This window comes from Nothoprocta perdicaria, unplaced genomic scaffold (genome assembly GCF_003342845.1).
Source record: "Nothoprocta perdicaria isolate Ctin4 unplaced genomic scaffold, notPer1 scaffold_123, whole genome shotgun sequence".
NCBI lineage: Eukaryota > Metazoa > Chordata > Aves > Tinamiformes > Tinamidae > Nothoprocta > Nothoprocta perdicaria.
The window spans coordinates 1,916,941-1,987,641 of NW_020454350.1; the positions used below are offsets into that span (position 1 = coordinate 1,916,941).

Consider the following 70,701-nt stretch of genomic DNA (forward strand, 5'->3'; position numbering starts at 1 on the left):
AACATCTCTGCTTATATTTGCCAAAAAGTCCATGTTCTAATTAAACTATTTTCACCTGCATGAAGAAACTTCTCAGTTGTTTTACACATTTATGGCCCTACTTGGGGGCCTGGGTTTTTTAATGTAAAAGTTTATGGCATTTCTGAGCTCAGACTTCACCTCAGTAAAACATCTCTTTATCTGAACTGATAGCAGTACAGAAATTCATTCTTCTGACAGCCTCGGTTACGCTTTTGCAAATGGTAAAYTCTACCTCAAAGAGATATCAAAGCACAATGAAGACATGCTTGCCTTGGAAAAAAATCGGGTTTTTTTGGATAATTCGAATTCAAAACCACCAGCATGTGCCTATTAATACATTATAGATGGATATAAATTAAGGCCAACTTGGATATAAACTTGAATATAATTTTTGAGTTTGTTTTTAAAGAAAGCAAAGTTGAATATTAAGTTTATCCTTTGCAATGTTCTACAGCATTTTAAGGTTAAAAAAAAAATGGTTCTGTAGCTATAAATGTTCTTTTCTCTTTAACTTTAGTATATAAGCATTTTCTTTTGGCTTGTTTCTTCTTCAACCAAAATATTACTGCGTTGTAGAGGTTCAAAAACAAATGCGATACAGCCCTGGTCAGCCCTCTGGCACTGCTGTTTTTGCTGTTCCATGAAGCTACATGTCCTCAACATGCCCTGAGGCATAGAGAATTCGGAAAATATATGATATATATGGATGAAGTATGGTATATTGGCCAACTGGCAAATATAGGGAGAGCCGGTCGCAGTTGATGTGCTACTGCCAAAATGACGGTTCTGGCTCCTTTTGCAAACCAAGTGAACCAGGGGCAGTAACGCAGCGACCACRCAGTGAGGTCCACTCAGCCAAGTGTGGAGATGAGGTTGGCATTAGCACAACTTGGAGTAAATCTGCCCTGAGGACGACTCGTCGCCCATGTCCTCCAATGTTATCCAGGTGYTGGCCAGGGGAGAGAGTGGCCATGGGCAAGAAGGGGCCAGGTGCCCGCTGGCCCCTCTGGGACCTCTCTGAGGGGACAAGGGCCCTTTTGGCCTTGGACCCTCTCGCCAGGTGCCGCAGGGCGGCCTCGCTGCAGAGCCCTGTTGGAAACGAAGATGTSCCCGGCATGGGGTGGGAGGCTCGGGACGTTCAAGATGTCTCCGCAAGGTTAACGCCGGCCCCGCGCGCGGCCGGGGCGCTGCGGCSGTCCCTGCCCGGCCGCCTCCTCCCCGCGGCCGAGGCGGCGCCAGGGCCGGGGCCGGCAGGGGGCGCCGCGAGGCGGAGGGCGGGCGGGCGGACGGACGGGCGGTGTCTCCGCGCGCCGCCTCTCCGCGCCCGTTGCTCCGTGCGGGGCGGCAGCGGCGGCGGCTCCGCGCAGCGCCGCGCGCCATGGAGGCGCAGGCACAGGGTGAGTCCCGGCGGGACGGGARCGGAGCGGGACGGGAGCGGAGCGGGACGAGGCGCCCGGCGCTGTCCCTCGGCACCGGGCGCAGCCCGCGGTGCCCCGAGCGCTTAAAATGGGGCGGCTAAAACATTCCCGCGGCTTTGCAAGCGCAGCCGTCCTTAGGCGAGGCGAGCGGAGCGCTTCTTACRCTGCAGCTGCTAGGGCTGAGTGGTGGCGTTCTTCTATGGATCGCGGGCCGCCGCTCGCGCTCCGGGTACCGGAGCGCCTCGGCTCTCCCTGGGTGCAATTAACTGACCCGCCAGAGCGCGGAATAAACTTTTCCTGCCGGGTTTAGGGGGCCTTGGGGCCAGCACAAGGTGTTTAACCACGCAGGTCTCCCTCGCCCTTCAGCTCTGCTTCTGTTTTCTGGGGGCTGAGGACCCTCCGGCTGCACCCGCAAGCCCAGACCGCTGAGCGGGCGGTCAAACTACTTATTTGACAAGGCAGCAGGTGGAAAACTACCTCTTGGAAAGCAGCGTGGTTAGCAAACACTCTCTTGTCTGTAAGATAAACAGAGGTAAGGAGGAGGCACCTGCGTGCTGAAAGCAGGTGCGCGTGGGGAAGGACCGGGTCCCTCTTGCTGTGCCAAACTGGTGATCCTGGGTCTGGTCCGCGGGGTAAGGCGCTGTGCCCAGGTCAGTGACTCCCGCTCCGTGATCCTCAGGTGAATGATCAGTGTACGTTCAGCACAGCCAGGGGTGGGTTTTGCCTGTCGGTGTTTTGGTCAGCAACTTTTTTACTGAGTCTTTCTAGCGGTGTTACTGACGTAGGAAGATTTTTTTCGTTAATCCATTCCTCTTCTGAGTGAGTGTCTGTTGCCTAATGAGAATATTTTGTATTGTGTTAGTTTTATCTCATGAGGGTTTCTTAGTGCTTCGTTTTCCTGCATCCAGTACAGAAGCTTTTTCCTTTCTTTTTTTCCCTTTCCTTTGTAGTCCTAAACTTATCCTACCTAGTTGACAGACAAATATGGGCTCTTCAAGGCTATCCTCATTTTGTAAATGTTCTTTTTTCCCTTTCTCATCTGTGTGTTTTGTCTCTAAAGCTCCTCAGAACAGTCTCCCATTTCTTAACAACAATAATCTTTTAAAGCACTAGCAGGGAGAGCTAAAAGCGTCGTGGTATTTGCATGTCACGAAACTTCTGTTCCAAAATGTGCCCCTCTTCTTCTAGATTTAACTCRGTGCCTGTTACAGCAGCTATGGAGCCTTGCTGGCAAAAAGAATTGAACCTGAGAGTGGCTCGTGCAGTTGCATTCAATTAAGCACATTAGGGAACTGGCGAGAAATCTGATTTTTTCTGTCCTGCTATGTAATTTGCAGAACATAGTCATACAAGGTTACTAACAAAACAGTAGCAATTTGCTTTGGGGAAGAAAAAAATCTGTTGAGTTCAAGTATCTGCTTAAGCAGCAGGAGAAATGTGTATACATTTTAATGAGTTTATCAATTGCTTCTAAGGAAACTTTAGATGCCCACAGAGAAATAAATCCTGAGTAGTTTGTTCCAGTGTGTTCTGCTCAGGGATTGCCTTTTTCTGTGAAAAGAGAAGGTAAAAGCTCTAAATTTGAGAGCACTGTCAAGTTGCTCATTATTTAACACTTTGAAGATTTTCTTCAAAGGGACTTTCTGACATAATTATGTTTTTTTGTGCTGTTTTAGATTGTCCTGAAGGGATGCTGTGCCTTAGTAGATCAAGTGCATGTGCATGTTCAAGAAATACACCCCTGCAAATATAAAATGGAGATTTCTTCAGAGCAGAAAAATAATTTTGTCAGCATCTTTGCAGAGCAGCATGAATCAGCTTTATAAATCTTTCTGTGACTGTAAAAAATAAAATAAAACTAAGCTGTTATGTGTAATTACCTGCCTCATGGTACTGCCTAGAGGCCATAGCTAACACAAGGAGCGCTTTTTTGCAAGGCGCTGCGTGCAGACCTCTCTCCATGCCCAAAGACTGGGCAAGCTAAATGCTCAGGTATTTTAACCTGAAGCAGTACRGAGATTTCATGGGCTGAAATGGAATTATTATTATTATATGTAAGTATGGTTGTGTGGCATTCAGTGCTAACTAGGCAAGGCAGACTTCCAGATGAAAAATAATAGTAATTAATGTTCAAATCCTTTTGTAAGGGAATAACGGTGTGTTCCATGTTGACAAGTTTATATGTGTAAGAAACCTCATAAATTGCAATTTACATAAGTTGTAATCCTTAAGTCTCTGACTGCTTTTGTTTTTTATTACATTTCCCACTGAATTATCATATAGTGGATCCTGTGAACACACAGTTCAGCTGTACTTAGGCTAGGGGATAAAAAAAATTCTTAAGAACATACTTGTTTTCTTCCTATGACTGTCAGTCACTTCTAAAATGAAACACCCTGGAAACACAGTGTTTTTGCCTGCAAGATGGGAAGCTCCAGGCTGTGTGTTCCTGTCCCGATGCTCGCTTTGGACCCAGGCACAGCCAAACTGACTTTCTCTTGCATCCTTCTGTTACTGGCTTAAAATGGGACCTGTGCCCTAGCTTTGAGAGCACTGTGGGTGCCTTCTGTTGGGCTTTCATCTGAGAATCCCACAACTCAACCTTATTCTTATTCCTTAGTCCATTTCTCTCCTTTTGCAATACTTTATCTTCTTTTCTTTTTCTTCCTAGTTTCAGACAGGATCATACCTCCTCCTTTCCCTGTTGTATCCTGTCTCGTTTCTTCTCACGATGGAGTTTTGAAGCTCTTCTTCCTTCTGCCTACCCAATGTCCTTCCCGTAACTTCGCGTTGCGTCTTTGGAGGAACCTTCTCAACTGGTGAAACCTAGTTTGAAGTATTTGAAGGGTGCACCCAGCGCTGGCTGCTGGTTCCTTTTGGTGCCAGAGGTGCATCTACATTCCCAAGCCTATGCCTGGGCCTTAGTGCTTTGAAGGCTTCAGGATCAACTCTGTTACAGGCAGGTCCATTGCCCTTTGCCCAGCTATGGAAGGGAGCAGGAGAGTGCTTTGCAGAGGGTCAGGGGGATAGTGGGATAAATGAACCTGCCAGTGATAGCTTCAGTATTTCACTGCATGCTGGAAGTACCACGTGCCGTGTTAATAGGACCCCATGAAGATCAGGTCAAGTGAAAATGGTAGGGTTTTAATTTATGATAAAATTCTTAAATATTTAGCGAAAGTGCCCAGAGCTTGAGATAAAAAGGCTGAATGATGAAAGAGCAATTATACTAAATGGAAGGAAAATGTATGCGCAGAATAAATTATCACTAGTATTATCAGATTTTAAGGAAATAAATGTTGGAAAGGAAATGCCGTGGTTTTATTTTACCCTTTTGAACCTTCCCTGCTTTCAGCCTTAAGACACTTGTCACAGGAAGAAATTCAATTTGCTGAGGCTGAAGAAATGCAAATGCTTTCGTTGCAACATAAGAGAGCTGAAACTGTGGTGGTCTGAGATTTGGAGAAGAGCTGTAACAAGACACATCTCCTAAAATCTAGGGCCAGTTTTCTAAGACATTGCAACTTCTCCAGTTTTCCAGTGATGACAATATGCAGAACATGGAAAAAAAGAACAAACCAGCCCTCAAAATATATTTTAAGATTCTTGCACTATTTTTTTCCTCCTGTATGTTGTCATTTTCTTTGGGCAGTTTATATAGGTGCTGCTGTGAGGCAGCACAAGTAGCCCCCTATCAGCGCTCCCAAATGTGTTAGGGGAAAGATCGGGCTGCCCGTGCCCTTCTGATGCGGCTCAGTACCGATCAGGAACGTGTGGAGCTTGTGGCGCAAGCTTGGCAGAAGACTGCAAAGTGACTGAAGCGTGTTCTACGTGGCTGTATTTAGGAATTTAGTGTTTTAGTAGCTTGTTTTAGGATAATCCAGCAATTTGGGTTTAGCAAGACAAGYCAGCCTTCAGTTTCAGGAGGTGTTYTAAGGCTCCATAAGATCCTTCTTACTAATCAGAAATACCTTGAGATAGTAAGTACTAGGTCTGGGCAGGCTACTTTCATCTGATTTTATTTGGATTCCATAAAAATGCACAGTCAAAATGTCTTTTTTTWAAAATAAAGTTGCCTATTTTCTTGCAGTCTTTCTGCTGCTGTCTGAAATTGGCATTTTTACTGCAGTGTTCTCTACATGTACACTGGAAGGAGTGAGAGAGGACTAAGTAAATCTGCATTCAAGTGTCAGATATGACACTGAGTTTCTCTAAAGCCTTGGGCGTAGCTGTTGATTTGCTTTGGTCTCTCGGACAGAGGTAGTGGTGCTGAGATGTGCTTGAGGTCCAAGGATCAAAGTATTGATTGCATTTCGTCACTAAATCTTCTTATTCTTGTGCCCAGTCCTATTCATTGTCTCTGTTTTATAATRTTAGTATTGGGGATTTCTTGCAGGTATTTACCAAAAGTGCAGAAAAAWTCGAAATTTTGGGCATCTGTGAAGTGACACCATCTTGAGGGCAACGTTTGCCATGGCGATAAAGGCCTTGGACACTGGGGCTCTCATGCTCCCCATCCTGCTGGTCCTGTTTTACCTTTGCTGTGCTTATAGCAAGTGATGATGATGGGTTACAACATCTTGGTGACATAGCAGTAAAATTCATAAAGTTTTACAGAAGTAAAAGGAAACCGTGGTTACATGTGGGTGGCTGTGACTGGACAGAGTAGCTTCTCTCACGTAGTCTGTTGTCCATCTAATGGGCAATTCTTAGGTAATTTTGTGTTTTAGTCACTGAACAAARATCCAGGAGGCTCAGATAAGCAAACAGTTGATAGAAAGACCCAGAATAGCTGCAAGGGCGACAAATCACTCATTTTTTTTCTGTTTTCATTTTCCATTCATACCACCTCGTTTCTGTCTGGGCTCTGCTTTGGTTTGTGAAACACTATCTCTTTTTCTCTGTGCAAAGAGGGTGCTACTTTCTGTAGCACCTGTGCCACACTTGGAAGTTAAAAGTAGTAGCTGCCAGTTAACTAACTTAGAAAWCATAAGTGTGCAAAGCAGGGTGAACAGTGCCCGTGGTACAGAGCAGTAAGAGCTCTATAGTGTTACCCTCTGTGATGGTTTGTAAGTGGGGAATGACGACGGGAGCTGGTGCTTTCCTTGCTTGCTCAGTGAAAAGGCCAGTTCCTGTGTTMACCTGTGCAAAGAAGTTGCCTTGTAACCTGTGTGAAATGAAAGGAGTTCTCACAGTCTGCAGTTGCCAGAAAGCTGCTGATAACCATCTTAAAGTTTTAAAATACCTTTGAGTAACTTGCTTGGAGTAACTGTGCTTTGGTTGAATTTGGAAATAACTTGTCATGCTGATGTTGGCTCGGATATTTTAGGTGCTTATCTAATACCTCTTTTTGTGTTTTACATTTTAATTAAAATCTTCTTAACTCTGCTGAGTAGATCTCAGACAAGGCAGTCTAGGAGAAGCCTGTAACTTTTTGGAGAATGACTTGAAGCTAATGTGTTTCACTGGAGTGTCTTCTGAAGGCTTCAGCTGTTCTGCGCTCTTTCTGTATGGGGTTGCTGCCTACTAAATTTTCATTATAAATAATCAGGTGTTATTAAAAAACCAGATTTTCTTCGGAGATGAATAAAATGCATATAGAGTTAGAGGGACAATTATGCCAGGAACAAAAGATTATATTCTGCTTGAAGTATTTTAATAGGCAGATGGCAGCTATTAACTTATTGTGGGAGGAAGAAATCAAAGTCATAATTGGGGAGAATGATATTTGCCATGTAATTAAACTATCTAATAGTGTTACACACTATTATAGTCATGTGGGAAGCCTAAAGAACCAGTGAAGCTAAGAGGCCTTGCAGGTAAATCCTGCAGTCGTGTCACGGGGTCAGAYGGTGGAGATACTTCTGGTGACAAAGAAAAGATGATGGGGAAGAAGGAGCAACCACTTGAATAGCTAGACTGATGGAGGGAGTTAAATAGCAGATGCCATCAGGAGGTTCTATAGATAGAAAAAGGTCTCTTCCTTCTGTTTTAAATTGCTTCTGAATAATAAAAACTAGAGAAGAACAGGAAAGATGTTCTAGATAAAGAGCAATAAAGTCCATGTTAAGTACAAGRAATAAAGACTGTCTAATGATAACGGTTTGTAGCTTTTTTGGAGAGATCCAAAGGCAGGAAATAGGTTTAGAACTAGATCCAGAATAAAAGTCAGTCAAGCCCAAGTCCTTGCTGAAATATGTGAGTGAATATGTCCCAAAAGGCAAACAGTTAGTACTGTAGTCATAGGTAAGTGTTGCAAAGGGAATGAAAGTCTGAGGAAAGGGTATGAAGACTAAGATTTTTAACAATTAGGTTGAGAAGGGATGAAGGTATCAGATACAAGCAGTGGCATACAAGCTGATTTCAGAAATGTATCCGTTCTGCAACCATGTCTGTAGACATGGAGAGGAGGCAGTAGGGAGGTGAGAAGTAGAGGATTGTGCTGTGTTCCCTTCTAGGAACCTCTTAAGGTAGCTTAGGAGAAGGTATGATAGACATGATACAAGGCAGGGTGATCAGTATGGGTTAGGACAGAGGTTTGAGCAATATTCTTATCACTGAATGTGATCTAATGCAGCTTGGGCCCTCCTGGTTTAGGGATAGTCTTCTCCATTGGTAATAAAGGAGGAAAATCATGTGCTATTGGTGATGGCTGCCACCTTATCTCATACTCGAGCGTAAATCAGGGACATGAAAAATAGCACTGAGACTGCCCAGGGTGGCTGGAAGTCCCTCTCTCTGCATCCTGGCCCAATAAACAGCCTCTTATCCTGGGATATTTGTGTAAGCCATTCTGACCGGAGCGGCCTTGTCCTCTTGAAACTTTACCCAAGTGGAGAGGCCAAGAAGCCCCTTTATATCTGGGAACGTCCCGGATGTGCAGAACCCTAAGCCCCAGATGCCTCCACCCACAACCTCACTAAGCAGACACGTTGCTTTGTGGTACAAAACACCGAGTGGGCATCAGTGCCAAATGAACAGTGCCAAGAACTGCGAAAGCCTTAACATGACACTTGACATTAAAAGCAGAATCATAAACAACCCATTTTGTGGTTCAAGGTGCTGCCTTGAAAAGTAATGAAAAGACTAAGGAAGCTTTGCAGTGAGCAGTGTGGATACATGGTATTTTACTGATTGGCAAGTATTTTGTGCAGCCTGTCCAGAAAACAGCAGTGTGGCACTAAGTTTAATCGGGTAATTCCCATGGGAATGGCTGCCGTGCTGTGCAAGGCAAGTGCATTTGCAGGAGCTGAGGTGGGCCTGACCTCAAGCTGTTTTTCAATATATTTACTGTGTTTGCTTTAACAAATAGAGTTATTTTAATATAAGGCTTGTGAAAGGGAATATATGGATGTCCTCTCTGATAAATGAGTAAGTGTAAAATAATATAAAGGTGAATAATCTCAATTTGTGTTGTTGCTGTTGGCTTTTAAATGTTAGTGGGTATATCAAAGCCTTCCCTTTGGGAACTTCCCTTTGGGAAGCCCAGCTGTGTGCTCTTACAGGGCCTGAGAGCAGCCTCAGAGGGGCTGGGGACGCGCGTGGGCGCTCGCGCCGCCGGGAGGGCCGTTATTGCCGTTACGGGTCACTATGGCGGCGAGGCCGCCCACGGGCCTTAGCCATGGCCCGGCCCCAGGGCCCGGCGCTCTCATCTGCACCTCCCTGTGCGAAAGGCTGGGCACATGTAGGGGGATCTAATTTAGCCCTCTCACTTCCTCATTCATATGTCTATATTTTGGTACAGGTAACGGTGCTAAAATGTTTGCGCCATATGAGAGCAGTAAGAATTATGACTTTCAGCTGAGGAGAATAAGGACCCTGTCGTGTGCCTGGTTATAATCGCGCCTCGTGCATTGCTTCTGGTTAGGTTTGCCCGATCAGAAGTGGGAGAGCGTCCGCAGGAGGCAAGGTGACACTTCTGCTGTGCGCTGCTGAGGTAGCCTGGCTGCAGAAGAATAAAGCGACTTATTGAACACAGCAAGATTTCACTCAGTTTTAAATTAGACTTTTAAAGATCTTGTTTTTGACTTACGCTTTTTGTTCTCTAAAAGATATTGCAATTACTTGAAGAGTTTCTTCCTTAATAAAAATAAAAACAAACAAAAAGAAACACACTATAATTTTATAATTTCTTTCGGTGTTGGTACTTCACTGGAAATTACTTTACTTGTGAATGTAATCATACTGCAGTTAGATTTCTATCTAATGATTTTTCTTTTGCATCTGGATTTAGAGAAGCACAATAAACTGAGCATTTCTTGGGAAAGAGGCTATTAAATCATGTCATGAAGTTTCTGTGACTTTGGTTCAGTGAAGCAGATGTGTGAGCTCAATTATACAATTGATGGGATCTCAGTCGCATCTCCCAGCTGAGGATGAGACTGAAGATGCCTCTCTATTCTGAGATTACAAAAATGTGCCGTTGTGTATTTTTAGTATGTAAGGGTGGTTTTAAAAAATTTAGCTGACAACTTCCACCTCTGACTGCCAGCGTTTCCACGTCATAGCTCTTATCTTCACAGCGTTTCTTTTTCTCTATTCTGATTATGTATGCTTTATTCCCTCATTTGTGTTATGCAGTCTGTTACAGTTTCTAGGGTACCTTATTTGTAGAGAACAAGTCTCTTTTGTGACTCAGTGTCATCTACTTTCCCATTCCCCATTATACCATCATGACTTCATCTTCTTTTATTTTTTTCTGTTCTGCCTCAAGAAAGAAAAGATGTGATATAGCTTCCACTTGTGGCATCTTTTTCTTACCCTTGACCTCAATGCAAGTTGTACAGAATGGTCATAGGAAGCACAGTAAGTGGCACAATACTGTCATTACTTTCAGCATTGACATAATGGAAAGAAGCATCTGCTGTCACTGAACTGCTGCACTGCACAATTGTTCTGTGTTTTCATAGTTGCAGCTTGGAAGGCAGTATTGCCCTTGTCTTCCCTGGGCCAGCCCAATTATTATTTCATAGAGAGAGAGCTATATGTGTCTAGATAAAATGCTTAAGATGAGCCTGCCAAGCACAGCTGGATGTTTCAGTGATTTTGTTTGGACGAAGAGATCCTAGGACAAAGCTTGGTATAAGTTTTATTAAAAACTTTAATAAATTTTATTTATTTATTTATTTATTTATTTATTTATTTGTTGTGACTACTCTTGTCACTTTTACCCAATTCACCCAGGTCCTTTAGGAAAAAGGCTCTGCGCTACAACTTGAGCAGTTTGGTCTCGGCACAGTTGGGACCAGAGGCAAAGGAGAATCTTCCTTTGAGTAGTCTGCTCACTTAAATGAGAGAATATTTTCCCTTTAAGTTCTCTCAAAATAAATTCCAGGTGAAAAAAAATAGTAGTGAAAATCTGCTAACTTATATTAAATTTTACAATCAATTTATTTTTTTTATTGTATATGCTTCTGATATGTTTCTGCTCTCTTGTCTCTTCTCATCTTTCCCTATCTCCCTGCATCTCTGTATCTGATATTAAGACTGACATTGTAAAGAAGAGCAGACACTAATGCAGAGTCTGGACAGTTCCTTTGTTGTGCTTATGAATTCATCACTTAGATTTAATTGCAATTTAATTTTTTTAACAAGTGTTTTCCAGCACTTGCTGAGAAACAGTATTCCTCCATACTGCACTGTGCTATTGGTGCCAGTACAGTGACATGGTAAAAGAAGTTGTAGCGAGTCATCGCTTSTTGTGCAGGCATATTCTGTCCCTGATGTGGGTACCAGAGAACAGGTTAGGGATGCTATTTTTAATTGGTCAGGAAACAGATACGCTGAAAACTGTGTACACAGATGATAAAGACAGTAAGAGCAAGAAAAGGGCTTTGCTACCTAAGTGTTTCATTAGAATACTAAGGATCATCATCTATGCATGTCTCTGGAAGCACCTAAAATATTATTTTCTTGCTTTTAATTTTGTTACTACAGTAGTTAATTCAGCACATATTACTGCCAGTAGTGTTTTCTTTTTTATAAGATGAACGTAAAAGATTTAGTTTTATGTGGAATACTCTACAAAATGATCCTGTGAGGAATATGGAGGAAAATACACTTTTAAAAAGAAAAAAAAAAAAAAAAGATTAAAGTGAATGCTTGAAGCTGATCTTTGCACATCCGAAATCTCCCTCAGATTTTATTGTCATATTCTTTGAACTTTGTGGAAAGTTTAATGTGACATAGTTAATTTGAACTTTGTGGAAAGTTTAATGTGACATAGTTAATTTGTCATCACTTCATTGTGTAATTAAAAAATCCTAGTAGCGGGCATGGGTACAGCTGCAAGTTAAATCAGGTTTAATAGCAGACTGTAAACCTTCTACTACCAGTCTTGGCCATGAACTTTGGGCGAGAATGCCAAGATGCCCATGGAAAGTTTTAGGATCCTGCAACTCCTTGCATAGTTGTGTTATCTTGTCATGGAGATCTTTTAAAGGATCACATTAAATGTATTCCCCCATCCCCCCCTCTCTTTTTCAGTATATTGTTGCCTGTTTAATCCTTCTGAGTTGGATCCTTGTGTATRATTAGCAGTTCCTAATTTCTGGCAGTCCTACAGTTTTCATCTTTCCTGTGTGCTTTATCTAATTATATGTGACAGCAGGTACCATGAGCTCCTAAAAATGGTGCAAACCAAGCAACTTTTGCATTGATTTGTACCCTACTATGTGCTTTCCTGCCCTTTGTGGGAGCTTTTTGTTTGCTCTTGGAGTAGCACAGGTTCAGACACTCACAAGTGTGGCTCTGTGGAGGGTGAGTGACACAAGGATGTGTTCTTAGTGTAACTTGTTTTAGGAATGTGAGACTGGGTGACACCATATGGACCGTCAGATCTTGTCCCCACCAATCTCAGGCCACCAGAAGAGGGGCTGCCTGATCAGCTGATTGAGGGAGGTGGGCCAAGTTTCCACCCCCAAGTAGAGTCCTGTGAGGGCTCATCCCAGACCTTGGTCTTGGTTTAATCCCATCACCACAATCCTGTGTCCAAGTGGATGAGCTGTGTAGCTCAGCATGGCAACCTAGATGAGAACAAGCCTGTACTYCTGCAGCTGGAGTCTGAGCTTAGCTGGGTGATGCTGACCTGTATTGTGCTCCATTTCACATGAAAATGTGCCTTGATTACAACCCGYCTGCTTTTTGTTATTGCCTTAGCACTGCTGTTGAGTGCGCAGAACTTGGCTTTGATTGAGCAGGAWTAAGGCTCCATAATGTTCTGGTCTGGCGAGTATCAAATATCTTCCAGCTGTAAAATTACTGTGAGTCTCAATGCAGTGAAATCAGTTAAACTTCATATTCAAGTGTAAGAATACTGAAATATTCTCTGATGTTTCATAAAAGGATAAATTCCTCTAGCATTCTGTCAGTTAAATCTTAATCTTTGCCAGGCTGTTTTCATTATATTTGTTGTAGGAAACCTCTGACTCTGAAATCTAACATTGGACTTTGTAGTGATCAGAGGGGAAACAGGCATAAATGTCTAAGAAGGCTTTGAAAAAAGATTTGGAAACTGTTTGGACCTGTGAGATGACTGGAGTGAAACCTTGGTGGAAAGACAGTGATGATTAGGGACTGAGGGATCAGACAAGAATTTTAGGCATGTTGGGATTTTGATGAAAAGCAAGAGGTAAGAATTGGGACTGGCACTGGATGGGACCTCAAAGTCTTATGCAAAGACTGTCACGTGTGTGTTTTTTTTTTGGATGAACTGTATTTGCACATTTTTGATCTTGTCTCTTGGTCTGCTTTAGTGTCACTCAATTAGCTCTGTTAGACCCTGTTAGCTTCCATATCTGTCTATCCATTGCCCAGCAATTCTCTTTACGCAGCCAGTCTCAAACTTGTGGTGTCCCTTGAGTTCAGCTCTGCCTCCCATTTCTCATCACCTCAAGATCTCCTCAGCTCGTGTCTTTTGTAATTTCTGTTCTTAGATTTTCCTTAAGCTGTTTCAGCCATAACCCCGTTACCCTGGATTTATTCCCTGTGCTTCTCAGACCTATCTTGTTCTACTCCTACTCCATTCCTAAGAAGAGAGCCTGCTTCCAAGACCATRGGGAGTAAGCTTAGCCCCTTTCCCACAGTGCTACTGCTAAACCTGAAACGAGCACAAAACGACGATTGTGTTTAGAAGTGGAGGAGGGCTAATAAAAGTAATTTGGGACTATTCCTGCTGAACAGCACATATAAAATGTGGTTTTCTTTTATTGTGACTTTTGAAATAGAGGTTTTCCTCGCAACTGGGGGATAGTAACTAGGGTCTAAACTTCTTTTATATGCTTTTACTTTTTAAAGACTTTGGTGCATATGCAACCTCTTCACCTCGCGTGTGGTGCCAGGCAGGGGCTCAGCACCTGTATTGCTGCTTTTTCTCTCCCCGCTTGAGGGAAGAGGATAATTAACACAGCTGAGCTCTCCCCGGAGTGCTCTGCACTGAGGGTGATGATAGGAATCAAATCGGTTCCACGCTGCTCAATAGCAGGAAATCCAGGAATGCTAGGAACTCCAGGTGGAAGAAATGACAGAAACCTGGAGGGAGTTTTGCCGCCTTCTCCATGGGACATGCACGAAAACTATGAAACCTATGAAAATTCTGTACAGCTGAGACTTGACCAATGACGCACTTCTACTCTCTGTGAGAGCTTATGTGGCCTTGTGTGAACCCCCAGGAAGTTTGTCTCTTCTGCATTACAAAGCACCCCGATGTCCTGAGTTGCCCAAGGTGGCTGATATTTTTCATCTAGAGAGATGAAGTAAGCGAAAAGCCCTACTGGGGCTGTATCCTGGAGGAGAGTTTTCTTTCACCTCACAAGCAGGCTTAGAACCTCTAAAAGCAAGTGCTGAAGGAGAGTTTTATCTAATGCTTCGTACTGTGTGTGTTGTTTATGGGCAATGAAGAATGAATGTTCTTAATGAMTGAGGCCATAGCAGTCATTCTTTTCTGAACTGGATGATAGGGAGATGAGAGATATTTTGTTTCCTCTGAATATATTACACCCAAGTCTTAAAAGCATTTATATATGTGCTTAGCTTAGTTATCATGTCACTCTCATATTGACCTTCACTAGTTGGAGGAACGAAGAAGCAGAAGGTAAGAGGTGATGCCACACAATTGTAGATGAGGAGCCAAGGTATGCTGCTCTCAAGACATTTGGACATGTACAAATAGTAGGTGCTGCAGTTGCTTCTGCATGCTATATTCATCTGTAAGGTTCTCAAATTGCTACAATCAGAAGTATTTTTAAAAGGAAATTTGGCTGAGAAATGTACTTACTGTACAGCTCCATATACTGTTGTCACTGTACCATCAGCGATCCACATTAATTAAACTTTATTGTTTTGAAGGGGAAAAGTCATTTTCTTTTTTTCTATTTTCTGTTAAAATGGAGGGAGTGCCCATTCATGGATTAGTAGGAACCAAGGTGATTGCTTTCTTGGTGGGATTGCTGCTTTTTTATATTGGCTTGTTTGGTATAGCATTTCTCATCTGACATGGCAGTAGCTTTCCAGAAGCAGAGTGGCAGGATCCAAATCACCTTTAGCAGGAAAAGCTATTTATTTATTTATTTATTTTAGTAAGTGAACATTAAATCAACCATTTATTTTTACAGAATGCCAGTATCATGGGTGAAATGATTGATAATAGTTATCTTGACCTTATAACTCTTTACTTTCAGGCCTGTTGGAAACACAGTCTTTGCATGAAGCAGATGAAGACGTGGTCACTGATGTCGACTTCACCAGTATGATTTCTGAAGAAGAGAAAGAAGAGTTAAAGACTGAGCTAGCTAAGGTAATGAATTTGAATCTCCGTAGGTGTTAATTCTTCTGCTTCCTGAAGCGGGGCAATACTAATTATATGAAGTTCACATCATAAAAGCATGCTTTTCCTTTTAAAAAAGTTATTCTGKGCTGGATTTAGGCAAAATGATTAATTTCCTTAGATATTTCTAGAAGGTAAATCACCTTTTACCTGCAGATCATAAAGTTAAATATCTCCTTTTTTAGTCAACAAATGCCAGTTGTCTTTATTAATAAAAYGTTTAGTTTATGAAGAATGAAATCTGTCCTTCCTGTTGGATCAATGGAATTGTGCAGCTGTGGTGTTACTCCTGAGGGAAAAGATTTTGTRTCATGCTCAGAGGAAAAGTAGTTGATGATTTCAGAGTGATAATAGCAAACACAATTTTTCTGTAATTTTGCTTACTTTTAGCACTGGTTTATTTAGAAAGGGTTATATTTTTGTTTTGCTTTGTTTTCTTACAAGTAAAGAACTTCACAGCATGTCCTGACACCGTAATTTCTCAGAATGCCATGAAGAGGTTTAAAAAGTGATAGTTAACAACAACAAGTTGGGAGGAAAGAAGCCTCAATGAACTGTGTGGCCTTTTTATTGGAAATGTTAAGGAGCTTGTTTCAATTAGGCCTGCAGTGGAAGAGTGGATTCTTTTTTTTCAGTTTTGCTAAAGACTGCAGAACCTGCAGTGAAGTTTCTAAGTAGGAAAAGGATAAGGCTGAGAGAGCTGGGTCTGTTCAGCCTGGAGAAGAGAAGGCAGAGGGGGGACCTGATCAGCGTGTATAAATACCTCAAGGGAGGCAGTGAGGAGGAGGGGGCGGCCTCTCTTCAGTGGTGGCCAGCGACAGGACTAGAGGAAACGGCCACAAACTGAAGCACCAAAAGTTCCACAGGAACTTAAGGAAACATTTCTTGACAGTGANCAATTAGGCCTGCAGTGGAAGAGTGGATTCTTTTTTTTCAGTTTTGCTAAAGACTGCAGAACCTGCAGTGAAGTTTCTAAGTAGGAAAAGGATAAAGCTGAGAGAGCTGTTCAGCCTGGAGAAGAGGAGGCTGAGGGGGGACCTGATCAGTGTCTATAAATACCTCAAGGGAGGCCGTGAGGAGGAGGGGGAGGCCTCTCTTCAGTGGTGGCCAGCGACAGGACTAGAGGAAACGGCCACAAGCTGAGGCACCAAAAGTTCCACAGGAACTTAAGGAAACATTTCTTGACAGTGAGGGTGCCAGAGCCCTGGAACAGGCTGCCCAGAGAGGTTGTGGAGTCTCCTTCTTTGGAGATCTTTAAAACCCGCTTGGACACAGCCCTGGGCCACGTGCTCTAGGTGACCCTGCGTGAGCAGGGGGGTTGGACTGGATGACCTCTGAGGTCCCTTCCAACCTTGGGCATTCTATGATTCTATGATAATAAAATACAGATTTAATTATTTCAAATAAGAGAGAATAAAATGAAGATCTGATTATTTCGAATAAGAGAGAAATAACAGAAGTCATAGATACATGAGAGAGGAGRATATTTAGCTTGATTGCAATAAAGAATGATTAAGACAATAGATTGGAAACRTCATATAGCTAAAGTACTTCAAGTAAAGTCAAGTTGAATGGTAGGAAGTTGAAAGTTTGGAACCATGAGCRTAGGCATATGTAAACTGTCTGGGCATTCCCTCCTAAGCTCATTCTTCCTCAGTGCTCTTGAAGCAACTGCTGCTGTGAAGTAGACTCATCCAGAGGATGGTGCTTTTGCGGAGACTAATCTCTCTCCTTCCTATATCAAAATATTTAAAGCTAAGTAATAATATTAAAATAGTTTTTATGAGAGTCATATTCTTAATAACTTTCAAGTCATTCAACTTAAGTGCTAGTTTAGGATTTCCTAGTGAGACCAAAAAAAAAGGGATTTTTAAAATTTCATTTTAATGTTATATCAAGCCTGATTTTTTCTGAGTTGTTACATCACCTGTTCCCTCTTTGATGATTTTATTACTTTGGTAATCAGCAAGAGGGAAGCTTACTTTATGTATTCAGCTCATCACATAGCAATAAGCCTGCAAGTGTCACATTTGTCACCGCCTTTTCCTCCTTGATTCATTGTTGCTTTCCGTATGCTTTTCTGGTGAAAGAGGCTTGAGAGTGATGGAAGGAAGGAGTATAAAAGATCTGAAAATCAGCCCTTTCCAAGGGAGCTCATCCACAAGTTTCTGGGCATCCTGTCTGCTTGCTGATTGGTGTGGGACTTGAGTCCTCTCAGTGGCTCATGGCAGACATAATTTATCTACCAAAAGCAATAAAAAAAGAGAGATTGCCTTTCAAATATTATGATCTTAACTGATCTCTAAATTAACCTCCTCCCGTATTGGTCACAGCAGTTTATTGGTGTACAGCTTTGCCCTTGAACGACAAAACAAAATTGATAATTATTCTTAGGAAGGTCTGGAAAAAAATGAATAAGGAGCAWGCTCATTGTAGCCCAGTAGCTTTATGTAAGGTTAGAAGCAGATTTTCTTTCTTTCTTTTTATCCCTTGGTGGGGTGGGGTGTCGCAGTCTCCTGAGCCCAGAGATGAGGTTTTCTGGCTGTCCCATCTGTTGTCCTTCCATTCTCCCCATCAAAGCAGTCATTTACTCCCTGTTGTCTTCCCTCTCCTGTAACCTTCACCAAAGTAGCTCTCTGATTTGACCTACCGGCTTCCCAGCTGGTCCAGACGCTCTRATTTCAGTTGTGAGTGTTACTGCCTATTGATTCTCAATGTGAGAAAATATGAGTGCCTGTTTCTTCAAATGTATGGGTAATTTTATTTATGAGCATCCTTGGTGTCACTGGGAGATGCTCACCCAAGTAAACTTACCTATCAACAACCACTGAGCCTGGAGATTTAGACTTTGAGCTGCAAGATCTACAAGGCTAAAAAGGCTAAAATGCCTGTTATTTTTTTTTGCACTGTTTTTGCACTTTTGTTCTATTAACAATTTACTACTTTGTCTGAGAAAATATTAAGGCACCATAGTRGGTACTCTCATTTTCCTACAAATATTCTTAAGTGCATTGGTATACATATTATGCTACCCAGAAATTTTTGAAGAGTAACTGTGGGGTTGCWGTAATCAGCTAATGGATTGGCTTCATTAAGAAGCAATTTGTAAGCCCACTGTAAGAACAACACAGAGAAGATATAGTCTTATTTAAAAGATATAAAGCAAGAGGTAACTTTCTTGCCCACAAACTACTTTCAGTTATTGCCTATTCCCTCAGAGTTGTTTTTCTTTTGTTAGAAGCGCCCTACCAGTAATATAGCTGGTCCTTCCTTATCACCTTTTCTGTCTTTATCTGTTTTGCCCTCTCCAGTTTTTCGTACAGGCTCTATCCATGCAGCAAAGCCAAGGTTCAGTCCTGCCCCAGAGAAGCAGACCCAGCTTTATCATGTAGCTAACATGATGATGAAGGGGTTTCATCCAGTGCCGAGAACCCCGGGTAGTTGCAAGTTTTAGCTCTGTGACGAGGGAGGTTTTATGGCATTAAGAGCATTCTCTTCCAGACTTTCTACCCCTTCCTGTGCATGCTCGTGAAGCGTGCACATGAAGGTGCATGCTCACCTTGAGTGTTGCTGGCTTAACTCGCTTTCTATTTCTTCCAACCCTGCCTGGAGAAGCTTGTCCCTCGGGTTGTTCATGCTCAGAAACAGCCTTGTCTGCCTTCATTTCAGCAGTGCCGCTGGCTTTACACGTTCAGCCAGCGAGCTGCTCGTGCTGCGTAGCTGGTCACTGCCTTCCTTGCCTCTCCATCTCCTTGTTCCTGCTGCTGCGCTGCGCAGTGCTCAGTGCTGCATCTAGGAACTGAGTGGTATGAAAATAATTTCCTTGCTGCTTTTTATTTGGTTCAGTTTTCCCTGGCCAGGTGGGCTGCACAAATAGGAACTTTGTCCCTATTTGTTCTCCTTGCAGAGGAGGGAAAAATGGAAGACTGAAAGCTGATGTAGTGCAGAAAAAAAATTGCTTAAACAAATTTAGAAAACACATATTCAACTATGCTGCCTTCTGTTTTCCATATTCAACTTAGCATTCAGTCTTTCTTTGGGGAATATTATTCTAAACATTATTGGAGTTTTTCCTCTTTTACATCTTAAATAATACTGTATGTTTTAAAATAAAGATAATATAAATTTACCCTTTTTTAAGTACTAGTTTATCCAAAATGCTCCATTTCACTGTTCTATTTCATTTCTAGATTGTTTTCTTAGTTACTTAGGAATGTCTGCTGGAGGATATGGGAAAAATTGCATGTTGCATGTTTACTGTTTGTTTAAGGCGTGCCACCAACGAAAAGATAGTGAACCCCTTAAAACTCATAAAGTGTCCTAAAATCATCAAACAAAAGCAAATCAGGGGAAAACACTTTATTTGCTTTGGTATACTGGACTCTGGGACTCTCTTCCAGCATCAGCTCGTCTTCCTACTTTTGTAGGTCTCACGTAGTAACAGAGGAAAGAAAAAATATCTCTTAACTATGATTCCAAAGCCTGCAAAATGCAGGAACTTTGTCCCTATTTGTTCTCCTTGCAGAGGAGGGAAAAATGGAAGTCTGAGAGCTTGTGTTTCTGTTGACCTAAGCTCTGCTTTCATGAGGGAGTCTGCAATTGTAATGCTGAACTCCTCAAAATCCCCAAGTAGGTGATGCCGACTTCCATGGGAGCTAGGGCTGTAACCTGCTTAAATGATTTGGGAGATGCCACTCTAAGTCCCCAACCTATTCTGCCTACATTCAGTCTTCAGTCACTTATATCTGAGCACTTTAGGGAGACTTTGTACCTACCATTATTTTACAGTGACAGAATTTGAGGAGGATGTTGTCAGCTCAAATCCGGACTCTGTTCTTTTAAAGAAAAACAACTTACTGTCTTTAATATGGTCAAAAATGCTGTTCATACCTAAGCCACTGAGCACAGGGTTAATGCTTGTGTAGGGCTTTACAGCATTAGGTGTCTATTCAAGTGAACAGATGGAAAGTAATTGTAATAGAAGCCTTTGAATCTTCACATATCCAGGTACATAATGATCAGCCTACTGCCAGTCCATATGGAAAGCAATAATGCTTAAGTACCTGTAAGCACACTGGTATTGGTTTAAATTAAATTCTTTAATCGTATTACTGAGGCAAATTTGTGCACTATCAGGTTTGTTGTGGTTAGGAGATAGATAAAGGAAATGCTAAACTTCGTCATCCAAGGAGTGCTGCTGTTTGTGATCCCTTCTTCTGTAAGTGTTTACAGGGTTACCCTCTCAGGCACCACAGTGTTCCGTTTTCCTGTTGCGGATATGATGGGACATTAAGGAAGTTGGGGAAGAATAAAGCAGTTTGGGATCGCTGTGTGATGCAACTTTCAGCACACATTCTGGTGCTGAAGAGTCGGCATCATGGAAATCAGTGGATACCCGAGGTCATGATTTTGCTTTGTGTTCCTTGCCTTGCTGCTTAATTCCTCAGCTGCTTGAATAATTTAGATAGTCTTTTCCAGTGACAAAGGAGAAGCTGAGAGGTGGAAGATTAAACAAGGAGACATTTCAAAGAAAAGGAACTTGCAGCCAGTTTTACAGGGAAACAGAGCGAAGGAGCGTGCAAGATAAAAATAATGCTGACCTCTAAACAGAGCCCTGGAGGTCAGCAAGTGATCCGGCTGGTGCTTGCCTCGTRGCCAGCCACCCGTGGAGTTAAATCACAGTAAGGCTGCCATTCTGGGGAGCTTGACATATGGTAATCAGATACGCTAACATATGTTCTCCTACGGCCATACGGAGGCAGGAAGCCGGTTCGTCAGGGAGCGTCGGAGCGGGAAGCGCAGGGCAGCCGCGCGCGCCCCGGGAGCTGCCGCGGGCACCCGTGGGGAGCAGCTCGAGGCCCTGCTCACAGCAGGGCGCCCGCGGGGTGAGAGCCCCTGGCGGACACCTCGGCGRGTCCCTCTCGTGGGCAGGGGTTCTGCCTCGTGCCGTGATGAAGCCATGCTGGGTGCAAATGCGTTTGATTCAGTGCCCCTGCAGGGAGAGCCACRTCCCTGGGTCGGGGCTAACTTGAGTTTGTGCAGAGGGATTAACGAGCAGGGGCTCTGGGAAGGCTGGGCCGCCCTGTCTGCTGGAAGCTTCCCTCCTTCGGGTGGCATCTCAGGCTCACTCAGGTTAAAAGTCCTTTTCCTATGCATTTTTTAGTATTTTCGAATATATAGGGCCTACAGCATAGTAGTAAGATTCTTCTGGTGAGGATCCTTTTTATGAGTGGAAGACTAAAAAGCTGCAAATATGTATTTAAAAAACTTCTCTCTGGATTGTCTAGTCTTCTCTTGTTCTACCAATTCCYGTTTTTATCTGTGAATGAAAAACTGATGTTTGAGTATCTCTAAAGTCCTAATGTAGATGATACCAGGTGCATGTGCATGCATAGAAATGGCAGAGAGACTTTATTTATAGTAGAAGGGTAATATCATCTTTGTGATCTCCACAAGCACTTTCATCTCTTTCTGTCTCTAGACATTTATGAAAAATGTAAGTTCATGTAACAYTCGTTACGCCTCTTAACGCAGAATCTCTTTCTGTGGAGCAAACTAACACCTTTCTTCTTTCCCCTCCTCCTTGTTTCTTTTGCGCAGCTAGAGGATGAAATCTCAACTTTGCGGCAAGTGTTAGCAGCCAAAGAAAAGCACCTGGTGGAAATTAAACAGAAACTTGGCATAAGTCTGATGAATGAACTGAAGCAGAACTTCAGCAAAAGCTGGCATGATATGCAGACAACTTCTGCGTGAGTACAGACCTTGCACAAATTGTCCTATATCTTCTGTAGCATGTTGGTGCCGTTGACTTGATGAGCCTTTGTGTGACACTTTGCTGTTGAAACATCTGCCTTGCTTTTCAAGTCACTCAAGCCTGTCATGGCCTCTGCTTAGCACTGGTCAGAACGGGTGACAAGCTCACAAGAGTTCAGTGAAACTTGGCTTGTGCATGGAAAGCAGCTCCAGTTTCCCCCAATGCAAAGTGATTTAGAAGTGTAAGAAACTGAAACACCACTTTACAGTGCAAAGATGAATATTTAAATTTTGGTAGTGGTAGTAGAGTTGCTGAAATGGTTTTAATTTTGATTCTTCTTTTCTAGAAGCAAACCGATTATACTGTGGTAGTCTGTAGTCTCACCCATTTGCTGCCTTCTAGGAAGGTGCCCTCTAAAAATGCACTGATTGTTTGGGGAGCACAGTTTTTATTTGGGTTGCAGTTTGCTGCTAAGCACTGCTAATGCCAGCCTTTTGTCTTGCATTGGAAAAGAATTAAAAATAATGGTAAAACCTACCTTCATYTGCCACAAAACATGCTCCAACCCAGGACAGATAGTGCTTCTTCTAAGCTTCAAACTTGCTTTGTATCTGCAGTGTAAAAGGCTGATGAAAAGTGGAGTGTCACAGAGAGATAACAAATAGCCATGAGCTTCAGGAAGTCCATGTATTCCATACTGAGCTATATGCTCAAATATGTGAGCACACTGTACTGCTCTGAAAGATCCTGGGCTCAACCAATTAGTAGAACATGTTGGTAGAAAGGAGAACCGACCTGTGAGAAACCAGCAAAAKGCCATTTTTAGTTGAAATTGAGTAGCACGTCTCAAAACAGCTTTCCAAGACAGCTTCACAACATTGGCATCTTCCCCAAAGACAGAGAGACTTGAGATTTTACCAGTAGAGTTAAAAGACTATTTCAGATGAGTTTCAAAACCAGCATGCCATTAGGCCTTCTGTGTCCACAGTTAATTATTAGAGTCTTAAGCACAAAAAACTCATTCGTGCCCTTGCAAATCTTGCTGCCTGTGGTCCAGGTGTACAAGGTGCTCTGTAATTCTGACTGGCGCTTACCGATGCTGATGTGAATTGCATCAATTCAGCAATATTAAGAATGGATGTGCTAAGAGATAGAGGTGATTCATTGTTGTTGCATCGAAATAGCAATGTGATAGCAGAGCTCACAGAGATTCTCTGCTTTAGTAAGGATGAAAAGCCTCTATTAAAAATTAAGTTCAAAATATTTACATATGAGAACTTTAGATTCCTCTATCCACAATTAGTCACTTGAATTTTAAAAATGGCCTGACTTTAAGAAGACAAATTTTGCTTTTACAGAGTCTTACAGTGCTTTACAAATGCTGTGCTTTTCTTGGAAATTAAAGCCACTTTTCTTTAAGGGGGAGATTTTTGAACTCACAAAGAACAATTCAGCATCAGATTCTTCTCTTACTCTTAATAATCTTTCAAGCTCTCCCTTTGTGGATGGATTCTTGGGGCTAATAAAAGACTTGCAGATGGAGGGGTGGCTTTCTCTCACAAGCTCAGAGTCTGTCTGAGTAAGTAGTTAAGACTCAGAACCTAAGTCAGAGTCAGAATGGATTTCACCTGGAATGACTGAATGTAAACTTGGGTTTCTGAGTTTCAAAAGATTAAGAGCAGGTGGTTTAGAAATTAGCCTAGGCGGGCCTGACATGTGAATGTCAAAAATTATTATTATAGTATTCTTTAGGTTATGATTAAAAAGAAAAAATAAAAAGTTTTCACAATGTTGAAACTCCAGAGCTGGAGGCCAGTGGGCTGATGCCCTGCGTAGTGCCAAGATTTCAGTAGGCTCAGCACACAGTGCTGAACAAAGTCTGTTCAGCCTTTCATGCTGCAAGGTATGCAGAACCAATTCCCACCACCCCCAAGAAGACATTATAGTTGCAACAATAGCATGCTGATTTTTTTTTTTGTATCAAATAAGCTTTTTTATCAGCTTTATTTTTCTCTAAAGAACCCCATAATGCTGTTTGTCTTTTTGAGCTTAGTGGGAAATACACCTGGAAGTCATTTACTTATTATGATGACCAAAAGCATAATACATTTTTCATATTCTGTGTTCATTTCCTCTGCTATTCTTCAATGCACTGATTTTTAGTGTAATCTCTGTGTTAGGCGGCTTCTATAGAGTATATCTGTAACTGGAGAGCAAATGATTGCCTCARGTGTAATTTGCTTTCATGGTGATGAGGCATTGAGCTCGAATGACTTCTCCCACACACCTTTTTTTAAAGATTAGGTTTCCAGTGAATAGCAGTGGGTGGATATTCAGTTAGCTCCCAGCAATGCAAGTATTTATCTATATTTTAAATATATATAGTTCTTACTTAGTTGCTAGAAGCAAGATTCTATTAGTGTTTTTTTTTTAAGGTTAGTTATTTTAGGGTAAAGAATCATTAAAAATGTTTGCACAGTGATGTTTGCAGAAACTGTAATTGAATTTTTATAATTAACATTTTGCTTCTGAGGAAAGGTTTTATGTAACCTGAATGCAGTATGTTTACTTAGCTAAGTCTATTTGATTGGTGGTGCTTCCATAAAGTTTCCACAGTGCTTCATACAACATAACTCAAAAAGTGTATCCTTTCATATATTTTTCCACTGCATAGTACATTAAGGCTTCCGTGAAGGATGGTCTAATTTTAAACAGAATCACAAAATAGATGAGTTTGGAAGAGGCCTCTGGAGATCATTTAGTTAAATCCTCTGCCCAAAGCAAGGTCAACTAGAGCAGGTTGCTTGGGACCATGCCCTGCAGGGTTTTGAGTATCTTAAAGGATATAGAAAACACATTTTTTTTTCTTATGTTTAAATTGAATTTCCTGTATTTTGATTTGTGCTCTTGCTTCTTGTCCTGTCGCTGAGCACCACTGTGAAGAATCTTGCTGCATCTTATTCACACTTTCCCATCAGATATTTGTATACACTGATAACTCCCACACACCCTGAGCCTCCTTCTTCAACAGTGCTCAGGACACCATTGACCTTCCTTGTCATAAGGGTGCATAGCTGGACCACAGTCAGCTTGCTGCCCACCGGGTCCCCAGTTTTTCTGCAAAACTGTTTTTCAGGTGAATGGCTCCTCAGTGTGTTTTTATATATGAAGTTATTCCTCCTCGGGTCAAGGTCTTTGCATTTTCGTTTGTTGAGCTTTGTGAGGTTTCTGTAGTCCCATTTCTCCAGCCAGTGAAGTTCCTCTGAATGGTACTGCAAACCTGTGGTATATCGAGCACTCCTCCCACTTCTATATATTCTGCAAATTTGCTGAGGGTGTGCTATGTATTTACTCCTGGRGGACACTGTTAAGAGACTGGCCTCCCGTGTGACTTTGTTTTSCTGGCCTGTGGTTCCCTGGGTCCTCCTTCTAGCCCTTCTTGAAGACAGAAGTGAGATTTGTTTTCTCCTGGTCCCAATCAAAGAGAATTGAGAGTGGCCTTGCCAGGCAACTCCTGCAACACTGATGGATGCATCCCATCATGTCCCATGGACTCATGTATGTCCAGGTTGTTTAAAAGTACCTTGACCTGTTCTTCTTCCACTGGGGTAAGTCATCTTTGCCCCAGACTTCCCAAAGGTCTCAGGGGCCTGACATTCCTGAGATCTGTCTTACTTGAAGAGASAGAAGCAAAGGAGTCATCGGGTGTCTCACCCTTTTCCCCAGCTTCCCTGACTCTTTTAGCAGTTGACCACATTTCCCTCGTTCTCYTGGTGCTGTTGGCATGCCTATATAAGCCTGTCCTGTTGCCCTTCATGTTCCTCACCGGATTCAACCCCAGATGGACTTTGGTTTTCTTAACCCCATACCTGCATGCTTGGGGAGTGTCTGTCACTTTCTCTGGGTCGTCTCTCTGTCTCCACTTCTTTTATGTGCTCTTTCTTTATTAGAGTTTTTAGCCAGTAGTTCCTTGTTCATCCATGTAGGCCTGCTGCTGCCGCCTTTGCTTGATTTCTTGCCTGTTGGACTATTCTTGACCTTGGAGGAGATGATCCTTGAAAAGTAACAAGCTTTCCTGAATTGCTTTTCTTTCCAATGCTGTGTTCTTTGGGATTCTTCCAACCAGATCCCTGAACAGGCCAAGTCTGAAGTCCAAGATTGTGGGCTTCTTTTTACCCCCTCTGTCCTCCTAGGAGATCCTGAACCCCACCATCACATGATTGTGGCAGCAAAGGCTGCCCCAGAACTTCACATCCTCAGTCAGCTCTGCCTTGTTTGTAAGTATGAGGTCTGGCAGGTCGTCTCCTCTCGTGAGCAGTTCATGAACCTGTGTKAGGAAGCTGTCACCATGCGCTCCAGGAACCTCCCAGAGAACTTGTGGTTCAAGTGATAGCTTGTATCTAAGGTCTTATCTGCTTCTTCCTGATCACAGAATGCATAGCATGTTCCCACYGTGATGGTGGGTCTTCCCACCATCCTACATGGTCTTCCTGCTAGTCCTGGCCCATAAACTCTGAGCTGACACGTTATCCCTCCTTGGAGAGAGCTTTGTGCATTCCCACCACGTTGCTGTATACAGGGTAGCTCCCTTTCCTCACCATCTTGGGTTGTCATTTCTAAAGACCTTGTGTCCATCCATTGCAGCACTCCAGTCATGTGAATTATCCCACCAAGTCTCCATTAAACAAGTGTAAAGTAATAGTCTTCAATCCAGTTAAAGAATTGCATTGAATTATAAAGGTTAAGGTCACAAGGATAGGATTACACGGATTAACTCATCCTCACCAGTCTGTCACACAAAGCACAAAGAATAGGTTCATGAGATGCCTTAGCCCTTGGTAAGCACATAYGTTGTCACCATGCCCAGCTCTGTCCCTTAGCTTTTAATTTGGTGCTGTTCTGTAATGCAGTTCATTATAATGTTGTCTCCATAGTTTTGGGACTATGGAGTTTCCAAGGATCATGTATACCCATATATTTCTGCAAAAGTAACCGCAAATAACCTCACTGCAGCCTAATAGCTCGCAGAAATTCCTTTGTTGCTCTTTTCTCTGTTGGAAAACATAGGCCTATGGTTTAGATAAATAACCTTTCAACCCCCACAGACTATAGTCAAAATRATTATAGGGATGGCTTCTGGGGAGGTGAAGATTTGTTTTTTTTTCATATATTTAAAACGGGGAAAAAAAGAGTGAGCACTCCAGAAATTCATTGTAAATTCTGCTATGGTCAGTAAGTCATTAGAGCAGTGAAAACTTAWTTTTTTCCGTGAGAGCTGCAGTGGTACAATTAAGTGAAATGTCTCAAATCCCATATTCTTGGTGATTCCAGACATGGGGTCTTGGGTCCTGGGTTCCAGGACTCCTTTGAGGCAGTGGTAAGTAGGATCATGCAGGAGTGCCAGCTAAGACAAGAATCTCTCACAGCTCTATTCTTAGAGTGTCTTCTTTTTGTCCTCACAGATGAAAATTTTCACAAATTGTAGAAACAGGAAATCTYGTTAATTGGTGGCCAGAAACAAGAGATGTCTTTGTGCTAGTGCCCAGCAGCGTGTCTGCTAGACGGTGTCTGGGGCTTGCTCAGGTGCTGACTGTCTTCTGAAGCCTGTTCTGGGAGAGTTACCCAGAATAAACAGCTCTGTCGTCACCTGAGTTATTGACCTGAGATTTGAGAGGGGAACATTCTGCATGGGCTGGGCCTCTCCCTCCAGAGATGGAAAGGGATCTCCTCCAGGACCACCAGTTGAAAAATGTGTGAGCAAGATTAGTTCTTTTGGTAGGAGCCCAAGGATAACTATTGCAAGATGTAAGATACAAATTTCCATAAGGGAGTGAGAATCTGTTTTGTAATTCAAATTTTTGACAGGTATGAGAAAATAGAAACCAATAGTTCTACTGCAGGAGTGTGGGGAAAAAAAAAAAAAAAAAAAAAAAAAGTGTGGTGCTTGTAGCCTTCATTAATATAACTTTAAATATATAGTGATGTGTTCTAGAGGACTGGAATTTTCTCAGGAAGGCAGCCATAATTAATGGGCAACCGAAGTCCTGCCGTGACATTTAGGAACTCGGCATACTGTGTTCCCACACACGCTTGTAATGAGTGGCAGTAAAAGAAATGGGAGTGCTGCTGCTCACTGGAATGAGTAATTGCCCTGTGATATTTTATTCTTTAAAATTTGCAGTTGTGCAAACAAAGGGAGCCTGTGAGCACGTGYGGTGGGGAAGTAACGGGACCTCCTTCCACTGACCTCCTGTGTTGTCCCATGGGTCGGACCAGCTGAAGCTCACGCCTCCCTCAAAGGCCTTTCTTGCTACTTCTTCACATGCAGCTCTGTCCTGGAACATGGAAGGATGAATGAAATGCATGGGGTCATGGAAAACAAGTCTGAAAAAGGAACTTTGGAATGTCTTCTAATCCATTCCCGTTGTTCCCTTCCTAACAGATATATGTCCATTTGCACCAGAAAATTTGGCTAATTCCAGAACTTCAGATGACATGTTCCATATCTCTGAATATAGTATTAGTTTCTTGGGAACAATCTGCTGTCATGATGACTTTGAACCAGAAACTTTTCATCTAAGTATTATATRCATATATGTATCTGACTACAAGGATGGGAGAAGCCACTTTAGTTTAAACTGAAATTCTGAAACGATGGTAAGGAAAGGGGGAAAGGAAGGGATGGAAGGMAAAAGAAAGCCAGGGAAAGGAAGAAAATGAAGGCAAGATAAAGGCAGGAAAGCAGGGGAAGGAACAGAAGGCAAAGAAAAGGTGGGGAAGAAAAGGAAAAGGAGGCTTGCATGTTTTAGTTTGCATCATTTCGTTACTGTCACAGTTAAAAACGTGATGAACGCGTGCACGGGCCGGCAGTGTGGAGCACGTTGCCTCAAGCCCGGGCACTGAGCGCAGGTGTTTGCTTTGCYACCTGCACAAATAGGGATTTCCATGCAATTGCTCCTCGTTTCTCTCCTGGTTTTCAAGGCTGTAGCCCAGGCCCACACAGAGTACTTGGCCGCGTTGCCTGGCTCCCTTCCTGGCRCGTGGCTCTTGGCAGCCTCCTGAGCCGTGTCCCGCCGGGCAATCCCTGCGGATTCCTGGCTTCGGGCAGGTCTCCGACGGCCTCCGTGTTTCTGTTCCCCGAGCTCTGCCCTTCCTGTCCCTAGGGGAGAGGAGCCACCTGGGCCATGGCTCCTTCGGCTCAGCGAGGCCTATGCACACGTATCAGGTGCCAGCACAATTGCAATTAATTCCTGACACGTTTGAGGAAAGGCTGAATGGATAAAAATAGATCACTGCTTTTTGAAGTTGGAATGAATTTCCATTAAGCTTAAAAACTCCCAAAATCCAAACCTTTTATGTGTTTGTCAGCAGTATGGCAATATGCATGTTTTTAGAGCATGTGTTCTCAGTACATGTTGTCTGTTGTTCATGTGTGTATTAATTTCATTTCAGCGTTAGCATTATTTAATTGATACTAAGYCCTCTTTTCTTCCCCCCAGAAAATCACTAGCAAAATGGTTTCATAGCTCAGGATCTCCTAGAGAGCCAGATGTTTTACATTTATTCCAGAAAATGTCATTCTTAAGCTGACTAATGGCTTGAGAACAACAAAAATAAATAATGAGCAAGCTCCGTAGGACATGGCTCATGCCACCAGGCCCTGCTCTACAACATGGTTGCGTTGTTAATTGTTTGCATTTTGTTCCATCTTCTGTGTTATCACAGAGCAGGGTTTCTGAAATGCACTAATTTCACCAGCCATCACTGATAGAGGGGATGACACTCAGCGAAACACACTAATTACCAGTGTGCGTTGTCATATTTTACAGAAATGAATCCTAAAATCCTTGTAAGTGCCGCGGCAAGTCCAGCGTGCAGCTTCCCGGGCAAAATGTGACTGTTGCCTSGGTGGCCTGTTTGTGCCCGCGGCGCCTGTTGCGCCTGTGCCGGAGGGTTGGCCTGGGGGGTTGTTTTAAATGTCTGTAAATTCATAGAGTGAAACCTTGTCATAAGACAGTGCAACCTAAGGGCAGTGCACAAAAAAAGAAAAAGAAAAAAAGGAAAAAAGAGCAAGTCAGGTTAAAGCGCACACAAATTATACTGCAAATCAGTTTTGTGTAAGGAGTGTGTTACTTTACTGGAGATGTAAGTAGCCKTAAGAACTTCCATTGAATGTGCTGGGAAGGGAATTTTATCAAAGTATGGTAGTGTGGTATCAATGTATTTTGTCGTGGCTTCTGATAACATCACTGTTACTATTGTTAATKTAAAGAAATTTCATTTACAAAACTAAACTGGGATCAGGAGTCCATGGGCAGAATGCTTAGATTGTCGAGACCTGAGAAAGTTAATATTTAAAATTAGAGGGTTTTTGGAACAGRAGGGTTGAGGTTGGAAGGGACCTTTGGACATCAGCCCAGCTCCCTTGTTCAAGGGAGAGTTGTGTCCAGGGAGCCATCTGGACACAGTTCGTCCTTGGAATATCGCCAAGACTGGAGACTTTGTGGCCTATGTGGACAATCCTTAGCCCTGTGCTCAGGCACCGTCCCAGTAAAGAAGTTTTGTTGGTGGTGGTGAGTTTTTTTCCCATGTTCAGACAGCCCTTCCTGTGTGCGTTCACTTAATGTTGTAAAAGTGAGTATGATAGTAAAATCATCTAAACCAAAATGTTGTGCTGTGTACAACACAACTGACTAGAGAGGCAGCGTGTTGATGGAGACATGGTTGTTCATGAAGGAGGCGCRGTAAGGCAGGTGATGCGGGTACACGGGCAGGGACAACAGGGAGTGTTTTAGGCAAAGCATCCGTGAGGCTTCCTGAGATGCAGGTTGCTGCTGTGGTGTCTGCTCGCAGGGGYTGCTTATTGTGCTTAGCATTTTTGCCCTTCTTGTTTTTCTGTTCCTCAAAGCTCCTCTTGAGCACTGCAGAAGGGAGGAGGTGTTGCCAGGTCAGAGGTTGTTTTTCTGGAGCTGACACTCAAAAAAGACCAATTGTGTAACAGTCTTAGCTGGATTTACACTGTTATATAACTTCAGCAGTATTAGGAACATAAATGCTGTTTCCATTTCTTTCTTCCTAGTAGCAGTACTGGGGAGGACGTTGTGTTTATGGGATCTGCTCTCTGTAGATGCAGTGATGAGTGGAAGGCCTTTTATTCTTCCTTCCGCCCCGCCCAAAGCTGAACATGACCACAGGCAAAATGAACTCCAAGGTGTCTTGTTCAAAAAATTAGCTCAATGGTATCTGCAAACTGTTTTACTATTTACAATCAACTTGAACTTAAATAGTGTTTATTTCTGAAGATATTTTTCACTTTCATTATCACTTTCATTGAACATACACCTGATAAAATACCTGAGGGGAGAATGTAGGGAGAAGGGGTCAAACTCAGTGGTGGCCAGTGATAGGACAAGGGGCAGTTGGTGTAAGTTGCAACACAGGCAGTTCCATCTGCAAGTGAGGAGGAACTTCTTTCCTGTGAGGGTGACAGAGCCCTGGCACAGGCTGCCCAGGGAGGCTGTGGAGTCTCCTTCTCTGGAGATCTTCCAAACCCGCCTGGATGCCGCCCTGTGCCCCGTGCTCTGGGTGTCCCTGCTGGAGCAGGGGGGCTGGACTAGAGGATCTCTAGAGGTCCCTTCCAACCTCAACCATCCTGTGGTTCTGTGATRCATGTAATTTTAATCTACATTTTTTGCGGTGGAAAAGGCCATTCTTTATTACACTCCTGACTCCTGGAGCATTCCTGCCTGGAATTGTGCTGGTTGTCTGACTTCTGACCCAGGATCCCCCAAAAAGCAGGGGGAGGGAAAGCGTTGGGGATAGCTCAGCATGTGCAAATGCAGGCTAGAATAAGGGCTCAGCTTAATAGGACTCTCTCTGGTGCTTAAAAACAGGCTTAGAGGTTGGACACAGGGATTTGCTGAAGGAGTTGAGCTGCCTCTTGCCTGCATCCTCACAGGGCAGAATGGGATGATTTGTGTCCACACAGCTTGGGGTAAAGGCAAAGTGCGAGTAGCTCCGCTGCCAAGTGCCTTTTAGGACCTGGAGGTCAAGTCTGGACCCTCACTTTTGTTATCGGGAAAATTCCTCTTGTGTTGGATGGCTTTGTAATCTTCTCCATTAGGAGAATGTTTGAAGATGCATTTTTGAAAAATACACACGTGCACACACACACACACATACACACACACATGTTTTAGTTCCTCTTCTTTCTCCACAAACTTACATTGTTTTCATATACCTAAAACTAAAAATAAAATGGTCTGTTTCATGAATGAGGCAGTGGGATCTTTCATTTTTGTTCGACCTTGAATGTGCTTTGGAATCTTAAGAATTTGAAATCTCTTACAGTCTCCACAACCTTAAAGAATATGTTCAAAACAGAATTAGGACCAATTCAACTACACTTGTTCATGATCACTTCTGCAATTCTTGTCTGCCAAGACATACCATGGGATACAAGATAGATTTTAACGTGCTATACGTTTGTTATTCGGTCAGTATTATAATTCCGAGCTAGTTGGTATCACTGGGAGCCTCAGTTAATTTCCTAGGAGGGAAGCCTCTGCCCTACCCAGAAGTAGCTTCCCCAGCAAAACCAGCTTCATTCGGCAGAGCTTATTCATTTCCCTGGGAGTGTAGTTTAACCAAGCTGAATGGGGGTTAAAGCCAGTCTCCCCGCTGAGCAYGTTAAGACGAGCCCGTCGGGGAAGGCCCGTGCCCTGCGTGCCCGCGCGCGGGCTGTGCGCGGAGCTCGTGCAAGGCCGGTGACGCGGGGTGCAGCGCAGCACCCCGCTGCCGTGAGCGAGCCCCCGGTTTGCAGCGAGCAGCGGGGCCGCCCGCCGGGGGCACAGGCAGAGCAGAGCTGCGCTGCGGGGCGCTTTGCTTGTGCTGGGATTAAGCTGCGCTTAGGAGGCTGTGTAGGAGTGGGCAGCCTTGTAGTTCATTCTGTAGTTCTTAACCCTTCAGTGAATGGAACTTTAAGATGTGGAAATAAGAAAAAAAGGGAATTGCAGGAGACTGCAGGGATTCGAGCCTCTGTTTCTTAACGCTTAGCASTGTTTCTGTTTTTGTTTGTTTTTCCCAGTTACAAGAAAACACATGAAACCCTGAGCCATGCAGGACAGAAGGCCACAGCAGCTATCAGCAATGTAGGAACTGCTATCAGCAAGAAGTTCGGAGACATGAGGTAAAGGTGTTTGCTGCCACTTTGGTCTTATTTTGAGGAGAAAAGAGATAACAAATCTATTGCTTTTCATTTTCTATCACACTAGTGTTTAAAGTTCCAGCTAGTGCTTATAATTGTAGCATTTTATTCCTGGTGCCAGCTGAAAGGAAAAGGCTGTGAATATATAATTCTTATTACATTCCCAGATTAAAAAAATAAAAAAGRACAACCTGGAAATTCCCTTTAGAATAACTTTGCAAGCCTGGAAGAGTGTGCAAACAAAATGGAAGGGGAAAAAAAAAATCAGTTAAATCTTCATTAACCTAATTTTATTCAGAGATGAGTTTTGGACACAAACATTTCAAAATAAAATTAGTACCACTCCCTGAAGCCAGGTTTTATTACTTAGAAAACTGTTGCTGCCTTTTCTCCTCCTACTTGATCTGTTTCCCATCATCTGCTACAACACCTCTTCACATAACCAAGGCAAACCCATTGCTTAGGGGACAGGAGCCACTGCAGACACCGCTGCTTCTCTGCGCTGGATCCCAGAGCTCTCGTCACAGAACTGTTGTGCAAATACCCTGGGCACTGCTCCTTAGTCACAGGAGAAGGACTGTGACCACTTGGTGCTTTGCAGGTCCTATTGTGTGGGCTTTGCATAAGGTTTGAGATTAACTGCAAAGGAAGAAATGTTTTTACTGCAATATTGTGTGTCTTTCAGTACTTAACGTGACTGGTAACCACTTCCTTCATCCTACCTATCAGTCCCCTCCGCGATGTGATTTTCATGCTTCTGACTAGCATTTGGAAAGCAGCTGGGCAGTGTTTATCCTATTAGTTCTTTAGCCAAGGGCTGAAAGCAGAGGCTAAATCCATGAGCATTTTGATTAATCAGGAAACTTGATTCTAGTGGCGCTTTTTCTTTTTTCCTCCAGTTCGATTACCTTGTAGCTGGCTGAAAATATTTCAAGAAAATACAAACTTACCACCAGCACTGCTCTTTTTTTTGTTTGTTTTACKTAAGTGTTCGGTAAGGAGGGTTTTCTTGACAAGAAGCAGGCAGCATAGCCMGGAGCCCGTAGTTATACAAAGCATGGTGCAAATTGTGTCTTCTACGTCTGCAGAACATCCCAAATCACAATAGTCAGTGTGCTTGCTTGAAAGCAAGATCGTAACTCCGTTTGGGCAAGTAGAACTCCATGTTGGGTTACAGTGTAAACCTGTAAACTTAAATGCCCTAGGTTAAAAACCTGCCCCACTCCTGCTCTAACGCCAGCTGTGTCTAGAGAGTGAGCGTGGTAGGGAAGCACGCCTTGTTTTATTGTTTGCTTGCTTTTTTCCTAATCCCAATAATTTCATTTCATTTCGGTGGTCTAGCATGTGGATTATCTCAGCCCCCTCCCATAACACTGCTTTGAACACACATTAGGCTCTGGCTTGAATCTCTTGCTTAGGCATTAGGATTGATAGTCACCAATGACATCCAGATGCAAATCCCTGCTCGGCTTTCATTCAGAGCAGACACTTGCAACTGATTTCTATAATCCGGACRATCATTGTAATTCCCGGTATGTTTAGCAGTCTGGTGGGTTTGGCCTTTAACCCTGTGTCAGGGAGGATTTTGAAGGGTTTGCAGTCAGCCTGAGCCTGAATAGTGAAACCTGCCCTTGCTGTGAAAAAACATGGTGTTTTCCAGGCTGCCTCCTATGCAAACTGTATAGTAGAGCACCATGTGAAACACATTTACTTCTGTTCTGAAGGAGCAAGGTCTTAGCTGATGATCAGAGATATTTAACACTGAGTTATCTCTGAAAATATTTACTAAAATATAACACAAACAGCAGGCTGGATGGACTTCCCCTACATGCTCTGTTCTGCCATGTTGGCATTTGAAGAACATAATAATAAGATGGTGATGCTGATACATAAAGGAAGGAGAAGTGTCAAAATCCTCTCTCCCCTGTTTCCCCGTGGACAGAGAAACCTCCCTTTGGGGGACAAAATCCCTTTTGGGCTGCTGCCCTCCTCCTCTTTCCTCCTCACCCTTAGCTACCCAGTGTTGCAGCCCTCTAACTCATTTGTAGGTGAATAATCTTTAACGTTTTGCATCTTTTGAATTTTATGCTGTTCTTAATTAGTGCTCATGACATCTCTTTACAGTTATGGTGCATTTTATTTAAATCTCCATGTTACTAGAAATATGAGAAATGTAGATAAAACCAGTAAACATGTAGTTTTGCCTTTGGATACAAGCCAAGCACTAATAACACTCTTAAGATAATAATTTCCTTATGAATAGCTCTTCTGATTAGTAGCATGAAATCTGTTAGATTTTTTTTATTTTTTATTTGTGTGTGTGTGTGTATTCTCTGTTAATGTGTTCTGACATGCCCTGGTCACTCAGATGTGGAGGACAATGTCTGAATTTTCTTTCAGAAATGCTAGTGTGATTCTCTTTCTCCCTTTAAAGCACTGCTATGTGATTTAAGGGGAATGCTGATAACAGATGGAACAGTGCTGGAGGGAAAGGGTTGGATTTTGGGACCAGGACAAGTCAGGGCAATAGGAGCATGAGGGAGGACTTGACCAGTTTAGAAGGTTGGGATAGGTGAGATGGAGTTAAAGGCCCCTTTGGGCATGTTCATCCCCAGAGCCAAGCTCAATGCAGGATTGCTGAGTCCTGCCCCTTCCCTGCTGGCCATAGGTGGTGGTGGCAACATGTGGTGGCAACGTGTCTCTGGTCATGTAGAGCAGAGAGCTGGCGTGGGCTGGCGGCCTTTAGCCCTTGCTCTTCTGCATATGGCAAAGTTTGGATCTTTTTGTGGGGCACTGCTGTGTGTTATTCCACATCTATGTGGAATCTTACAGCTTCAGCCATGCTGATGACCCCTCTAGAAGGGTTGTGATACCACGTGGAGGATTTCTGGTATTTCAGTTTCAAAAATTGGTTTTACAAATCAATGAAACTACTTGCATTACACTACTRTATACGTGCTGTCGCGTGCACTACTAGTGCACAAGAGAAAAAAATAAAGGTCACTAAGCTAACAAGGATTTCACTCATTTACATGTAAGCAGCTTGCTGGAATGTTTTAAGAGCAGGTTAGGCAGATGTCTGTTGGAGGTGGCTCAGGTAGAATTAAAATGTACTGGTGCTGTGGGAGTGCGTTTTTGCTGTGTCTTCCTTCCCCTGCTGCATTTCTGGGCTTTCCACAATCTAAGGATGTTCTGAGTGCTCATAGATGTTGCTGAAGTCGCTGGGAGCTGAACTGCGTGACAAATCATAGCTGTCAGATACTCCACTGTGAAGGAAATAATGATACTGTCTTGTTTCAGAACTTCAGAATTGAATTTCATAACCATTTCTTCAGATGACAGGTGAGGCAGTTGCTTTTTCTCATTTCTGCTGGCACTTGCACCTTCAGTTGTGCTGGTTTGTAGAGCTCTGCAGTAACACAGATTCCCAGTCTTGCTTACCCTATGGATCTGTGCATATTGGTGCTAGCATGGAGTGAGGAATGGCTGGGACTGGCAGTCAGATGGTATTAAAAGGAAGGCCAAAACTGGCACCAGCATTACTATAACCTGGTCTAAACAGAAATATGTTGAGAAGATAATCTGTGCCTGTGAAGCACCTACATATGTAATGATAAGCCCTGAAAAAATCAATATTTTTTTTCAGAGTAGGGTGTAAATATTGCTCAGTAAATACACTGCAAACACAAAATAAATGCACCACAGCAGACACCAAAAAATTCTGTGAAAAGTTGAAGAGCTGTTCATTAAGTGTGCAGCATGTATCTGCTTCACTGCACTAGGCAGGTGTTCCCCTGAAGAAGAGGTCTGAAATTGAAGACTACCTCAGTGGTACATGGATGGAGAAGAAGCTGCCCTCCTCATCCTCCTGACTTAATGACACCCTTTGAGTCTTGCAGATCACTTCCCAATGCTGTTCCTTTGTGTGAACTGAAAACYAGTGTCAAACTGCTGAAAATAATATTTTCAACAGAAAAGAGATTTTCAGAAAATGTCATTTTAGGAATTAAGGGCTCTTTCCTTTTTATCCATACCCCCCTGAACTGAGAGGTGATACAAATCCAGAGCAGGGAAAAGGCGCTTGCTGCTGCTGCTGCTGCTGCTGCTGTGCGTTTCCAGTTGGCTGATGCTTCCTCTTGAATGAGGTTAAGGTGCAGTCTGGGCAGGGAAGTCAGTCACCACTGATCAGACGTGGTCTAATGAAGAAGACACAGAGTTTATCAGACAAAAATTCTGTTCTTTGTTGCACAGATAATATGAGATTAACTGTCTGGTGTGTGTAAAAATTAGTRAAGTGTGTATGTAGTGTGCAAGGAGGAGTGTAAAAAATTATTAAAAGCTCTGTTTTTTTCCTTGAAGGAATCTCAACTGATTGATATTCTAGTGTGACATCCAGTGTCAAAATTTGGATGTGAATGATTTTCTTTATGCTCTTTTGGCTTTATAGGTTCCAGATATGTATGTATATTTTTTGCTGTGTTTTCTTAATACTCTCAACTCTTCTTTCCTTTTACGGCTACCGTAGATCGCATTCAATTAGGTAAGACACATTGCTTTTCTTGAAGAGTGTTCTTAAATATTGCCTCTATTTTTGACAGGGTTTGTTTTTTGGAATGTAACACAGCAACCTCTTGCCTTTTAGCACTGCATGCGAGATAAAAATATATTCTACTTACACTGTAGTGTCTCATTTCTACTGCATGGTGCTTCTAATGAGGAAAGGACTGGAGTAAGTGGCTAGAGTGTTTGCCTTGCTCTTGAGTAGATTAGTTTCAAATTCAAATAATGAATGCTTTCAAAAGAGGTTTCTCTTGGGAAAACCTATTTATTGGTAGTCTGTTCTCTCAGCCTTCTCTTTCTATCTAGAGGTTGGAACATAAACAGCACTTAGTAAAAATTCTGTTTGTTGAGCAGAGTTTTATAAAGGTCACATAAAGAATTTAATTCCTGCCTCTTCAATGCAGCAGAGGTATCGCCRTCATGAAGCACACAGGGTGACTCTGTAAAACCCTTGCATTTATGGAGATCTAACAAGTTCTTACAATGATTAAAAAGAGGTTCTTTAGCCTTTCAGAGCTTGAGCTTACTGATGCTGTAGAACATTTCAATATATGTTAAAAACAATCTTTTATGTTAAAAGGCACAAAGGATCCCTGTTCTCTGCCTCTGCATGGAACCCGTGAGGTCTTTCAACGTTGCAGACAGAAGTGTCCTGAAGCCTGAAACATTAAATAAGCTTTTTTTTTTCCCCTAATCGAACAATATTGGAAGCTCTTGTTATTGTTTCTATAGCTTGTATCCCTTCAAAGGAAATAAAAACATGAGCTCAGTAAAATATGCACTCAGTAGTCAGATTGTCTGCACACATCATCTCTCAGCCATGTGAATTTAATTTGGTGCAATGTAATCTTCTAATTTAGAGCTCCATATTTGGAATATTTTGCTRCTAGAAGAGGAGCAGCCTATGCTGAATTGCTCTAAAATGCTTTATTTCCTGCCTGTTTGACACGTGTTAAAAGATCAGCATGGCAACCAACTTGTTTCATTTAACGAGGATTGCTGAATACCTGAACTTGTGTATGTTTGGAGTTGTCTTTACTAAATCCCAAAAACCAGTATGCTAATTGAACATGAAAAGCTTGAATTGGGTTTGGTGTCACTTCTTGTCTGTCGCAGCTTGGCAGAAGCCGTGAAGTAGATAAGCACTCACAGAGAGCAGTGCATCTAAGGCTAGTCTGACCCATCTTTTTGACAGCTTTTTTTTTTAAAATAAATAAAAAACCTAATAAAAAGAAAAAAGGAAGACAATTGTCTTCTTGATCAACTTCTTTTGGTTACCTTGAACCAACTTTGCCATTTATTTTCATAAACCTGAGGTCTGCTGCCGTCATAGCAGAGACCAGAACTTTTTAGCTGTGAGCGGGACCATGAAGGTAGCTCTCCGTTCCCCTGTCACACACTGAAAATCCCTGTGGGTGGCAAGAAACTGAGCCCTTTAAGCAGGTGCTGGCAGGAACTGTCCCGCATAGTTCCATTGAGCCCCAGCCTCCRGTCCCTTCATGTGAGACTGTGGTGGCGAGAACTTCAGCGCCGCAGGTGGGCTGGGATCCACAGGTGAGTTTGAGGAGCAGAGCAGTTGGATTTTGTTCCTTTTAACTAGGTCTAAAAAGCAAAGGATATGTGGCAACCGTGTTTCACGATGGTTTTCACACCTGCCTTCCCTTCTGTTTTGCTCTCCGTCCGCAGTTACTCCATTCGCCATTCCATCAGCATGCCGGCCATGAGGTAAGGCGCCCCGCGCCGCGCTCGCCCGGCCGCTGCSCTGCGGCGTGACRGGGGGCTGCTTTCACTCCTTGATCCTGATCCTGCCCTTTGTGCTCAGAGGAATAGCCCCACTTCCAGCAGTTAAAATGATTTGTGGAAATAGGGGCTGCAGGACCAGCKATTCTTTAGTTTGTATTAACTGTGCACCTCTCGTGCAAGCATTTGAGTAGTTGTAGCTGATCTGACGTGTTTGGATGGGTAAATGTTAACAGGTTTGTATTACTGAATCTGAAATGTTGTTGTTTTGCTGCTTTTAGAGCATCATCCAAAGCCTGCTGATGTCACATGCTTTCCACTGCAGCAGCCTTTGGGTCATGCTCCTGGGCAGGGATTTTCCATGAGTGCTCTCATATTTTAGGAGCTATAATCACACTTTGGTTGATGGCAGCAAAATATCAGTGCCTTTTCTAGTAAAGCTCCAAATGTTTTCAGTAAAATTAGGCTCTGGCTTTCCCTCCTCCACCCGAAATATATGAATGTCCCCATTACCTGCTATCCAGTGGGGAAAACAAATCTGGTAACTAAATGACAAAGACCAATTCACTCAACTTCTGCAGGTGGATGGTTTAAGGAAAGTGTCTGCAAGAGGGAACTGTGGGCCAAACTCAGCTTTTCTCTCCTTTTGGCCTTTTCTGGTCCTGGGGAAAGTCTGTCATTTATTTAACAGAAACCAAAAGTAAATCCGCATTATTTTTCCCAATGGCTGCTGCTTGCCCCTAAGCTAGGGTCAGTTTAACTGATCCGATGAGGGATATGGTGTAAACACATCTGCAGAAGCAGTGGCCGTCGTGGGGCTCCTGGGAAGTTGCCAGTAAGTTGCCCAGACACTGACCTGGCTCCCCTGGGTTCAGCAGCCTTTGACTTCCTTGCTTTTTGGAGAGAATCTCCTCCTGCATGTGCTGGCACCGAGGGGACAGGGATTACAGCAGGGTAAGGCCCTCTCCTCCCAAGCTCCCACTTACTCAGGAGAGGCCTCTCTTGCGGCTAAAGACCCTTGGCACCTTTTATGCCATGCAGGAACAAATGGATAAAGAGGTGTCAGTATCTGATGCTGTTGACCCTGCTGATAGGAGGTACCTTGTGCTTTTTCAGAGAAAGCAGTTTGTACAGCCTGTTAATGATGTATCACAATAGATAGTTGCCAGGCAAGCCAGCAAGCTGAATGTGTGGCTTGTTTTAAGAGAAAATCACACCTTTTGCTCATTTTTTTTTCTCCTTCTGAAGATGTGCTCAGCTCACAATTCTCCCGAAACAAACGGTGTTGTGTTCCATTCCCTGAGGAGTGTGAGCCAGAACAAAGCTTGGCTGTGGTAGGAGACTGTTGGGACATTATTCTCTTGAGTCTTCGCCTTTGAACGCAGCCAGGGACACTTAATGTCACAAAATCATGGATGGGTCAGACTCCTCAAAGGCACTTCCCTGTCCACTTCCCCTGTAGTTCACAGCTCTTTGSCCCAGCCATTGAGGACACTTCAGGTTAAACTACACCCTTTAAATTATATAGACCATTACCTTGCTCACCAGCTGAAAAAAAAAAAAAAAAGTGACAAAGTGAATTTCACTATGGCAACAACAACACAGGTGGGTAAAACACAGGTGGGAATGCAGCTCCAGGGCTGGCCGTCTCGGCTTGTTCCCCCAGAGAGCTGAGTAAATGCATCAGAGGGTAAGAGGGCAGGTCACTGTTCAGCTTCAGTTTCTAGGCAGGTGTGCACCAAAGCCAGTGCTCAGCTGGTCCCTGTAACTGGACCTGGCTGATGGTAGCACCAGTGACTGCTCCTTCCCTGGTAGTCCACAGCCCTGTGGTGCCTGCTGGCCTTCATTCCCTGCTGGCTTTGGTGCCTGGTGGAAGGGATCAAACTGTGGTACACAGATGAGTTTAAAAGTGACTGCCCTCCTTCCTCGCTTTATTTGTCTTTTTTTTTTTCTTTTCTCCTAGGAATTCTCCAACGTTCAAATCATTTGAGGAGAAGGTTGAGAGCACTGTCACAAACCTTAAGGTGAGGTTAGGGGCTGAATACGTGACTGTGCTTGTTAAAGAGCATCAGCTTTGCCACTGCTATCACTTGTGCAGGAGACAATTTGAATTTGCTGCTCCATCAAGAGTTTTCATGGAACTGCAAGTGCACAGGCAGAAAACGAAGGCAGTTTGCAGGTCTGAGGAGCTCTGTGCTGTGACCTGCTGTTGTGCCCCAGYGCAGCTGCCTGTTCGCGGGACAAACCGAGTCCCTGAGCGAGGCCCTGATCAAGGGCTGCCTCCAGCCCTGGCTTCACACAACCTGGGTGTCTCCTAGGGCTGAACCCTTCTCCCTTGGTGCACGTGTCCATTTCATTATCCTCTCTACATTCAAGACTTAAAAACCCCACAGAAGTCTCTTTTTAGGGAGAAGAAAGTCTGAGAGCGATCAAAGTAACTCAGGATTAGCATACCTGCCAGTTATTGCTCATAGAATTTGCTAAGGCTCCTCTTTAGCAGGACAGAGTATGGCAGATTTTCAGTGAGCTAATATTTGCAGCATATTGAAAGGAGAACAGAAAGGTCCTTCTCTGAATGGTTCATAATCATCTGATAAAGCCCCATAAAAGGCCCATAAAATGTCATTTCAGTTTAATGCTGTAGAAGATTCCACTGTGTTCCAGGTGCAATTAGTGCTCATGCTGATAAGAGTCAAAATTATCACCTCTTATTTTAGGAGGAACTGAAAATACTGGATTAATGTCAATGGATGTTAATGGAGACAAGTTATAAAGCATTTGAATGGCAAGAAAACAACCTCCTGCTTTCAGAGAAGGTAGCACAACCCACTAGAACGGATGCAGCTTTTTGCTTCTCAAGATGGAAACTTTTTATAACTATTACTCAGTCTGCCACAGCCAATATCGAGCATCCTAACTCCTTCCTACAGTGAACTTTCAAGCTAGGCAAGCTCCTGTACTAGCTGATGAAACAAAAGATTACACAGGATTAACCCATCGGAGACTTAAGATGCAGAGTTCATTTAATTAAAATAATCCTCCTAAACATTCGCTGTCTGGCAGGCTGGAAAAAGGCCACCTTTTGTTTAAGTCTGGCTGTAGTTTTAGGAAGGAAGAGTTTTGCCCTATTTTCAGACCAGAATCAACTTCCAGGAGGTATCACAGAATCACAGAATGTTCAAGGTTGGAAGGGACCTCTAGAGATCATCTAGTCCAACCTTCCTACTCCAGCAGGGACACCCAGAGCACRKGGMACAGGGYGGCATCCAGGCAGGTTTGGAAGACCTCCAGAGAAGGAGACTCCACAACCTCCCTGGGCAGCCTGTGCCAGGGCTCTGTCACCCTCACAGTGAAGAAGTTCCTCYTCACCTGGAGATGGAACTGCCTGTGTTTCAACATGTACCCATTTCCCCTTGTCCTGTCACTGGCCACCACTGAGAAGAGCTTGTCCCCTTCTTCCCTATATTCTCCCTTCATGAACTTATACATGTTAATCATATCCCCTAAGCCTTCTCTTCTGCAAGGTGAACAGGCCCAACTCAGTCTCGTGTGAGAGAGATGTTCCAGTCCCTTAGTCATCTTTGTCACCCTCTGCTGGACCCTCTCTAGAAGCTCCACATCCCTCTTATACTGGGGAGCCCAGAACTGCACACAGTACTCCAGGTGCGGCCTCACCAGAGCTGAGTAGAGGGGCAGAATCACCTCCCTTGACCTGCTGGCAACACTCCTCCTGATGCAGGCCAGGATCCCATTGGCCTTCTTGGCCACGAGGGCACACTGCTCACTCATGGTTAACTTGGTGTCAACCAGGACTCCCAGGTCCCTCTCCGTGGAGGTGCTTTCCAGCAGGTCGACCCCTAATCTGTACTGGTGCCTCGGGTTATTCCTTCCCAGGTGCAGGACCTGACCAAATGAAAACATAGTCTCTTACTATGACAACCCAGTCAAAGCAGCTTTTTTTTCGCTTGGAGTTTTGCTGTTTTACACACACACACACACACACACACACACACACACACACACACACACACACACACACACACATCTTTGTTAGGAAAACTCAGGAGTTTTAGAACTTATATTTAGAAATTGTGCAGACAATAGCATTTTGAAAGCAGATGAACTGTGAGCGCATAATTGCATGCTTCATTAATGCAATTTATTTCTCCCTAGAAGCAAGGTTTATCCATTCTGAGGGTAGCTGTGTTACTGTTGCTGGGGATGGACTACTTCACTAAGAAAATAAACCAGGTCATTTTAATGCCCATCTCTTACTCAGGTCGGTGTAGAACTGACACAACAGAGAAATAAATTCCAGATACTCGTGCAAAGAATGTTCCTAACACTGATATTAAATTAATCGGCAGGGCCTAGGGGACATTTCTTGGAGTTTATCATAACTGCCAGTGGTAGAGTTGAGCCTGAGCATGACGCAGGCGGGACTTGACCTCGCTGCTCTCTTTGCTTGCCCGGTTCCAGACCAAGGTTGGTGGGACGGCTCCCGCCGGCGGCAGCTTTGAAGAGGTTCTCAGCTCCACGGCGCACGCGAGCGCCCAGAGCACCCTGGCCGGCAGCCGCCTTCCCGAGAACGAGGAGGAGCTGCAGTGCTAGAGGCGCTGCTGCAGCGAGGCCCGGCCCGGCCCGGCCCGCCAGCAGCGGCCCCACGTCCCTCGCCGCCCGACTTGTGCAACGAGGTGTTGTCAGCTTTGGAGAATTGCCTCACGGACCTTGTGCGGGAGCACTTCTGCCTCTCTGTATTTGTATTTCGGGTGGGCCATTTCATCATCATTTTGTATGCCATCGGAAGCGCACRGAAGTAACTGACTGACTTAACATTATAGGATTTAAGAGTGTTTTAAGTGACCAAATGGGCTTTCATTTTCAGGTAACTTGCCTCCAAAATTCTCCTGCCGTGTTTCTTACTGCTTTGATTTTCCCGCGTTCGTTCTGTTTCTGTTGGTTTGCATCCCCTTCTCGGTGCCACAACAGATAGATGCACCTGGGGCTGTGCAGAGACTTGTGCTGCCTGCAGGAGTCCGTGTGCCGGCTGCCTGGGCTCGGAGTGTCCACACGGGCCGTTTTCCTAACGCAATTCCAATAGGTGATTGTCACAGAAACATGGGGTTCCTGTGTCACTGATGCAGTCTGATACTGCCMTCTATCCACTAGGCAGCCGTGACAGGGAGAACAGGAAGAGACAGCAGTTTTTCCTGTGGGAAGCTCCTTCCAGCTGCTGACCCAAGCTCACCAGTGTGGCTGGAAAAGCTTCTTTTAAAACCACGTTCTGGTGCTCGCTGTCTGCAGCTTGGTAAGAAACTCACTGGTAGAAACTGCTGACAACGGGAAGGGATGGGGGGAAGCCTGTCATGATTCTGCCTCGGTATCGGCCCCTCAAAAGAAAAGGGGAGGTAACTTTCTAACTGAGCAGCATGAGCCTCATTGCAATTACATCCTTAAAAGAAAGAAACCTGAACAGGGATTGATTAAAGATGTGCCATAGGCAGGAGAGCCCCTGTGCTCCAGTGTACCCAGGACATGCAGCTACTCCACTTCTTGCTCCAGATTTTGCCCTGCTTCCCTGGCAAAATTCCACTTCAYAGCTAGTTAGTCAGCAAGAGGCAGCTGGCTCTCCCAGCTTGGGTGCAGCCTGTTTTCTTGCCTCCTTTTCACATTCTTTAAAGAAAAGCACAGCACATGTGTGAGTGTCTCGCTAAGGAGCACGTGTCAGTCTGCGTGGGCCACGACTCCCTTTGCCAGGCTGAGATGAGCACAACGTTGCCAAGAGCCGAAGCAGCATGGGAAGCAGCCTGGGATGGATCCTTGTTTGGAGCATAAGGCAGAGCTTCAAGTCGATGTCAGCAAGTTCAGCGTGGTACAGTGCTTCAAATYTTGTGAGGAAACTTGACTGTGATTTTTTCCTGTGTGGCTTTTGTTTTTACAAAGTTGGAATATATTTCATAATGTGCAACTGGATGTAAGTTAGCTTGGACATTTCCATAAACTGCCTCTTTAGTGTGATGGTAGCATGGAAGCATTTAATTAGGTTTATTTTAGTACTGTTTGGTTGTGACAGTTTGCTAGCTCATTTTGCAGGTTTTAGCACATATGCAAATTTAAACAAAAGCTTACTGGTCAACTTAGCTTGTCTAAATGAAGTTATTGATATTCTTATTAAAAATAAATTTCTCTCAACTTTTATACTGTGGATTTTTTTTTTATTCTTACAATCACTGGTAATGCCACTTTTCTATACAGTAGAGCTCCTATCTTGTTAGAACTATAATCTGCCCTTCCACTTGCTTTTAAAAGGCATCCACTCTTCCCCAGGCACGCAGTTTCCCATGGAAATCTCTGGCTCAGATTCTGAAAGGTTGAAGAAGAAAAATGACTGAAGTGGGTGGTCAAAGCAGAAGGCCTTGCAGAGGCAAGAGTTAACATCTTGTCCTTCTATCAATAGTGCCCCCCCCTTTTTTTCTTTTTTGAACAGGCCAGCAACAAAAAAAAATTGTCAGGAAAATCATGTTGACATAGATAAAAAAAGTGAACTTTAAGAATATATATGGATACACCCATGCACATATGTGCATACACTAACACAAGAATATTTCTGGGAAACCTTTTTTTTTGTGAAGAGGTTGTGCTGACAGTGCTGGTAGCAGAGGTGCCTGGAAATCCTCATCATGGTTGTGATGTTTGGGGCTCCTGCCCTGGCTGGGCACGACCATGATAGGGCAGGGTGGAAACGCGAATGGAGTGACTCCGTCCCACCATCCAGGGTGCAGCTGGTGGGAGCAGTGCCAGCCCGAGCAGGACATCCCGCACGCTCCATCCCTTCCACCTCTCAGCACCTCGGCCTAGGTTTCCTGAGCGCGCATCCACCCGTAGCATCCTTCCCACTACTGCCCCTTGCTCCTCAAAGGCAGCATCCAAAACTGACAGGCAGTTACAGCTGCAGGGCTACAGGAAATAATTTTAGGACAGGCTTAATGCAAAACAAAACAAAAAAAAMCCCACATACCCCCAGCCCAAAACACCTTGCTGTGGRTTAGGGGGGACTTAGGATTACTGGCTTGACATAAACCTCAGCACCCGCCCCTGCTCTAATGCAGGCACAGGGTAAGGAGGTGTACAAAACATAGAACAGAAATAGGCTGAGAAAAATGAATGGGACCATCACTTTCTGAGGATCACATACTCCAAAGCAGTCTTCACCTCTAACTTGGCTTCTTATCAGGAGCTCCCAGAGAAAAGCAAGACCTGTAAGTGCTTCTGCCTTGAAAAGTGGTTTGAGCCCTGAACCGGCYAAGATGAACACATTAAAACCTGTCAAGCCTACCCAGAGTGAGTGCTCTCTGCCTTACTGCTTTCTGTTTATTTTCCTGTTTATTTTTTAAACAGAATACAGCCATTATCTCCATACACAGAATAGTTTTTTCTTCTTTTTTCAAGTATCCTTCAACCTTCATTCTTCCAAACTGGAAGTCACTGCGAGATGAGGAGTAAGACTCTACCCCCATTCACCTGGGATGACTAGTTTGTAAGTTGGCAACACGGCTGCATCTGCAGAAGTAAAGTTTCCCAGCGGAGAGTGTCAGGCCTCTTGCGGCCTTCTGCAGAAGAGGGCACAATCTGCGGGAAGCTCCATTCTGATAGTAAACAGAAATGTCTGCTACTCCAAAGACTTGATCCAAAAGTGATAAAAAACTAAATATGCACTTAGATGTTAGGGCCTAAAAAGAATTTTCATTRAAGAGTAGCTGTTTCTGCAGAACCTCTTCCTAATGTTGATTTATTATTACTGGGTTATGCTCTCCTAAAGAACATCTGCTTCCAGATAATAATTAGATTTTTCTCTGAGTGACCAAAGAGAGTTGCATTTCATTCAGCATTCCAGCTATTTTGCCCTATGAAACATACTGTTCTCCAGAACTACCCTACCCGCCTCTAAGTGGTACCAGGATTCTCAGCAGTTAATGCACAGAACAAATTTCCCCGGCACATTTAGTGATGCTATGGGAAGGAAAACGCCACAGAGAATGTAAAACAACAAGTAAAATTTAATAGAGCTATAGCTGCTTAGGAACCCCTCCAGAATGTGGCTGGCATGCAGCTATTTGTTGATTCCTTTCTTTGTTAATCACAGACACAAGCTGAAGAATTTCTGGGTGAGCAAATTTTCCTGCAAGACAAAAGAAAAGGAAAAAAAAAAAATAAAGACAGCATTTTAAAGATATATACATACACACAGCAGTGACATTGCTTTAGGCTCAGAATAAACTGACAGTCTTTCTACTTTACTCCAACTAAGGAATAACCGTAAGAGCAGTTACAGCCATTTCCCCCCCCCCCCAAACACTGACCCAAAACTTCTTGCTCTGCTAAGACACTTGGAGCTAGAGGAGGGCTGTGCCCTGAGCACAGTAATTCCAGGCTGTATGTTCTACTAGAGGAAACCAGCCCAATTCAGGGACTTGAGATCATGGGTTCACTTCAGATATAYGCTGTAGGCTCTACTGAGAAGCTATCTTAACTTACTGAATTCTAGCAAAAAAGTAAAGATGGCAATTAGAAAAATGTCCATTTTTCTGATGTAGCCTTTTTTTTTCCTTCTCTGAGAAATGTATGAGCAAATGAGCATATTATTTCCCTGGGGAGTCACCAAGACATATATGAGATTTATATAAAATATATAAAATTATTTTGCAGATACAGTGTCTGGAGATTATTGGTCCTTTCCTTCAACTTGCCTCTTCCTGTATTTTTCCCAGGACACAATCACTTGGAAGCAGAGCCCTTTTCTGGTTCAGCTCTCTGGCTAAAATTTTAAAACCAGCTATTTTACCTATTTCCTCATGTTAGCTAACAATTTACTCTGGAAAGCACGTGGAGCAGCACATGCAATTGCACTACACTTCATTCTACCTAAAGCATTTCACCGAGCTGGCYGCCACGTATCCTCCTTGGGGCAGGTCACACAAGGCCCCAGTCAATGCAGGGACAGCAAGTTCCCTCCAGCGCCCTGTGAAGCGCCAGCTTAGGCTGCAGCTTCCTTCTGGCAAAGCAGGGAGGGCTCCTTTGCCCCCCTCAGTGGGCAAGAGGGGTCCCAAGAGGCCTGTAAGAGCTCCTAAGCCCAGCTTCTCTCTAAACCCAAATGATGTTAAAGGAAGTTGGTAGAAACCAGGCAATGCAAATGCCACTATCTACGGATGGATGTGAGGTGCTTTTACACCACAATAAGCGACATCACAATTATTTAGCATGTACTTCAGTAACAAGGGAAACAATGTTTCTTACCAGCTCTATCATACACACACATGCACAAACTAAACAAAAAAACACACAAGAACCACAAATTATACACCCATTTCATTAAAAACAACAAAAGTCACTGTCATACCAGCAGTTGAATCAAAAAAATCCTGCAGTCTGCCAGGTGCCTTCTCCAGCTCCTCGTACTCAAATGCCTGCAGCAGCATCTCGCATCGATCCAGCTCCTTTACAAACCTGGCTTCTGCAGTAGACTGATTCTCATATTCCTGGACAGATGGGCAATTACAAGAAATTTGGGGTTGTTGTTCTGAAACAGAGTATTAGGAACTCTTTTTATATCTCAAGTTTCCTTCATTAGTAAAAGCCATTCCATAAATGCTCAGGACAGAGTTACTTCTTTCTGTCTCTTAAAAGGCTGCTGTTCAGCAAAACACTTGAAATTAAGTATATGCTAAAGTTCTATTGAGCATAAGAGGATTTAAGGACCCAGTTAAGTCCTGCATGCTCAAACATGTTTTGCTGAATCAGGGATCACACGGAGACAATCCTAGGCATGATGTATGAGCTAAACAATAGGTTCCATATAATAATTTTCTACCTATAAAGATCTCCAAGGCTGGCTAAGACTACGAACCACCATGGCATATGCCTCTGCGTTGCTTTTACCTGTTTGGAAGAACTATTCTGCATTTTTCTCCACCACTTGCTGCTATCATAAGGACTTGTTCCTTCAGTTTCCCTGTCACTCCTCCTTAGTCTCTTTGGTCTGATCAGAGCTGCTCCCATCCCTCTCCTGGGAAAGCAGGAGTGCTGGTGTTCGGGGCTTCCCTCCCACTAAGGCTGCCTCTCCTTGAATCTCTCTGCCCCTTCTCCCTCTCTCCATTCATGGCCAGGTTTTATTTGTGAGTCATTCACCTTGCTTGTCAGCCCAAACAGTTTTGCCACCACTCGCCTTGGTGAGGGCTGCAGGCAGGCTGCCCCTTTCATTCCCCTTCCCAGAATCCATGGCACTGTATCCAACAGCTCTTCACCCGGCCAGCTCCCAGCTTCCCAAGTCAACCATGGAAAGGGCCATTTGCCCTGCAGGTTATGGTAACCTCGCTGCATGCAACAGCTCTGAACCCCACAGCAGCAGCAGCCACTGCCCTGGGGCCCGGGYTGACACCAGGCCCTCCTGGTGTCTCAGGCCCACGCGGCCAGTTCTACACGGGGCGATTCTGGGCGTGAGAACAGAGCACCCAAAGGGAGAGCTTCTCCTGACCCACAGGATACAACAAATTTGGCAGAAYTTGAAAGAACAGAGAAAGACTCAAAGCTCCTACCAGGATTTAAGCCACTTGATAGAGCAGAATTTTGTTTCCAGAACACRACAGACAAGAATAAACCAATTGACAATAAACTCTTGCACAGTGAAGTCAGTGAATGTCATCCTCATTGATAAGCCCCACTCAGTGGTGCTGTTCTTTGTTTTTATGTATTCTGAACACAGCAGTACCTTTCTGCTACCTTTCTCCTCTAGAGCACAGACACCCACCCTTGGGGGTCCTGCTCATTCCAAGGCAATGGTCTTCAAGACTACAGCACAGCTGGGGTCAAAACCCACTTTGTTGTTGTTTTTTTCTTTTTCCTAATTGCTCTACTCAAAGTAAGACTGGGGGGGGCTACTTGCAAGTATTAGATTTTTAGATCACTTTTGTTGCTGTACAGGTTACACTAATAACAAAGAAAGGAAACAATAGAGAAAAATATGTAAAAAAAACCTGCAAGACAACTCTTACCTATTAGAAACTATTGTTGTTCTGTTACAGAGGCTTTCAAATGAAAACAGAACCATTGTTTACTATGCAAACATGCACTCTCTATTTCCCAAATTTGKTTATGCTGATTTATCCCTTTAACCTTTGCATGCAGCAATATATGCATATGGAATAGATGGAACTTAAATACATTCTAAGTAGAAAAGTAAGAGCTCAAGAGGATGGACATAAAGAGCAAATTCTTCTTTCAATTGTCAAACCAAGCCCTGAATGGGTTTACCTGGTGCTCTGCAAAGTCAGAGGCTGGTTMTTCAGTTATGGTTCCTTTTTAAGGGGAATCTCAAAGTCATCTTTACTCACACTGTTCACTTAAAAACTAAAACCAAAAACAAAAGAAATCCTTACATCCTGAGCAAAGTCTACCTGAATCCTATAACACCAGAGCACCCTCAACTCTAGCCAAGGAATAAAAGGCTGCAAGCTTACTTCCCAGAGTTCATAGATTTCTTTCCTTAGGTCCTCTGATAGGAGCTGGGTCAGCTCTTGCATAGCTGCCTGGGGAGAGGGGGGGGGGAAAAAAAAAAAAAAAGGCAATTTGCACATGTCCATGCCTTGAGCAAGCACACAACATTACCTTTTTAAAAAATTAACTGCTTGTTACCAGGTTTGTAAGAGCATATCCTACACAATAATTTTCAAAAGCACACATGYACACTAAGAGACCTGCCAGCAGAACAGTGGGAGCACTGAGCACAGGATGCCCCTGGAAGCTGCTTCAATGCATTGCTAGGGAATTAATCCAAAACAACAGAAAAGGAACCTGGAAGTGTATCCAGTAACTACAAGACTCCATAGAGAAGCCCAGGGCGAAACAGGGAAGTCTGGGGAACTGCCACCAGATGCCAGCTCTGCCCTCCTCTGCAGCAATAACCTGCAATGCCCCCCAGGCTAAGATTATGCTACATTCAAAGACTAAGAACAAAAATCTTGGGACAAGGTGTAATGCCCTATCAAACTAATGGTGTAACCAGCAAGTAAGTTCTTCATGTTCTTCCCGGTAATCAGGCTTTGTGCTGCTTCCCACTAACACAGGGCTGCTTCTTAATCAGCACCACAAACAAAAAGTTTTAGGCCATGACTCTTTMTGCACTTGAAACAAGGAAAAAAAAAATCTATTAAACCAAGTTTATTTTCTGCTGCCTCAGTGAGATTACCTGATTAAATTTACATAACAAGCAAGCAAGCTGCAAAACCAGCTCAACATAAGCAGCAGAGCAGAGGGGAAGAGAGAAGTCAATAGCAAAGTACTGGTGGTTCAGGCCAGGCCACCTGATGAAACCATCACTCTCAGAGTAATTTTACCCCAAAGCCCAGGGTCAGCGTAAGTACTCAGTACTCCTTCTCACGAGGAGGATGAGAAAGTCCTACTGAATTAACTGGGAGMAGAAGAAGCTACAAATACTTCAGAAAAGTTTGTGAACATATTTAAGCATCAAAACACTTCTTCACATGCCTATAGGCAAATGGCTATTTCTTCCAGGCAAACTGATGTTTAACTATTGGTAACAAAACACCCTTTGGAGGCATGAAGGAAAGAGGTTTTTTTAAAGTTGTAACAGTGTGTTACAACATTAAATAAGTACATTGAAAAACCAAAACCAATCAAAACAAATATCAAAAACACATGGAAAGACTGAAGTCAAATTCACTAAAGGCAGCATTTTAAGAATTCTTAACAGCCCTTTGATCTTTAACAAACAGCTTACTCCTAGAGTTAGTCATAAACCCTCATCCCTCAAGCTTAAACAGGTGAGTATAAAAGTCGAAAAAAATAATTGGAAAAATCTGAAGAACTAATTATGGCTTCAAAAGAAGCTAACAGGCTGCAAGGTGCCTTCTAGCTGCCACTAAAAGAGTTGCTTATTTTTTTTTCTCCTCCTTTCTCAAATAATACACCAACCCAGCATCAACAAATCAGCAGTCTGGATATGTATATGTGCGCAAAGTAAATCAAGACAAATTGCAAACAGTAATAACAAAATTGGCATCTACATCRGGATTCCTGTGCAAATTGCTTAAATAAAGCTCCTGATGCATCCAAGGGCCTCTTAACACATTGAATGTCATCTATTTGGGATACCTACTCTCAGCTCCCCGCTTCTTGTTAAGACTAGTAAATATAACATCTCAGGAACAAAAACACAGTGTCAGTACAGGAGTTAATGGTGGGTACACAGTTAATTCTGTTGCCCTTCCAAAACCTTGTACTTCTTCATTTTGTCTATGCAACATCAAAATGTTTAAAAAGAAACAAACCAACCAAACAACCCCCCACTTTGGTTACTTGTGGCATATTTGCACAGCACTGGCAACAAATCACACTGTTCTGCGGGTCTCTTCGCTGCCACTGGAGCACTCAAAAGCCTGTTGGAGGCTGTGCCGAGGCACCGGGCAGGATGTCCTACCTCCTCTCTCCGGTGCTTCTCCTCTTTGGGGACATTATCCGCAGGCGCGATATCTCCAACGATGCATTCGGCCATATCGTGAACCAGAGCCAACCGCACGCACCTGACGGGAAGCGGGGCAGGACAATGAGCACTTTCAAAGCACTGCTACGCCTCGCCATGACCAGAGGTGTGTGGCCGGAGGCGCCTCGCTCACCTGCCCTTGTCGAGGCTGGCGTCGCCGGCGGCCAGCGCCATGACGGCCATGCGGTACATGTGATCGGAGACGCTCTCGGGCCGCTCCACCTTCCTCAGCACCCAGCCCGTGCGCGGCACTCGCTGCGGGGGCATCGCCGCTCACACACCTCGCCCCGAGGCGCCGCCATCACCGCCCGGGACCCCCGGCCCGCGCCGCCTCCCCCGGGCGCTGCTGCTCCCGCCGCGCTCCCTGCCCAGCACCTGCCGCCGGGCCGGCCCCGCTGCCCGCGCTCACCTTGAGCTGCCCCACGAGCCGCAGGAACTGCAACAACCCCCGCGCACCAGCCGCCGCCATAAGCCCCACAGCAGCCTCCCGCTCCGCCTCCGCCGCCATGAGCCCCGYGGCGCCCTCCCGCTCCGCCCCCGCCGCAGGCCCCGCCCGCCGCCATGGCGGGACCGCCCTCCGGCACGTCCGCCCTGGTGGCGGGAGGAGAGCGCTGCCCGGGGGGAGATGTGAGCTCCCTTCTCCTCCCTCGTTCTTTCCATTTTCCTTCCTTCACCTATTTATTTTAAGGGAATACTTTTTTAAAGCCCTGGAACAGGCTGCCCAGGGAGGTTGTGGAGTCTCCTTCTTTGGAGATCTTTAAAACCCGCTTGGACGCAGCCCTGTGCCCTGTGCTCTGGGTGGCCCTGCGTGAGCAGGGTGGGTGGACTGGATGACCTCTGAGGTCCCTTCCAACCTTAAGCATTCTGTGATTCTATGATTCTAATAAGAATGCATGACACCCTTAGGTATATACATTTGTATAACTCACTGTTTTATGATAAAAGAAGATTGCAACGTACAGCATGTATGAACTTCGGCTGTATGAACTTTGCTGGCCAGAGTGATTTTGTTAAAAATGTTTATTGATAAACTCCCCAAGGAGCTTTTCTTAGATTCTTAAAAGTGCCGCTAATGATAGTGGGAGAAGTAGAAGCTGAGCTCTGCAAAAATGAATTTGTCATGGGGCCTTCTCTGAGTATCTCCATAATTAGATTTAAGCTGATATATCATTTAACATGCTTAAACGAAATGAAAACATCGGAAATGGAGAAAGCTCATATAATTATTAAGGGAAGGCAGGGAGGTTATCTCAGTTACTGCACTCAGAGAACTAATGCGTTTAGTTCCCCTCATGAGTTTAGGGGCTCCCGGCATCTGGCAACAACCACTTCTCATCACTTCCACAGCTTGAAAGAAGAATAAAGAACAATCCTTCTTTATTTTTTCACAATACCTTGCATTTCTTTGCAATTTTTATATTGTGAACTGAAATGCCATTTAATGGCTTAAGTATGGCAATAAATTTTTGATTTTCAGAAAGGGGCATCTGCAGTTTTATCCRTACTGCTTCATGTCTTTGGCTACTTTGCCTCAGCATGAGACAACCTCTCTATATCATGCCTAGCTCTAAGGCTTCTAGCAGCTCATTCCTTCTGTCCTATCCAAACACTCCCATGTCTCTTAAGGCCCAGTGCCCTTGGCGACATTCTCTTTKTTAACCCTGTGGCCCGTGCTCTAGGTGTCCCTGCTTGATCAGGGGGGTTGGAGYAGATGATCTCTAGAGGTCCCTTCCAAACTCAACCATTCTGTGATTCTGACCTCTGGAAGTTACCTAGACTAGGTCCCACTCAAAGGGGTCAGATTTGCTATAGCTTTGTCTTCACAACTCATGAAACCACCCAAAGGTGAAAACTTCACATTTTCTGCATGCCTGAGTAAACAGGTTTTTGTTACGTTTTTTTCTTCTTTTCTTTTCTTTTCTTTTTTTTTTTTTTTTTTTTAATAATGTTCTCTCTGGACCTCCAAGGCACAGTTTCTGGTCATTGCTTTTGTCTGCCACTGCAAAGAAGTATTTGACACTGTCATGTTTGTTACCTACCTCCCAGCAGTTGTAGGCTACAATTAGGCCGCTCCTTAGACTCTTCCACAGAYGGAATGCTGCTGTGGAACAGTGCCTGGACCAGTACAGGACTTAAGGTGTATAGATGTGACTACTTCCAAGTCCTTCACATGAGCTCCATATGTAGTGTCAATTACACACTGAAATCTCTGAAGGGTCAAAGGACAATAACATAGTAAAAATTTAAAAAATGAAGTTTTTTGTATTATTTTTCACTGTGGAGCCCCAAAAGAGAAACAAATCTGCAACCCGAGTTCCTTGCAATCTGTTTTTCTAATTTAATTCTAAAATGTTAGCAGGCATTTGCAAAGTCTCTCTACTGGATTACCAAAATATTGTTAGGATTTAACTTTGAATCATTCGTGAAGCGAAGGTGGCTTTTGCTACACCTTTTGCAGTAGCAGTTGACAATTCCAAAGTGTAAATCCTAAACGACACGTCTTGCTACTGCAGAGTATTTGTATTTAGTAGCAGGAGATGGCGCTCTCTGCCTGCTAATCTCTACTTCAAATCCATTTGCTGTTAGCAAATGTCACATTTACATTATATTGTAAATTCTTTAACAAAATAGCGCTGAAGGAAAGAGGTTGTTTTACATACATGGCACAATAGTATGAAAATCATCGAAGCCCAGGTGAGTGGGGACAGAAACCTTAACTACTTTTAAGGTGGAACTTGTGGTTTGTGTCAGTAACAACACTGGGGATTTCTAAAACTCTTCCCTGTTCTGCTGGAACACAGTATGGATACAGCAAACGCCGTGTTGGTGAAATATCTTTGGAAAAAGGTAACATATGGATTAATTCCTTATCATATATCAGGGAAAAAAAAATGTAAGAAAAGTGTGGCTCAGTGTATATAGCAGAGTGATTACCTATCATAGATCCAATAGGCAGGAACAATAGCCCCTGTGTCCTGTGGAAGAGAAAAAAGAAGGATTAGAGAGTGCTTGCCAGAGGCTGTAAGTGCTTCTTTTCCTGCTCCAAAGGACACTACATCTTGCTTTACACAAGGCAGCCTTAGCAGCGAGGCAGGAGGAGCTGGTGCAGGTCTGCTCCCCGAGCTGCCTTACCTGCGCAGCGCCAGTGCAGCTGGGACAGGCACCAGTCACTGGTGTCCGGCCAAGGGCTGGGTGGCTGCTTCACCCCTTCCTCTGCAGCTCTAGCAGGCACGTGGAGAAGGTTAAAGCTGTAGAAAGTACTTGTGTAGAAAGGAGCTGTCACATACACTGGCTGCTTTTGTCTGTGAACAGTCACTTAAATCCAGCCTGCAGGTGAGTGAAGCTTCACCTGTGCTGCAGTCACTAAGGCTGACTTGGTGCTAACAGATCTGGCCAGAACTCTCAGTGCTTCAGGAGAGCCTGGCCGCGGGGTTTGTGCAGAAATCCAAACGCATATGTGTTGTGGGCAGGAGAAACACCTGTCCTTAGGCTTTTCAGAGCTTGGCTTCCAAACGTGTGAAGGAGAACTGGCATTAAGTGTATGTGGTCTCTAGATGGCTGGGTTCCCTCAGTTGACCCTCACGAATGGGAGCTGCTGTGCAGGTGAGTAGACACAACCAGTGCTGACAGTCTGCCCACCCGCGCCCGTAGCGCTCACAGGCTCTTCCAGTACCACAAAACCGACCAAGCGTGGCCGGCCGCGCTGCAGGGCCGCCGGCTGCTGCGTCCCTCATCCTGCAYGAGGCTGCCATGCGAGCTGCCGTTTATTCCTGGAGTAACCAGCCCAAGGCCTCAGAGAGGCGGCAGGGCTAGCGAGGGAAGCTGGGAGCTGCRCCGCTACCCTGCCATGCAGCAGAGTCACCGCATGAGAAAAAAAAAGAGAAGAAAAAGGAGCGAAAAAGGAACAAAAAAGAGGAGCAGTCTTTGGAGAGTGTATGACTATCAAGGGAAGGTACATCAGGACGCTGAGGAGAAACTGCGCTCAGGATAGACCTGCTCWAGTCAACAAGAGCTCACTGTGGCGTGTTCATGAAGCACAGATAAACTCGTGGGATCGTTACCAGAGAGGAAAATGCTCTTCTTGCTGTTGTGCTACATCTTGGGCTCTCTGTCATTAACAAGAGGTTTCCTGTCAGAACCCTTAACACTTGCCTTTCTAGAGCTGCAACCAGAGACAAAAAGCAGTCTTTCCTCAGGCAAGTAGATGTCACAGATCTGCAGAGCCAGGAGCAGAACTTCCAAACAGTACGTTTAACAAAAAAAAAGTCAATCTAAGAGCAAATCAATCTTACATAAGCAAGATATTCCTAATGTAAATAGGCAGCTGAATTAGAGGATTAGGCCGCGCTGCCTGATTAACATCATTTGATCTTCTGCTATTGAAAAGCCACTGGACTTCTCAGAGAATTGGAGCATTCAGACTCTAAATGAAACCACAAGCCTGGCTTAGGGAAAAAAAAAAAAAAAAAAACCTGCTAAACTAAAAACAACTTGCCTTGCTTCAGTAATTGTGGGTTTCTCTGTGCTGTTTTAGAAATCCCTTGCATCTTGATTTAACGAGGAGGGGCTGCAGAACTGCATAAATCTGTCTCAGGCCATCTACCTGTGAAAGGCTTATAGTCAAATGAAGCTTCTGCCTGGTCTGTTTCTTTTGTTAAGGTGGAAGATACCCAAAGAGGAGCTTTTTGTTGTTATTACCTGTCTCTATAAGACATTTACAACCTTTTTTTTTTTTTTTTTTTTTTTTTGGACAAATACTGATCTTCCTTCTCAGATGCAGGATCCACTCAGGGCCAGAGAACTACCCGCTGAAGGTATTTGGTAAGAAAGCAAGAGAGGAAAGCAGTTCTAGCCGTGTTGATTATTCTCTCAGCAGTACTTATTTAACCTCRGTGACTAATCAACATTTTTAATAAATTTAAATCATTTAAACTTTGTTAAAATGTAAGCCTTGCTTGGGAGCCCCCAAGAAAAATCATAGAAGACCAGGCTTTATCTTTTCTAAGATAAACGAACAAGTAAGGAACCTTTCTATGATAATAAAGCCTTTTGTTACTGAAAACACCAAGAACAGTAGGGAACCCCTAACACAATGGAAAAAACAAAACAAAAACCCTGCTCTTTGTTTACCCCTTATATCCTTTTTTTTTTWTATATACGTATATCTCTTTTCTCTTAATAAGCTTATATTGTTTACACTTATGATACTTAAATAACTTTTGAAGGGATTTTCACAGTACCTGCCACTGTTAGCATTTAGTAAACAGCAAGCAGACATAAATTAAAGAATTTATTTCYTATCTCTAATGGCCTGATTTTCCTGTGTTCTTTGGAGGAGAATAACTAGTATTCACAAGTTTTTTTTWAAAAAAAAAAACCCACAAAAAAATCCCTCATGCTGCTGTTCTCTGTCAATATGTGGTACACGACAGTAGGTTAAGTYAGGAGACTGAGTAATCTTGTTCACACACACACAMAAAAACATGYACTGTATATCCAYGCAACGAGAATACTGATCCTCCCCAAAGTCTACAGCATTTTCAACAGCGCTRGCCAAATGAGACTCTGCTTGGCTTCCAAAATCGGATGTGATCRGGTGTGTAACAATGTCAGGACAAATAAACCTGCAAGGGCACTCTCAATTATAATGTACATCTTTTTTTCTGACATACAAGAACAAAATGGGAGCTTTATCACAGCTCCGCTTCCTTTTGAGTTCCCCCACCCACCCTCATTACTCGGAGCAACATTTTTTAAAATAAAGGCACCCTGCTTTGTTTGTTATTCTGGGCTCTGCGAACAGAGTCACATCGGAGCAGTGTCCAGCCGCATGGCTCCAGTCGGACCTATACGGACGTATAAGCACCCTTGTCCTTGTTCCCTCTGGTCGCTGTAGTTTTACCCGCTGGTGACAGAGCTCTGAGGCTGCTCTTGCCCACGGTGACCCCACGCAGCAGCCTTGGGTGCTCAGCCTGCACTGGCTGCATCATCCCCGTGTGCCCACGGTGACCCCACGCAGCAGCCTTGGGTGCTCAGCCTGGGCTGGCTGCATCATCCCCGTGTGCCCACGGTGACCCCACGCAGCAGCCTTGGGTGCTCAGCCTGGGCTGGCTCCGTCATCCCTGTGCACTCAGGGGTCTCAGGCCACCGGTCGCTACTGCACGTGCTGCAGGCTGCAGGGAGACCGCTGTAGGTGCAGGCCCCAGGGCCATGGTCCCCCCTCTCTCATGTGACCGATGCCAAAAAATAAAAAAAAAATAAAAAAAAGTTCTGTTTTTGTCCAAATGTTTGAGCTTCCCAAACGCCCAAGGAACAAATAGGTCCATTGGTATCTCTTGCTGAGCCAAGGCCACATCGTGCATGGGCCCCTGCTTTCTAACCTGAGACTGACTTTAATTACGTGCTGTTTTGCCTTCCTCCCCAGGCGCCTCTCGCTGAATCCCAACTCACTAGTCCCTCATCCCAGCTCAGGCAGCGCTGTGCTGCATGTCTCGACCTCGCTGTCATTCATGTGCACCGAGTGGGGCCGGCGCGTAGAGTTAGGAAAGGCATAGCGCACATTTAAGCGTGCTAGGGCCTGTCGGTTCCTATAGCAAACAGCTTTGCTGACATTCAAGCTGCACACGGCTTGATGTCGGGTCAAACAAAAATGTCACACTATAATCACTTTTTAAATAGCTGTTTCCGGCTCAGTTAGTGCTGTATAGTTCTCCAAGAGAAAGCACTTAGAGCTGACACACAGAAAGAGGAACCTTCTGCATAGGACGTTTGCCTAATCCCATCTCTGCCCTCGCCTGTCAGACTTGGAAGTTTTGTTTGTTTAAAAAAAACAAAATCTGTGTGTACAGTTTAATGCCACTGTACTTGTTGGACGGGCAGGCTTTAAAGGAAAGCCCTAAGCGAGGTCTGAGGAGCCCTTTGATGTGACTGCGCAGTCTGGGCGGCTCCGGGGGTTTGGTGCCCACAGCAGCACGGGGGCCAGGGCTGCACATAAAACCTTGGTGGCCCAAAGTGTCACCGTTTCCACATTCCCTAATATTCCAGTTAGGCTCTCTCTGAACCACCTCGTGGAGGGCGTGGAGCCCAGGGGAGGCCTCCTGAGCCTGGCTTCCTCTCCAGCCACCTCAGTGTGGGGCTAAAGTTAGATGTGTGTCGGCCTGCGTGTCGGCTCGGGGAGGCCCTGGCGTCCTGCCTGGTCATGGACGGGCATGAGCGCTGCCACAGGCAATAGCGACAGCGCGCCGGGGTGCACGGGGTGCTCTGCGAGCCTTTCCCGAGCAGTGCTGTCCGCCAGGGCCAGAACATGGCCACGGGGCCCACCTGGAAGCGTGCCCGGGGTGGCTCCGCCTGGTCACCCACTCCTGAATTGGGCATGTGTGAGGAACTTGCTCYAGTAGTTCGGTTTTGGGGGACTATGAGGAGCTTGCGTGGTGGCAATAAATGACAATAATCAGAAGGTGACAGTGTTTTCCAAGGTGAAAGAGTCCTGGGAGGCAGAGGCGTTAATGAGCTGCAAGGAGCAACTGAAGTGAGTGATCCTGTAGCCAGAAAGGACCATGTGGAAGCCCGTGAGGGACTAGCGCAGACTTCTCATCGGCAGTTTGCGAGAAAAGGAGAAATTGGCCTTTCTGGAACTTTCATTATAACCTTTTTCTTCTTACCTGGATCTTTGGCTCCCTCTTTTTCTAGCCAGCTGGGAAGGTGCTGCAGATGTGACCGAAAGCTGCCCTGAGTGCCTGGCTGTGGAATGCCCGAGCGGCGCTTCCCGAGGCTCTCGAGCCCTGYTTGTACGTCTGGCAAGTCATTTCCTTTCCCAGGTAGATCAAAATAGTGGCACCAATCCGAGCATGTCGACATGAAGATTTCCACGTTCATTTTCATCGCTGTCTTAAAGGAATGTATACTCTATACCTCTTACGTTGAAAAACAAGTTTATTCTTGTAGAAATATATTTCCAAGCTGCATTTAGACCTTCAGCATTAAATCTTCATACACTTCTTATTTCACATCGTAGTTGCAGAGAGCAGGGGGGGGCTATTGCCAAATCTCACAGTAATGAACGTGCAAAAAGCTTCTGCATTCAGACTCCGAAACAGAGGCTGCTGCCAAATGCTGCTGCTGGCTATCGAGCCCTGTGCAGAGGCAGCTTTGCAAATATCATGGCCTGCAGGAGGTATGGCAAGATGATTCTTGTCTACAGCTATTCAAGACATCTTAACCCAGAAATAACTTTTTTTATACTTTCAAAGTATCTACTGGGAATGGCTAAACTGCTCTCTGGCTCCAGTAGTAACGTGCAAGCAGAAAGTGGCACTTGTGCAAGCCAGGGGGACTTTGGGTAGTGGAGAAGTTGTACAGGCCAGGAGAGGGAGAAATGGGGAGATTGATTATGGGGGACACAGTATATGGAATGCACAACACATTTATGAAAAATAAAACTGCATTCAGAGGCCACCAGAATCTCCCTTTGTTAGGCCATCTCTCAATAGAAAAAAAAAAATAAAACTGGACTAGAGGAGCCAGCTGTGGATAGGCGTTCCTGATACAGCATGAAAAATAGCATGCACTGAAAAACAAATATTGTGATTTGTGATCTTGGGTGGTACAGATTTGTAAGCCAAGAGAAACTCAGATGGGGGAAAATAGAATGCCCAAGTTCAGTCTTTCTCAATGTGAGTCAACACTTTGTTTTGTGCAATTCTTCTTTCTTCTAAAAACAACACGATGCAAGGGGAAGGGAACAGCTTCTTATGTTTCTCTCTCTCTCTCTCTCTCTCTCTCTCTTTTTTTGTTGTTTTAATACCATTGGAGAGGAGATCGCTGTATGCAGGAAAATCAGCTGTTCAGCTGATCTTTCCAAAAGTGACTCTGGTGCATGTGCATGGTTTATTCACTCTGCTGTTTACAAATGCTCAGCAAAAACTCACCTGGCTTGCTTCACATATTGCAGTAAGTCATATTTGATAGCTCAGGTCACAAATTATCTCACTCCGGTGATCCTGTAGTCTTTTAATACTATCTGGCAATGACAGTTTTGTTACATCTGTTGCTGACTGTAAAGTCAGATCTTGCACACAAGTTTGCACTGGTGAATCGAAACTTGTGCTGTGCCACCATAGGCATGGAAATGCACATATGTATGCATGTGTGTGAGGAAGAGTGCTCTTTTTCAGCATTTGTTATCCATAATTTTGCAGTGGGTTGGTGACACACTAAAATATATGTGATGCAGATGGTATGCCACAATTTGCCAGTAATGAAATACAACTTTTCAAACTCTAAGTTATCCTTCTGTTCCTCTGTTTTCTCTCCTTATTATCAAAAAAAATTTATCCCAACCCAAACAAGGGAAAATTTCAGTAAGATTATGGTAGGTAAAATACATTAGGATATTCAGAGGAAAGATGCTTTGTAGTAAATAAGCATTTTTGTAGCAGAATATTATTTTACCTCTGATAGTCACATGATTTTTCTTATTAAAAATGTTTTGCTCCTCTTTTCTTGTATGGAATATATGCAATATTTAGTGGTGTGTGATCATGAGACATGCTGTTGTCACATCATAACCATTCTTGTTCAAGAAGATAAAACAAGGAAGGAGAATTTTTTTTCTGAGTCTCTGTAGCTCTCCCAGCCGTACACAGCCACTGTGGAGAGGGGTCCAGGCTGGGCTGCAATGAGAAGCCTTTTATAGATATGCCTCCCTATGAAGGCACAACATCTCTGTATCAAAAGTATTTCTGTATCAAAGTATTTCTGTATCAAAGTCCTTCCCGCTGGAAGAAAAATTAGGCTCCTTATTTCTGGGTTTCATAAATTTAAAAATTGTAGAGATAATAATTTGTAATACTATTGAAAATCTATTTAAGAATTGATTTAAATTCACGTTAGCTTAATAGAAAGATAGGAATTCAAAGGATGACCAGGATTATAGTGTATATTTTGAGAGTACAAACCTTTCAAAGTCAGATCTGTAAATTTGTAAATTTAACATTACAGTGAAACGGTAGTCATTGTGCAGATTAAAAGAGTTAGTATTAAGTAATTACAAGGTATTTAGAGGTTAAAAAAAAARAGAGATCCTTTACCTGAGTACATTTTGAAAGAGGTAATAGGACATAATAATTTGCAGAGCAGAGTTCTTCAGTCAGGTGGCATCACTACTTTGTGCCATCATTAAGAGAGAGAAACTTTTCATATGCTGCTGTTTAAAGGAAAAAGAAGACATGCTAGAATGAGAAATAAATCAGTGTTAACCTTTCCAGTATTTGCTTTATTGGCTTCACATTCTTCAGTTATAGGTAAAATTTTAGGCTAGGATTTTATGAAGTACTTCTAAACACCCAAAATTTTACTTTTTCTTTGCAAGTGGATCATAAATTGTTAGAGGTTTTTAAAGCTAAAACATGCAGCCATATAAAATTGTAATTTCCCGGGGATTTTTCAGAATTATTACTTATCTTACATAGTAGATCTGAGGAGCCACTGCTTTTCATGCCCTATTTTTTTCATACAGGAAATCAAATACAGTTGTACCAAACCAGAACTTCTGACTAGAAAAATAACTGGTATTAACTTTATCTGCCCTTTACACAAAGTGCTTTTGTTTTTGTTTTTTTTTCATTATACTATCTTCCATTGCTTTATCGTGAATACTTTGTTCTAATTTTAATGCAAATTTATAATCACTTCACAAGTTAAACTAGAAGACATTATTTTTCATAAAGCATCTATCTCTTGAGTGCATTTTAGGCGAATGCATTGGCAGAGGTTTTATGAGCCTTGTTAGCTGCAGTTGCATCTCTACTCTGAGAGTACGCATTTTGTTTCCTGCTCTGAGAATATGCATTTTGTTTCATTTGTGTTTTGGTTAAGAGYAAAGGCACTGAATGTTTCCATAAGCACAGGAGCAGGATTCCTGTCACCGAGCTCCTTGGATGTGGCAATGGCCCGGCGGGCACACAAAGGCTCGGGAAGGTCTCTCTGGACTGCTGGCAGTTACACTGTTCGGCACAAGGCACCTGGCAAAGGGCAGGACAAACGTGTTCCCGCGGCGCAGTGCACGACAGGCTGGAGCGGTGACGTGAGGAAGATGACAGCAAGGCTTGAATAACGATTCAGCTTGAAAAATAATCCTTGTTTTGTGACTGTATGGAGGATGATTCCAAATAATGCCACAAAAGCCTCAGCTTGTAAAACTGTCGGGGTGACATTTGTAGTTGTTTTGGGTTACATAGCTGCCTGACCTGTGTAAACTAGTTACTATGCAATCTGTGATTCGACAAAACCCACCCCATCCAAATGGTTCTAAACTGGTTTCATTTTGTAGCTTTTTTTGTGTGTGTTTTCCTAATAGGTTCGATTTTTTTTCAAAACTTGTTAATAAGATTCCTGCTGCTGCAGAGTTCCAGATTTTTCATTTGTTGGTTAATTTACTATTTGAACATTTCAATCAAACTGMATATGACAACTTATAGAACTGTAGACGGCTGTGGAGCTGGAGAGAACTCTCTGTTTAAATTAACAGATAGAAAGGAGAGTCTCCTAGTAGGTTAACATAAATTCAGATTCAGATTAGTGATGACTTTTTAATTCAAACTCAATTCACAGTGCAGATTTTTCAACCTCCCTGGTGTGGACTGGGTTCTGCTAGTGGTAAGCATTTTCTTATTTCTTTTTTTGTTTGCTTGTTTGCATGTTTGTTTTAATTTACACTAATGGACTACACTAATGGTAAATCAAAAAATAAATCCATGGTTTCACAAATGTTTCTGATTTTTTTTTTGTTTGACACTGCAGTGTCAAATGCAACTGGTAGCTGTAGTTTGACATTGTCTCTTTTCCGCATGTCCTGCTTTAAAAAGAAATGAAACTAATAAGTGAGCACAGAAAGATGCAAGGTAAAATCCTCACTTCTTCACAAATCTTATAATGCATCATAAAAGATTCATTTGCTTTTTCATTGTATAAGCTTGCATTCAATCCTGTTACCTCGTAATTTAATTTCTTGTAATGTAAGGGGCTTAGGTAGATTCCTTTATGAACAGAAAAACGGTTCAAATCAGTAAAAGCTGCAAAAACTAGGTTGTTGACTGAGTGAAAAATGTTGGTCTCTCCCCTCCGCATTCGTACCTCAAGAATCTTTCACTGTTGTGGCTAGAAGGGGAAATCACTCTCTAGAAACCATGTTTCAGTTAAACAGATTTCTGTGTTGTCATTGGGTTACAATTAAGGGCTTGTCTTGGGTTTTTACTTTTCATTTTTAAATATGAATTCTTTAACCGATTAATCAGAAATTTCTTGCATTGTGGCCAATGGCCAAGATACTGGTTTGTAATTGAATTATATGCTTAGATATAGAGTTGCAGTTCCATTTCATGCAACTTTTTGTTTTGAATTTGTGACTTGCCGCATATGGAAAGGRAATACCTTCTATAGTAAGCAACTTCCATATGCTCCCTCATTTCTTTGCTATAAAATACTTAAATGAAGCTGTAAATCCCTGCTGTTTTAAGCTCACTGTGTCTTTAGAAGTTTCCTGACAGTTTCCTGAGACCAAGATGAGAAAACTATTTTCCTCACCTCTGAGTATAGCTATGTGAAACAGMTCGTACTGTACTAAATACAGTCCATTGGCATCAATATGAGCTTTATTCTGCTCWTTTTTTTTTTCTGTTTTCTGCACGGAAACATTTTTCCAAACCTCTTTGTTGGTTTCTTGGCTACAATATTCCTGAAAACAGTTGATCTGCTTTGACTATTGCAAAAAGTGGAAAAGAAACTCTCGGTTAACCATTGGAAGCATTGCTTTCAAAATACTGATCGTAGGTRTTAAATTGGCCACTAAACAGAGCACAGAAAATGCCACAATTGTCATTTGTGATGGACCCAGCTGTGAAATACCCTGGATGATACTCACTGCTTCCCTTGAACAGACTGCCAGCCAAAAATATTTTTGAGAGGAGGCTATGAATAATTTTAAATAGTAGGTATCTTTGGAAACTGAACTATTTAACAGGAAAAGACAGATGCATCATTTTTAAAAAAGTCAYTGGAAATCATTTTCAATTATTCAACCATGTCAAAAATAGCCTATGAAAATAGTTGTGATGAATACTTTTATCTTGGGAATGGTCTTCACYGTTCCTGCTGCCAGATATTTTCAAAAAATGTCATAAAGAAGGATCCCAAGCCAAAATTTCTAGGATGCTTCCAGTCCCCTTGCAGTTGAACAGGTTTAATCCAGTAATACTCTGTTATTATGCTCAGTGTACTTCTCACAGATGAGTTAAAACATTTAGATGCAAAACATTTTGTGTTTATCTAGAGCATCGTCACTTCTTTTTCCCTCTGCTGTTCAGATGCTTCTGTTTACATTATATATCCCTCATTCACTCCTTAAAAAACCTTTTATGTTGAGAGGAGGACAGAACACACTGGGAGCATATTGTTACCTTGTATACCACTGTACGGGTGTAAAAACTGGAAAAGTGTTTACCTTAAATCACAAATTACTTGGGATTTAGGTTTTTTTTTTTTTTTTAAATAAAACAGGAATATTCGATCACGAAATACCATTTCAAAATGAAGGAAATCATTCTGAAGATGCCAATGTTTTTCTCAATTCTATTGCCTTTTCTTTTTTCCTGTCCAAAACTATTTGTCAGTTCTGATACACATCCTAACAMGGCTTTGACATGTATCTGCTTCCAATGACAGATGAGCTACTTGGGTAAAAAAAAATATCTCATTCTGAAGCTATCATTTACATTTACATTTTAGAGATGCATCCGTTGCTTAAGCAACAGCAACTTTTAAAATGACAGGCTGTTTATTACCAAGTTCCGTGACACACCCGTGCTATCTTTCTAAAGAAAAATATGCATGTGCATGTTGCACTGTTCAGTTTTTAATCCTCTTTGTTTCTGGCTGATTCTGGCAGAGTTTTAATTACAGAGAGAGTCTCCCAGCCCCTGCTGGTAATTAATTGCTGTAACTTGTGTGCCTTTGTGAAGCCTGCAGTGTGTCTGCAGATAAACAACTCATTAACGCTTTTGTACAAGTGAAATGGATTCCCAATTATTACTATCTTCCCCCTTCTGCTGGTTCTCACACCATTTTGCTTAGGAATTATGGATGCCTTATTGCTTACCTAACTGGACAGATGGGTGTTGCTGCTGCACCTGCCCTCCTACGCTGCGCTTGTGCAAGCAACCGTTTGAGCGATAGAAATAGGTCTTTTTCCTTTTCTTCTTCTTCTTCTTTTTCCTTTTTCCATTTCCTTTTCCTTTTCCTCTTTGTCTTTCTCTCTCTCTCTTTCTCTCTCTTTTTTTTTTTTTTCTTGTGTAAGGCAAAGGAATCATAACAAGGATCGGGGCCAGAACAGTGGTAGTAGCTCATAGAAAAAGGATCAGATGTAAGTGATACTGCCAGAGAATCAGTATGGATGTTAGCATCTGTAGAAGTATCTCAGGACACCAGATTAGCCCAGACGACTTAAGGAAAAAAATGTGACTGTAAGTATCCAGCACATATGGGTACAAACTAGAAAATCCAGTGGAATCTGTAACATGATGTATTACAAGCAGAAAATAGGTGCAAACTTATCCTGTGACCTCCTTATCTGCAGAAAGCTGGGACTTGATCCAGCAACTTTGATCCTCCAAGAAAAGAGGGAATGCAGCATCATGTACAGCTAATTTGGTAGAGTTCACCCAGAGTACAGCTCAAGTCCTAACGCAGGGCTGGCGATGTGACCCCAGCTGCTGTGCTCAGGGAGCCTCCCGCCTTCCCAAAGCTGGATTCCTCTCTTTGGCACCCGGAAGACTTTTCACTAGGTGGGATTTTGTACTTAACAGATTTCTTTTCTTAGAAGGAAAAAACAAACAAACAAAAAATGCCTTGCACTTCTTTTGCTCCAAAGAGGCTCATACCTCTTTAACACAGTTGTTCCCTCTTTCTGCCGGCGGATTTGGAAATCTTTACATTGCTCCACTGGAACCAGTGCAGCTTCGGTGCTTTATTTCTCTGAGGCACAGCAAGTATGGAACATATTACCTTAGTGGGGAAAATCCTGACTTGTGTTATTGCTCTGGCACTTTCAGAGAGGTCTTCATGCACTGAATCCCAAAGTRCCTTTCAGAGTGATAAATTACCTTAACCCACAACCAGAATGACCTCAGTGAGATCCACCGAGGGCCAAGAACAGCTACATGTTACTGTCAGTTAATTAGTGGTGGTGTTCATTAGCTGGGGAAGTGCGAGCCAGGAAGCCGTCCTTCACTCCTTGYGGCTGGTGCCACGGCATGGCATGGAAGCCATCTCAACCGGCGCTGGGCCCAAGCCCAAAGGAAGTTAAATATCTCCAGGAGTCCATTGCTGTGGCCCACGAGGCAGGCAGGGCGCACACACAGTCGGTGTGTAGCGCACACCACACTCCTGTCGGGGTCCGAGGCTGTGATCCTCGCTTCTTGAGGCAATCCTCTAACTCCAGAGGGAGCTGACGCCGCAACAGGAAGAGGCCTCTGGTCCGCAGGAGAGGCACAGAACAGGCCAGGGATGGACATAAGCCTACATACCACCATCCCTTTCAAGATCCTGTAGATACGCAAATATGCCCTTGGCTTTCCAACTCAGTGCTAGTTGTCTCAATCTTCCAGCTTTTGGCACCTGACAGCCTATGGGGCTCTCTAGGATCTCTCCTTCTTCCATTCAGAGCTCAGACGCGTTTCTTCTCCCCCTTTACTCTGCCCCATTCAGAGCTCAGACGCGTTTCTTCTCCCCCTTTACTCTGCCAGCAACCTTTGTTCCTCTCCCACAGACAACGTCTTTCCTGTTTTCTTTCTGGAGCATTTATTTTTTAAGTATGAAGAATGTCCTCATGCTTTTTCTTCTCTTCCTCCGCTCTGCTCTATGCTGCATATTCTGGAAGTCACCTTCAGAGCACTCTTGAGTGTTACCTCTATTGCGCAGGGCCGGAATCATGTTACAGCCTTCCTCTTCTCAACAAAGATGTGTGTTCTGATTTGAACTTCTCCAGGGTTCAGGGRTGTTTGGAATCTGAGCTTTTGGCTTAGACCCCTCTCAGTGCCTCCTGTTGGAGTTTAGGAATTGTTTGTGGCCTGGAAAGCTGGGCCTGCGGGATGGAAGTGGCAAAGAATGAAAGAAAAATCCTAACACTTTGAACAAATTAAAACTGACCCTGAAACTAATTGTGTGGCCTTTGGGAAAGCAGCAGCACCTCTTTGTTTTCACCCAAGCCACAGCTCAGGTGGAGYTCACCCGCTTTCTGGAATCCCAGCCAGCAAGTTCACTCCAGGAACCAAGCCTGACATGGCTGCAAGCTCTGTCATATTCTTTCACTTGCCCTGTGAGGGAGCAGACTGGGAGAAGGCAGAGGGAAATATCACTACGGAGATAAWGTCATTTGGCACTTGGCTGCATTTCCTTCATAATGGATCAGAGGAGGGCACAGCAAGCGTTTTCTGTGGAGGGTTGGACAGCCTGACTCTGCTTTAAGGTCAAGACTTAACACGTGCGTGGGAGGAGGGTGAGACTTGTTTCAAAGTGTTCATGGAAACCTCGATAAAAGCTGCATTCCACRGCAGGTATCACAGCATCAGATCGCTCGAGGTTACATCTGCGCTCTTAGATGTCTAATGCGAAGCCGTCAAAGTCTGTGTTTCCTGCAGGAGCCTCCTTCCACACAGCCCGCTGCTCCGGGAGGTATTCCCGCAAAGCCAGGCAGGTGGCTATCAGGAACGAGCGGCGATGTGAGCTCCACGGAGCCCTTCTGGCAACAAAACCAGAATAGCTGTGATTTTCTCCCTTTCTGTTTACAGGAATCAAAAGCTTCCTTCCTCTCCTTTTCCTGGTGGCAGAAAATAGACCTACTGAGCGACTGCCTCGTGATGGCAGAGAGGGCCCGTGGCTGCCTCGTCCTCTTTCCTGGGGAGCTGCCACGACCTATTTTTAACCTGTTTTGTTGTGCACGAGCAGTTGCATCCCCTGTTACTTTCTTCCTTCTCTGAGTCTCTGTGTCTCTTTGCAGCTCCTTCCTGCTACTGTGAGATGTGTGAACTATATATGGCCTGGGAAATCTGTGGCAGGCAGTATTTTTAAACCACCCAAGCCTCCGGTTTGCACACTGCTGTGACGCAGATTATCTAACTTGGCAAGTTTCTCATGGGAATCCAGGGTGCCCAGCAGCAGTCCGTGGGGCTTGGGTGTTTATTTTTTGCCCTCAACTACGCAGCCCATGRGGACTTGGGCTAATATCTTGAGCCTTGGGAAGCAGCAGACTTTGCGTGAGCACAAGGGAGGATTTAAGCCAGGCTGTTGTCACAGCGCTGCTTTTTGGGGGGTGAGCTGCAGGTCTGCAAAAGGATGGTACTTTTCCAACTGGCCAAATGTGGCCAGCTTTTGTGGTGGGCTGTGTATGTGCAGGACCTCCCCAGGCACTCAGCATGTGTCATCTGCCCTCCTGCAAAGTCTGTGTCTCACATCCTCCRTGGAAGCAGCGTCACCTCATAATTTCAGCAAGGGATTGGAAGATAACACTGGCCCTTTGGTCTCTTGGGACTCATTTAGTAACCTGCATGCCCTACTCCAGATGGGGCAAGGATG

The 70,701-nt window shown here is 43.7% G+C and overlaps 2 protein-coding genes across 4 annotated transcripts; one reads left to right on the forward strand and one right to left on the reverse strand.

Moving 5' to 3' along the window:
• The first annotated feature begins 1,369 nt into the window (after positions 1-1,369).
• On the forward strand, positions 1,370-45,603 carry TPD52L1 (tumor protein D52 like 1). Of its 3 annotated transcripts, none has more exons than XM_026054596.1 (8): positions 1,370-1,418; positions 15,116-15,231; positions 21,862-22,010; positions 33,102-33,203; positions 37,747-37,761; positions 39,468-39,506; positions 41,485-41,545; positions 44,001-45,603. In XM_026054596.1, exons 1-8 carry the CDS (start codon positions 1,400-1,402, stop codon positions 44,130-44,132), a joined length of 633 nt encoding a protein of 210 aa, XP_025910381.1. In that variant the 5' UTR covers positions 1,370-1,399; the 3' UTR covers positions 44,133-45,603. The 3 variants fall into 3 exon arrangements, with proteins under 3 accessions (XP_025910381.1, XP_025910382.1, XP_025910383.1); XM_026054598.1 differs by lacking the exon at positions 1,370-1,418 and adding an exon at positions 1,934-1,971; XM_026054597.1 differs by lacking the exon at positions 37,747-37,761.
• A 1,963-nt stretch (positions 45,604-47,566) lies between these two features.
• HDDC2 (HD domain containing 2) lies at positions 47,567-53,503 on the reverse strand. The gene is made up of 6 exons (XM_026054612.1): positions 53,486-53,503; positions 53,210-53,331; positions 53,014-53,116; positions 51,035-51,103; positions 48,919-49,057; positions 47,567-47,700 (listed from the first exon to the last, which is right to left on the reverse strand). The coding sequence occupies exons 2-6, from the start codon at positions 53,266-53,268 to the stop codon at positions 47,588-47,590; spliced, it is 483 nt and encodes a 160-aa protein (XP_025910397.1). The 5' UTR covers positions 53,269-53,331; positions 53,486-53,503; the 3' UTR covers positions 47,567-47,587.
• Positions 53,504-70,701: the final 17,198 nt, after the last annotated feature.

Excerpts from the sequence above, each read along its gene's own strand:
- HDDC2 (XM_026054612.1), bottom strand. The coding sequence starts at position 53,268 with ATGTACCGCATGGCCGTCATGGCGCTGGCCGCCGGCGACGCCAGCCTC. Across the intron at positions 53,117-53,209 it reads GCCAGCCTCGACAAGGGCAG|GTGCGTGCGGTTGGCTCTGG; the intron begins GTGAGCGAGGCG and ends GCTTCCCGTCAG. Across the intron at positions 51,104-53,013 it reads AGAAGCACCGGAGAGAGGAG|GCAGCTATGCAAGAGCTGAC; the intron begins GTAGGACATCCT and ends CCCTCTCCCCAG.
- TPD52L1 (XM_026054596.1), top strand. Across the intron at positions 22,011-33,101 it reads GATATGCAGACAACTTCTGC|TTACAAGAAAACACATGAAA; the intron begins GTGAGTACAGAC and ends TGTTTTTCCCAG. Across the intron at positions 41,546-44,000 it reads GCACTGTCACAAACCTTAAG|ACCAAGGTTGGTGGGACGGC; the intron begins GTGAGGTTAGGG and ends GCCCGGTTCCAG.